Consider the following 72,089-nt stretch of genomic DNA (forward strand, 5'->3'; position numbering starts at 1 on the left):
CTCAGACTAGGAGAAGGGTGATGTTTTCAAGCACAGGAAACAGCATGTGCAAAGGTCCTGTGGAACAGCCGAGATAGATAATTTGAGAAGTGCAGTTGCTTTTGCTGGTCAGAGCATAATTTGCACATTGTTAAAAAAACTTGGACTGGATCCTGAGGCCAGTGATAGGCAATGAATGGTTTTCTATAAGCAGCTAATATGATGGGATTTACATCTACAAAGGATCACTCTGGCTATTGTTCAAAGAAGGGATTATACTGGACACTGGAGGTGAGAAAACAGGACTAGAGGCTAGATGACAGATAGTGAAGGCTGCACAAAGAAAATGCCTGAAGATGAATAAAAATCGGTTTAGAAAGTAAAATCAACAGGACTTGCTGATGGTGGAGTGATGAGACAGAAGGACAGGTTGCAAACCTATAATCCCAGCACTTTGGGAGGCTGAAACTGGCAGATCACCTGAGGTCAGGAGTTCAAGACCAGCCTGGGCAACATGGAGAAACCCCGTCTCTACTAAAAATACAAAAATTAGCTGGGCTTGGTGGTGCATAACTGTAATCCTAGCTACTGGGGAGACTGAGGCAGGAGAATCACTTAAACCTAGGAGATGGAGGTTTCAGTGAGCAGAGATCATGTCACTGCACTCCAGCCTGGGCAATAGAGTAAAACTCAATCTTAAGGAAAGAAGGAAAGAAAGAAAAGCAAGAAAAGAAAGAAAAGAAAGAAAGAAGGCAAAGTCTTGGAAAATAAATTCTGAAACTAGATAGAATATCACTGGAGAATGAGAAGGGGACTCACCACTTATGCTTGCTGGTGATCTACGTTGAAATATTCTTAATCAGGGCAGGGTTGAGGGGTAGCCATCTCAATTCCATTGTTAGAGATGAATTATTTTTTTAGTGCCACATGGCTACTAGCTTAACTTCAACACATTCTCTATTTCTTGGAACAAATTCACTAATCTTATTTAAAACAAGACACTGTAAAGAAGAGGTTCTCAGTATATACAAGCCTCTCCCCAGTGTAGGAATTTCTCTGTAAACATCCCTTCTCTAGGAAGGTACTGGCTTCCTTAAATTCTTCCTAAGACCAGAATCTCAATACCTTTCAAGACAGTCCTGTGTGAATTTGGGAAAATTTAATGGTGGACACGAACATTTTTTAGTCCATTTTTAGTTTACAAATTGTTGTTTGTATGAAATCCTTTTAGGTCCAGTATCATCCTACCAGGTAAGTTAAGAGATTTTCTCAAGATCACGTCACCAGTAGCTGGTAGTACCAGGTTTGAAAACCCCATGGTGCCCGGCTCCTCTGCTCCCACAAAGTTTATGTGTCACCGCACTTCAACGTTGCATGATCAAATTTTCCTGTTTCAGTGTTGGTTTCCCTCATTTGACTGCAGTCTCCTTGAGAGCAAGAACTCTGTTTGATAACTGTTCATTTCATGCCTGGTTCATGACGTGGCTCAAAATACAGGAATTTTACAAATGTTTATTGTAAAACAACAAAAGAGTATCTTATAATTTGGTCTTTTTGTTGAAAGAATAAAGTCTAACGTTTTCTTCCCTGAAACTTCTAATCACAGTTTCATCCTTTAAAGTCATGGAAAAGAAATCTTCATCTTTCACCTGAAAATCCTTCAATCACGGCACATTAATCCAACATTCATCACCCACAGCTTTTATATATGGCTTCCAATTTTCTCTTCTAGTCATAAACTTTGCTCTTCTTGTTCTGCTTTCTAAAATGTTACTAATTAATAGTGGGCACAACAAATAGATTCCACCACAACCATCTGTTCCCTGATTAAAAAAACCTTACCCATGTATACAAGCTCTTGATGATTTCAAGAGACCAAAGAAAAATTGTCACGGCATCAGGGATTCAGCACCCAACCTTCAGGCAGTGCCTAAGTAGTGCCAAGCCATGTGCATGAAGAGAAAACCAAGATGAGTCAGTTGCCCAGATGTTTTGTTGTCAGGTCACCAAGGATCTTGATGATTGGGGCCGAGATGCCAGGGTTTGTGTGGCCATGTGTAGTCACGGCTTCAAAGGGAACACAAGCCTAATAAAGCAAAGACTGATTCCAGAACTAAAACATGGGGCTGGAAGGAGAAACAAAGAGAGGCAGGAAGATCTGGGCACAAGGAGGGGTCCCTAGTAGAGGATAACGGAGAGGCTCTTAGGAGACCAGGGTTGTGGGACAGTATGGAATCTATCAGAGGTTGGTATTGAGGAACTCTCATTGTCTTGGTTTGCCATTCTTGGAAGGAGGGATACTGTTCCATTTAGTGAACACCAACTCTGTGCTACAGATTGCTCAATGTGCTGAGAGTAAGTTGTGCACAAGATAGCCATGGTATATTCTCCTAGTAGCTCAGAAGTTAGTGGAGACGAGGGGCGTTAGAATGCCTGTGAAATGTGTTTCAGTAGGGAAGTGCAAGGCACTGAGAGGTCTCAGGACGTTTATCTGATACAGGTCTATGAGTGTGTGCATGCCAGAAGGCTTCCTGGAAGAAGTAGAATCTAAGCTGAATCTTGAAGAATGAGTAAGTTTAGCCAGGCTTTGCCATGAGAAGCCTGTTCGCATCAAAGGGAGAGTATTATGAAAGTGTGGAAGTGAAATATTGAGACGTTCAAGAAATGGAAGTGAGTTCAGTAATGAGGGCAAGGACTTCTGCTTTGTTCCCTGTAGAGTTCCCAGTGCTTAGGACAGTGTCAGCAGGTTGCATTTGTTCAACAAAAATGTGTTGAGTTAATGAAGTTTTGAGAAAGGTATCATATTTTCCACCTCAGGGTTACCCCTGTTTTGACTCCCTCATTCTAAGTGCATTTCATCCTCTCTTTCCTCTTCTTCTCAAATGGGATGAAAGAATCACTGAGGCCCTGCAATGGGAGGTATACTGGACAGACTGCAGATCAGCCTTGGATCTGAGCTCTCATTCCAGTCTGCCGGGATTGTTTGTTGCGACTTTGGACAGCACATGTCTATGTCCTGGATCTCTGTAAAACGTAGGGTTTGGACAAGTCAGAAATTGCCAACTGGTGGTCCAGGACTGTATTAATATGCTTATATGGCTTACGTATTATCTTTAAAACACTTGTATTTAGTGCCAACATTAATATTTTTAAGGATATTAATTGCCAACATATAAATATTTGGGTGCATTAGAGTTCCTACAATCACAGAGGGCATCAATCTTGGGACCTCTGTAGCAGCTTTGCCTTTAGATAAAGCCTGGCCTTTCCAGTTCACTCTCCTGACTGACATCACATCATACCTTCCCTGCTTGGCCCTGGTGGGCATTGAAGTTTACCACCTGTGCATCAAATGATCTCAAAGGTCCTTTCCACATTTAAAATCCTTGGAGGCCAGCACCTGGTAATGTGTCAAAATGAAGAAAAAATATCATCTACTGACTTTTTTCCCCCAGTAGAGCAAACACTTTTCAAATGTGCATTTAAAAAGTGATTCTCTGAAGATAGTACTCAAGGTGGAGTTGGAATCATGTGGAGAAATTAAATTATTGTTTGGTTTGACTGTTAAGGCCCTGACTATTCTCCCATTTCACATGACCCCTCAGCAGATAGTTAAGAGTAGTGGGTAGCATGGAAACTGAAGCACAAACCCACTTAGGCATGAGCAAGGAAAGAAAGAGCTCCAGAAGTCCCAGAAGAATCGTTCTGTGTCACCTAGCCCTAGCCAGGCATCCAACAACAATCCTAACCCAAACGTGGGCTGAAACCTGCAAGACAAGATGGACTTAAAAGAAGTAAAAGGAAGGTAGCAAAAGCAATTCAAGCATCAGAAGTAAGGCTAGAATGAGATCTGAGATGAACAATCACAATGCACACAGTAGGCATTTAATAAGATGATGACATATTTGAGGAAAACTGAGTGGTACCATCTTTTGCAACAGAGATGCACAGATGTCTGTTAAGGGGAGACCAGTGTATCATTTGGAACTGGACTTCCTCTTGATATGATGCCAGGAGGAGAGGAACTAACATTTGTGGGCACCTATAGCATATCATACACAATATTTTGTCATCCCTTTATGCATCATAACTCTATAGAATAAAGTGTTCATTTTATAAGTTAGGTTGCCTGTGGTTCAGAGAGGTAAGAGAGTTTCCCAAAATCGTGGAGCAGAATTTGCACCCGGGCCACTTGGGCTTCCCTTCCCTGTCTTTATTATGCTTGTTTCTGCTGGCATCTCCCATTTTTCAGGTGTTTTGTATTCTGGTGCCATTTCAGCAGGCACCAGGTTTCTGGAGTCCTACTCTACAGCAAGCATCCTCTCTGGTTTTTGACTAAAAATTATCAACTCAGGCCTCTGGTCTGGCTCAATTTGCAGGTCATCCCTTTCCCTCTCTTTAAAAATACCTGGGTTCCTGGTCTCATGCCAAATACAAGGGAGAAGGCCAGAGACACAGAGACATCTGGCAGATTGTCCCCCTACCTGAGGCCCTATTAGTGTGACCACATACTACAAGAAAGATGGAATCTCCCTGATTCAGCAGAACAAAATGAGCAAGAGTTGGCCCAGGCTTGTCTCTTGGTACAGATAAAGATGTGGGATGTATGAAACGATCTCACAAGCTCCCGTGTCATTTTAGTTTTGCTGAGCAATGGAACTGGTCCCTGTTTTATACAGGCCAGAAGAGGAAAAGTCTATCACATTTTGAGGAGGGATATGCAGCTGGGAAGAATCCAGAGGAAGAAAGAATTGAAGACAGTGGCTGCATAATCACTGACAGGCTGTATAGTATCAAGTATACTCCAGGACTCTGACAAAACTGGATTTAGAGTTTGCCTCTTGTTTGTAATTCACATATGTATTTTTGGTCTTTGTTTGTTTGTTTGTTTTTTCCTTTTGTGGAGAACGGAGTCTTGTTATATTGCCCAGGCAGGTCTGGAACTCCTGGGCTCAAGCTATCTCCCTGCTTTTTGCCTCCCTAAGAGCTGGGATTATAGGCATGAGCCACCGCACCTGTCCAGTAATTTATATACGTATTTTTTATTGTCATAAAATATAAACAACCGGGGAAGGGTGCAGTGGCTCATGCCTGTAATCCCAGCACTTTGGGTGGCTGAGGCGGGATCACCTGAGGTTGGGAGTTTGAGACAAGCCTGACCAACATAGAGTAACCCCATCTCTACTAAAAATACAAAATTAGCTGGGCATGGTGGCGCATGCCTGTAATCCCAGCTACCCAGGAGGCTGAGGCAGGAGAATCACTTGAACCTGGGAGGTGGAGGCTGAGGTGAGCTGAGACTGCGCCATTGCACTCCAGCCTGGAAAACAAGAGTGAAACTCCATCTCAAAACAACAACAACAACAACAACAAAACAACCTAGAACTTGTCATTTTAATCACTTTTAAGTGTGCAGTACTGTGGCATTAAGTATATTGTCATTGTCATGCAACCATTACCACTACCCATCTCCATCTTTTTAATATTTCCCAGATGAAACCGTATACCCATTAAATGCTAACCTCCCATTCCCCTGCCCCACAGACCTTGATAGACCAGTTCTACTCTCTGCTTCTATGAGTTTGACTACTCTACGTATCTCGTATAAATAGAATCATGCAGTATTTGTTTTTCTGTAACTGGCTTATTTCACTTAGTATAATGTCCTCAAGGTTTATTCATGTTATAATTGCATCAGAATGTCCTTCCTTTTTAAAGCTAAATAATATTCCATTGTATGTATATACCACATTTTAAAAATCCATTTATCCACCAACGGATGCTTGTGTTGCTTCCACATTTTGCTGTTGTGAATAATGCTGTTGTAAATACGGGTGCACAGATACTATGGAAATATTTTTAAAATCATGGCTAATATATATTCTTTGAAAGCAATGATTAGTAGCTAACATTATGTAAACAACTGAGGAGCCTCACTGGGCATATTGTAATGAGGAGAATAATTTCTAGTACAATAACAAAAAAATGGCTGTGACTAAGGGAATTATGGGAAATTGGTCTTCCCCACTGTGCCAGAATTATTTTCTTAAAAATAAAATATCACCATGTCACCTCTCTTCTTTAGGTGTATCCTCTAATGTACATTAGTTTCAGAATAAAATACAAATTCCTTAACATGGCATTCATGACCCTCGCCAAGCTTCCCAGCCTCATCTGTTATCTGTCCATTTATCCCCAAGCTGCCTATGAAGCAATCATTCTGTACAAGGAGCCCACCTTGTTCTTTTATGCCTCAGGCTCTACACTCTCTATTCCTTTCATCTTTATCTTGGAGAGCCCTTCACTGTAGTACTGATGACATGGTATGGTATAGCAGCAGTCTCTTCCCATGTCATTTGCCTATGAGCTAGAGGGTGGGGATTTTGTGTTACTCTTTTCTATAATACTTCTATTAATCACTGAAGGACTTAATGCTTTTTTATGTGATTGAATGAGGGAAAGTGTAAATATTGCTCAGTAGATAAAACAGGATTTGAACATCTTGATTGAACCCCTGTTTGGCTATATAAATCCCTTTTCAAGTGACAAGAAAGGATAAGCCACAAGCACATCTGAAATCTGAAAGATTTTCATTTGAAGACTCAGATGAGAACTGCACTTCCTTCAGGTTTTTTTCAGCACATGGACAGCAAGAGTACATACTGTAAATTCAGAGTTCAAATTAGAGAGAAACAGGACCAGAGTATGAATTAGAGAAAAATGGTATGAATAAGGTTTTGCAATTACTGAAAAGCTTCAACATAATCTCTTTAGATAGTCTTTCTCATGGGCCTTTTAAAATTTCATACAGCAGGAATCATTTATTTATTACTATTTATTTATTTTACTGAATTAATACTTTTAATTGACAAAATCATATAAATTTATAATGTAAAACATGTTGCTTTGAAATATGTATACATTGTGGAATGGGTAAATTGAGCTAATTAACATGTGTGTTACCCTATATAGTTATCAATTTTGTTCTGAGAACATTTAAAACCTACTCTCTTAGCAATTTACAAGAGTACAATGCATTGTTGTTAACTATAGCTACCATGTCTTTACAATAGATCTCTTGAACAGATTCTTTCAAACTGAATTTTTGTATTCTTTAACCAACATGTCCTTCAGACCACCCCACTCCAGTCCTTAGTAACCATCATTCTGCTATCTACTTCTATGAGTTCACCTTTTTTGATTCCACATTCAAGTGAGATTATGCAGTATTTATTTTTCTGTGCCTGATTTATTTCACTTATAATGTCCTTCAGATTCATTCATATTGTTGAAAATAAACCTTTAAAAATAAGAAAATCATTTCATTTGCAACAACATAGTATGCTATTTTTTTTATTTTTATTTTTTGAGACGGAGTCTTGCTCTGTTGCCCAGGCTGGACTGCAGTGGCGCGATCTCAGCTCACTGCAAGCTCTGCCTCCCGCATTCACGCCTTTCTCCTGCCTCAGCCTCCCAAGTAGCTGGGACTACAGGCGCCCACCACTATGCCTGGCGAATTTTTTTTTTTTTTTTAGTAGAGACGGGGTTTCACCTTGTTAGCAAGGATGGTCTTGATCTCCTGACCTCGTGATCCACCCACTTAGGCCTCCCAAAGTGCTGGGATTACAGGTGTGAGCCACAGCACCCAGCCCATAGTATGTTATTTTGTATATATACCACATTTTTTTTATCCATTCATCCATTGATGGATACTTAAGTTGACTCCAAGTCTTGGCAATTGTGAATAATTCTGCAATGAACATGTTAATGTAGTTATCTCTTCAACATATCAATACCATTTCCTTTGGATATATATCCAGAAGTGGGATGGCTGGATCATATGGTAATTACAGATTTAAGTTTTAGAGGAAATTCCATATTTTCCATAATGTCTCTACTGATTTACATTTCTATCATCACTGTGCAAGGGGCCCCTAGTCTCCATATCTTCTCTAAGACATGTTATCTTTCATCTTTTTTATTATGGCCATTCTAATAGGTATGAGGTGACATGTCACTGTGGTTTTAATTTGCATTTCTCTGATGATTGGTGATATTAAGTAGTTTTTTTATTGGGTATGTGTATGTCTTTGTTTGAAGAGTGTCTCTTCAGGTGCATAGCCCATTTTTTATTTGGGTAATGTGTTTTCTTACTACTAAGTTGTTTGAGTTCCTTATATATTTTTGGATATTAACCCCTTATCAAATATCTGATTTGCAAATGTTTTCTCCCACTCCATAGGTTACTCTGTTGATTGTTTCCTTGTTTGTGAAGAAGATTTTTCAGTTTGGAGTAATCCCATTTTTCTATTTTTCCTTTTGTTGCCTGTGCTTTTGGGTTTATGTCTAAAAAATCATGCCCAGACCCATGTCATAGAGCTATTCCCCTGTTTTCTTCTAATAATTGCACAGCTTGAGGTCTTACATTTAAATCTTTAACCCATTGTAAGTTGATATTTGTATGTGGTGTGAGAAATTCAGTGTTCTGCATTTAAATATCCAGTTGTCCCAATACAATTTATTGAAGAGATCATCCTTTCCCCATTGTGTATTCCTGTCTCCTTTGTTGAAAATCAATTGACTGTAAATTCATGTATTTATTTCTGGGGCTCTATTTGGTTCCATTGGTCTATGTGTCTCTTTTTATGCCAGTACCATGCTGTTTTGATTACTATAGCTTTGTATTATATTTTGAATTGGGGTAGTATGATGTTTTCAGCTTTGTTCTTTTTGCTCAAGATTGCTTTGGCTGTTTATGTTCTCTTGTGGTTCAATATGAATTTTGGAATTTTTTCCTATTTTTGTGAAAAATGTCTTTGGTATTTTGATAAGAACTACATTGAATCTATGGAGTTTTTTGGGTAGGATGGACAGTTTATTGTTCCTCTGTTCTTCCAATCTATAAACATGAAATATCTTTTCATTTATTTGTGTCTTTTTCAATTTCTTTCATCAATATGTTATAGTTTTTAGTGTATAGGTCTTCACTTCCTTGGTTAAGTTTATTTCTAAGTTTTTTGTTTATTTGCTTTTTGTAAATAAAATTGTTTCCTTGATTTCATTTTTGGGTAGTTCATTGTTAGTGTATAGAAATACTACTGATTTTTGTCTGTTGATTTTACATCCTACAACTTTACTAAACCACCTTATTAGTTTTAACGTGTGTGTGTGTGTGTGTGTGTAGTTTAGGGTTTTCTACATGTAAGGTCATGTTGCCTGTGAACCAGGACAGTTTAACTTCTTTCTTTCCAAAGTGGATGGCTTTTATTTCTTCTTCTTCTTCTTCTTTTTTTTTTTTTTGAGATTTCCTCCTCTTCCAATACTACTACTCTCCTCCTCCTTCTCCTCCTCCCTCCCTCCTCCTCCTCCTCCTCCTCCTCCTTCTTCTTCTTCCTCCTCCTCCTCCTCTTCCTCTTCCTCTTCCCCTTCCTCTTCTTTTTCTCTTTGAGACAGGGTCTTTTTCTTTTGCCCAGGCTGGAGTGCAGTGGCAAGAAATGGGCTCAATGCACCCTCTGCCTCTTGTGTTCAAACAGTTCTCATGCCTGAGTAGCTGGGATTACAGGCACACTCCACCATGCCTGGCTAATTGTTTTGTATTTTTAGTAGAGATGGGGTTTCGCCTTGTTGGCCAGCCTTGTCTTGAACTCCTGACCTCAAGTGATCTGCACACCTCAGTCTCTCAAAGTGCTGGGATTACAGGCATGAGACACCTCACTCTGCATAGATGCCTTTTATTTCTTTCTTTTGCCTAATTGTTCTGACTGGGACTTTCAGTACTGTGTTGAAGACAAGTGGAGAGAGTAGACATCCTTGTCACATTTCTGATATTATTGAAAATTTTTTGACTTTTTCCCATTGAGTATAATTTTAGTTTTGTGTTTGTTACACATGGCCTTTACTGTGTTGAGGTACTTTCCTTCTATACTTAATTTGTTAGGAGTTTTTCTTTTTTTTTTTTCTTCTTTTTTTTTTTTTAATCATGAAAGGATGTTAAATTTCATTAAGTGCTTTTCTTTTTAACATCTGTTGAGATGATCATATGGTTTTGGTCTAACAGGAATAATTTAAACTAAATTTCATGATACCAAAAGACTTTAAAGATCATGAGGCAAGTCTTGCTCTCTGGGACTTGGTTTACTCATTGACAAAATGAGAATGTTGGACCAGAGATTCTGAAATGCTCCAAATTTCTGTCAATTTGGCTATGCTCTCCAAATACAATATCCTAAATCTAAGTACCTCCAAAAGTAATCCTGAACACCTTTTATGGTTAGCATTTTTTCCCCTAGACACAGTTATCTATGATACATACCTATGCATATAATTTATATTCTCTGGTACTAGAAGAACTCTGTTTTCTCACCACTTTGAGGCCCTGCAGACATTTCTCTCCCTTGAGCTCCTTTCTCTTTGCAAAATATCACCTAGCTTTTTCTATTTTATAATTGACAGGGTCTTCTCCATGTTGGACGTGCCCTACTCTATCCTTACCATCTTCAATGATGGGAAAAAGAATGAATTCTGAGACTTCAGTGGAATCAACCTGCTACATCTAAAGCCCAGGTTTCATGTTACAATGAATGAGGGCAAGTCAGTAATATCAGCTGAGATTTCATCCAGGACTAGGAGTAATTTGAATTTTAAGATTTGTTTGGCATAAAAGTAGGATGAAAGCTTCTAAGAGAGAAGAAACAGTTATAAGAGATGGAAGGAGATTTGGGACCTCTTTCCTCATGGAATCTTTACAGATGAGTCCTGTCATTTGTTGTGTTAATTTTCTGTTGCTGTTGTAAAAAAAGTTATTACCCCATTAGTGGCTTTAAACAAACACAAATTTATTATCTCACTGTCCTGTGGATTGTAAGTTTTGTTTGGCTTGGCTGGATCTCACACAAAGTCCAGTGGACTCTGAGTAAGGTCTCACAATATCAAGATCTAGGTGTCATCAGGACTGTGTTTCTTACTGAGTTTCTTGGGTGAGAATCAACTTCCAGGCTCATTCAGATTGCAGGATAAATCCAATTCCATGTGATTTTAAGACTGGCATTTCTATTTCTTTGCTGGTTATCAGCCTATGAGAGTGGCAGGAGATGAGGTTGGTAATGGAGGTTAGGGCCAGTTTGAGTTTAGCTGGCATTTGGATTCTGTTGTAAGGGCAATAAAAAACAATTAGAGTGCTTATGCAAAGGAGATACATGATTTGATTTGTGTTTATAGACATTACTTGATAATCCATGTGGGCAATTAATTCTAGTAATACAAAAGTGGAAACAGGAAAACAAAACAGAAATCTATTCAAGCAGATCAGGCCAAAGATCACAGTGGCCTGACCAGGGGCATAATAATAGAGTCTAAGATCTAGACCCTGAAGCAGTACAACTTCAAGCTTTCTGACATAATTTGGGAACCTCAGGATCGACTCATGCAGTTTTTGAAATTAGATGAAGTCTTAGAGAACATTTCACAAAAGCACTGCATTTCAAAAATATAAGGCAAAAATCCAGCCTAAAATAACTTGTCCATGCTCACACAGTAAGTTGGTGATAGAGCGGTGATTAGAACTGTGCCTCTTGACACCCAGTACAGTGCTTCTTTTACTGTATTCACATGCTTATATTGGTCCTTATCAAGTATTTCACAAGCAAAATATTGCTCACAAAATGCAGAGACCATTTTGACTAAGAAAAGAAGGAAGATATGTTGTTCTTGATGTTGGGGGTTATTTTAGGTAAAATAAGAGCATGGATCAAAGGAAAAGGGGACCTGTTTGCAGGTATCTGAGAGATGAGGCTAAAGGGAAAAGCTTCTTAGAAATAAGAGCATGACTGATTTTCTCTTATGCCACCAGAATAGCCTGGCAAGGCTGGGCCTGGTTTCCCACCAGGTAAAAGTGATGGGTTCCCGGAAAGCCAAAGCTTTTCATGTATTCTTGGCAAAATCACAATTTAGGATGAGGGCGTGAACACATCTTCACTTTATACTCTGCTAATTTAGCATCTGCTGCAGTTAAGAAAGGGTATGTGTGATGCTCATGTATAACAGAAGCCAAAATAAGTAATAAAATCTGCCCTTAGTGGTAACAATGTATTATAGCATAATGCAATCTTCTCTGACTTCACTCTTCATCATCTCCTCTACTTATTCATATTGATTTAATCTTATGGTATCTGCGTAATGCATATAAGTCACATCTAAGTGTGTGTGTGTCCTTGATATACTTGTGTACAGTCACCCCTCATTATCCTTGGAGGACTGTTTTCAGCACTTCCTACAGATACCAAAAGTTGAAGATACTCAAGTTCCTTACATAAAATGGTGTCGTATTCTCATATAACCTAAGCACATCCTCCTGTATACTTTACATAATCTCTATATTACTTATAATAACTAATAAAATGTAAATGCTATGTAAATTATTGTTATACTGGTATTGTTTTCTCATTTGTTTTTAAACATTGTTCCATTGTTCTTAAGCAAAAAGAACAAAGGTGGAGGCATCACATATCTGACTAAAAACTATAATATAAGGCTACAGTAACCAAAACAGCATGGTTGTTATACAAAAATAAACACATATACCAATTGAACAGAATAGAGAAACCAGAAATAAAGCCACACACCTACAGCCATCTGTTCTTTGACAAAATTGACAAAAACAAACAATAGAGAAAGGACTCTATATTCAATAAATAGTGCTGAGATAGCTGGCTAGCCACAGGCAGAAGAATGAAACTGGGCCCCTACCTTTCACCATAAGAAAAAAAAAAAACTCAAGATGAATGAAAGATTTAAATGTGTAACCTCGAACTGTAAGAATCCTAGAAGACAACTTAGGAAACACCATTCTGGACATTGGTCTTGAGAAAGAATTTATTACTAAGTCCCCAAAAGCAATTGAAAAAAAAAAAAAAAACCAAAAAATTGACAAGTGGGACCTAATTAAAGCGCTTCTACATAGCAAAAGAAATTATCAACACTATCAACAGAGTAAAAGGAAAACCTACAGAATGGGAGAAAGTATTTACAAATTAAACATCTGACAAAGGTTCAATATCCAGAATCTATGAGAAATTTAAACAATTCAACAAGCAAAAACAACCCATTAAAAAGTAGGTGAAAGACATGAACAGACACTTTTGAAAACAAGACTTGTAAGTGGGTAACAAACATATGAAAAAGTGCTACATATCACAATTCATCAGAGAACTGCAAATTAAAACCACAATGCAATTCCACTCAGAATGGCTATTATTGAAAATACGAAGAACAGTAGATGCTGGTGAGGCTGCAGAGAAAAGGGAAGACTGACATACTGTTGGTGAGAATGTAAATTAGTTCAGCAAGTTTGAAAAGCAATTTGGAAATTTCTCAAAGAACTTAAAACAAACTACCATTGAATCCAGCAAACCCATCACTAGGGGGGTGTGTGTGTGTGTGTGTGTGTGTATACATATATATACACATTATATATACATTATATATATATATAAAATAATTCTACCAAAAAGACACATGAACTTATATGTTTATTGCAGCATGTGTCATAATAGCAAAGACATGGAATCAAGCTAGGTGCTCATCAATGGTCACTTGGAGAAATAAAATGTGGTACATATACACCATGGAATACTACTTAGCCATTAAAATGAATGAAATCATGTCCTTTGCAGGAACATGAATGCAGCTAAGGGCCATTATCATAAGTGAATTAATGCAGGAGCAGAAAACCATATACAGCAGATTCCCACTTACAAGTGGATGCTAAATATTGGGTATTCATGGATATAAAGATGGCAAAAATAGACACTGGAGACTACTAGATAGAGGAGAGAAGGAAGAGGGCAAGATTTGGAAAACTGCTAGGTACTATGCTCACTGTCTGGATGATGGGATTAGTCATGTCCCAAACCTCAACATCATGTTATCCATGTAAATGACCTGTACCTATACCTCCTAAGCGTAAAATATCAGTTGAAATTATACACATTAAAAAACCCATAAAAATAAAATAAAAATGAAGAGACCAGTGTTAGGAGAATAAAATATAAATTGTTGTACTTTTTTATTGTTTTGTTTTCCAATATTTTCAACCCATGGTTGGTTGAATCTGCATATGCAGAACCCTTGTATACAAAGGGCAGACTGTATGTAAATTATGTTTATATGTATTTCTTTTTTCTGTTGTGAAATCCTTGCTTAGTCTGAAGATAATTTAGTCTTATTTATGTCTGCTTAATAAAAATGAAAGATTTAGCAGACCCATAGACATCTATTTGCATGAATTAACTTATATGAGAGGCTTGTGTTTATTTTTCTGTCTTACTGAAGGAGAAGAGATCTTAGTGAATGCAGAGGTGGGGACTGGGAGAAAGGTTGGGGATTAAGAAAAGGAGAATGTAGTGGACAATAGGTCATGTGCGCCTGCTTTTTGATAGCACTGTAGGTGAATTTTTAAGCAGATTTGTGGGGGGAAAGGTGGAAAGGAAAGGGGTGATACAGGAGAATGGAAACAGGAGGATGACTCTCTGGAGAGAAATGTTGGTAGCAGGAGCTAAATAATCTGTTTCAATGAGATAATTTGTGATACAACTCAAAATATATCAATTAGCTACAGCTGTATAATAAATTACACTAAAAAAATAGTGGTGTTTTTAATGGAGATAGATAGTAGAAGGAGTAGAAAGATGGTTACTAGAGGCTGGGAAGGGTAGTGGGGTATTGGGGGAGGTGGGAATGGTTAATGGATACAAAAATGGTTAAAATAAATGAATAAGACCTAGCATTCAATAGCACAACAGGTGACTATTGTCAATAATAATTTAATTGTATATTTGTAAATAACTAAAAGAATATAATTGGATTGTTTGTAACACAAAGGATAAATGCTTGAGGGGATGTATACCCTTTCTATGATGTGATTATTACACATTGAATGCCTATATCAAAACATCTCATGTACCCCATAAATATATATGCCTACTATGTACCCACAAACATTAAAAATATATATTTTTAAAAATACAGTGGTTTGAAAAATTGTAAATTATTTTTCACAAGTCTATGACTTTTATGAGCAGTTCTGCTAAATGAGGCTGGTTTTGGTTGGGCAGTTATTCCGGTCTTTCTGGGACTCAGGTGATCATCTGAGTATTGGCAAATCTAAAATTGCCTTGGCTGGGACAGCTACGTCTGTTTCACGTCTCATCCTCTAGCAGTCCTGTCTAGGCGTGTTGTTGAAAGTTCTTTTTCAAGTCTCTGCTTACATCAAGTTTGTTATTACCTCATTGGACAAATCACATGGGCAAAACTCAGATTCAGGGAGTTTACTATCAATGGATATGGATTCAGAGAGGAGTGAGAAGTTTTGCAATCAATCTACTACATATAAGCACATTTTCTTCAGGCCATGTCATAAAGATCTTGCAGAGTTGAGGAGTGGAGCATTCTCCTCCTTTAGGCCTGGAATGTAACTTGGGTCTGATGCAATGGGTACTGTAGAAAATACAGCAGGGGTTGGCAACTCCAGGAGCTCTCAACTCACTATTGAGGTGCTGGTGGGAGCATGTGATGAGTGAGTTACTCCATGAACAAAGTATTTTTGACAAATTGCTTTGGGCACATAGTCATAATCATAAACAAATCTTTGGAAGTATATTTTGGAATACTTTAGCATAAATCTTCCTCAACAGGAGTACAGAATTGTCATTCAGGATCTTGAGTGCCATGTTAATGGCGACAACCACCCCAAGTGACTTTCTACAGGAGATGTCAACAAAGGGACCAAAATAGAAGAATAAGAGATAAGTTACTACTGAATATATGTGGATAGCAACAATAATTGGAAAGGAATTTTAGCTAGATGGTGCTAAGATCCTATAATCTTGCAGGTGGGAGCCTTTGAAATAACAAAATTTGGGTATTCATGCTATAGACACTTCAGGCTAGTATGAATGACATAGGGGACATGCCAGTTATATTTACATATTTATTTGTTAAGGTTCCTGCCGTGAAAAATAGACGACAACCCAAATTCCTGCCCATTAAGAACACTGTTTCTCTCTTAAATTTGAAAGGTCTCATCAACGTTAAATAAAAAATACCTAATAGTTTTTTATTTGCATATTTTTGAAAAAAAGACATGGAAAAGTAGGAAAATAATGTGCACTGGCATCAGGCAGACCTGAATTACCATTTTAAAATTTTATCCCTTAATGATGTTTAAGATTGACAAACTGCCTAACCTCTCTGTATCTCTTTTCCTCATCTATGAAATGGGATTGACCACATCTTTGTCACAAGATTGGGAAATGGATTAACAATAAAACATGTAAAATACCTGACACATCACAGGTGTTCTAATAAATAAATGTAGTTGTTTCATCATTTATTGCATATCAACTGGAGTCCAGGCATGGTCCTGCATGTTAAAGATGGAAAAGAGCCAACAGTCCCAGCATCCCACCTAGGGATTCAATGATTGAACAAATGAGTAACATATCTGTCTCCCCTTACAGAGCAATGGATTTCTTGAGATCACAATCAGTGATGAGTCCGTCATCTTAGACCCAGCATCTCCAGCATCTAGCAGAGGACTTGATGAGGCAATGCTTTTGAAATGAATTTTATTATATATTAGAAGTCTGGTTTTTCTTATCATGATTAATATGAAGTCTCTCATAGAATAGCTGTTTAGTACATTTTGAAAGTGAATGAGTGATCAAGAGAGAGAATGTAATAAAGAAAGGAGGAAGGAAGGAAGGAAGGAAGGAAGGAAGGAAGGAAGGAAGGAAGGAAGGAAGGAAGGAAGGAAGGAAGGAAATGGTAAAGAAAAGCCTCATCATTCAGTCTTTTCCACCAGAATCCTTGAATATTTGCTCTTGAGAAATATTGCTGCTCACCTCGGATGGAGCTACTTCTGCAGAAGTAAATGGACAGGCAACAAAACATAATTATGGCTTCAGGCAACCCAAGACAGAATGGGAGCAGGGGAGTGGGGGAGACATCTAATACCCTAGTCCTCTATCTTCTTGGAATAAGATTGTCTTTTGTTAAATAAAAATTATTCCAATAGCTTTAGTGCTAGTAATAACTTTTGGCTACATGGATGATGTACATGTAATGATGAAGTCTGGGATTTTAGTGTACTTGGCACGCAAAATGTGTACATTGTACCCAATAGGTAATTTTTCATTTCTGACCCCCTTCCCATACTCCTCCCTTCGGAGTTTCCGGTGTGTATCACACCATTCTGTACGTCTTTGACTACCCTTAGCTTAGTTCCCACTATAAGTGATAACACATAGTATTTGGCTTTCCATTCCTGAGTTACCTCACTTAGGTAATGGCTTCCCTCAAAACTATACAAATGCATGAAAATTAAATAATACTCCTGCATGATTTTTGAGTCAATAATGTAGTCAAGATGGAAATTCAAAAAATTTTCAGAATGAATGGTATCAGTGGCACAAGTTATAAAAACCTCTGGGATATAGCAAAAGCAGCACTAAGTGGAAAGTTTATAGCACTAAACACCTACAACAAAAAGACAAAAAGTCCTAGGGAAGCTCAGGGACTGAAATAAAAAGATAGAAAGGTCACAAACTGACAACCTAATGTTATATCTCAAGGAACTAGAGAAACAACTACAAACCAAACCCAAAGCTAGCAGAGGAAGAGAAATAACAAAGATCAGAGCAGAACTAAACTAAATGGAAACCAAGAAAACAATACCAAGGAACAATGAAATTAAAAGTTGATTCTTTGAAAAGATAAATAAAATTGATAAACCACTAGCTAGATTAACCAAGAAAATAAGAGAAAAGATTGAAATAAGCTTAATCGGGAATGAAAATGGAGACATTACAACTGATACCATAGAAATACAAAATATTATTTGAGACTAGTGTGAAAACTTCTATGCACACAAACTAGAAAAACTAAGGGAGGCCGGGTGCAGTGGCTCATGCCTGTAATCCCAGCACTTTGGGAGGCCAAGGTGGGTGGATCATGAGGCCAGGAGATCAAGACCATTCTGGCCAACATGGTGAAACCTCATCTCTACTAAAAATACAAAAATTAGCTGGGCGTGGTCACGCACTCCTGTAATCTCAGCTACTCAGGAGGCTGAGGCAGGAGAATCGCTTGAACCAGGGAGTCGGAGGCTGCAGTGAGCCAAGATCGTGCCACTGCACTTCAGCCTGGAGACAGAGCAGGACTTCGTCTCAAACAACAACAACAACAACAACAACAACAAAAACTAGAGGAAATAGATAAATTCCTGGAAACATACAATCCACCAAGCCTGAAACGGGGAGATATAGAAATCCTGAACAGTCCAGGTTTAGTCTTGGGAGGGTGTATGTGTCTAGGAATTTATCCACTTCTAGATTTTCTAGTTTATTTGCATAGAGGTGTTTATAGTATTCTCTGATGGTAGTTCGTATTTCTGTGGGATCAGTGGTGATATCCCTTTTATCATTTATTGTACCTATTTGATTCTTCTCTCTTCTTTATCAGTCTGGCTATGTATTTTATTAATTTTTTTGGAAAACCAGCTCCTGGATTCTTCGATTTTTTGAAGGGTTTTTCATGTCTCTATCTCCTTCAGTTCTGCTCTGATCTTATTTATGTCTTGTCTTCTGCTAGGTTTTGAATTTGTTTGCTCTTGCTTCTCTAGTTCTTTTAATTGTGATATTAAGGTGTTGATTTTAGATCTTTCCCCCTTTCTCCTGTGGGCATTTAGTGCTATAAATTTCCCTGTAAACACTGCTTTAGCTGTGCCCCAGAGGTTCTGGTACATTGTGTCTTTGTTCGCATTGGTTTCAAAGAACTTATTTATTTCTGCCTTAATTTCGTTATTTACCCAGTAGTCACTCATGAGCAGGTTGTTCAGTTTCCATGTAGTTGTGAAGTTTTGAGTGAGTTTCTTAATCCTGAGTTCTAATTTGGTTGCACTGTGGTCTGAGAGACTGTTTGTTATAATTTCGGTTCTTTTGCATTTCCTGAGGGGTGTTTTGCTTACAATTATGTGGTCAATTTTAGAATAAGTGTGATGTGGTGCTGAGGAGAATGTATATTCTGTTGATTTGGGGTGGAGAGTTCTGTAGATGTCTATTAGGTCCACTTGGTCCAGAGCTCAGTTCAAGTGCTGAATATCCTTGTTAATTTTCCGTCTTGTTGATCTGTCTAATATTGACAATGGGGTGTTAAAATCTCCCAGTATTATTGTGAGAGTCTAAGTCTCTTTGCAGGTCTCGAAGAACTTTCTTAATTAATCTGGGTGCTCCTTTATTGGGTGCATATATATTTAGGATAGTTAGCTCTTCTTGTTGCATTGATCCCTTTACAATTATGTAATGCCCTTCTTTGTCTTTTTTGATCTTTTTTGGTTTAAAGTCTGTTTTGTCAGAGACTAGGATTTCCTTTTGCCATTCCGGACATCAAATCTTTCTGGCCTGTTTTTAGTCTTTTCCCCAATATCCACATCTGAACTATTTTTTTGAGGCCAGCATCTTCCTGATACGAGAACCTGGCAGAGACACAACAAAAAAAGAAAATTTCAGGCCAATTTCCCTGATGAACATCAATGCAAAAACCCTCAAAAAAATACTGGCAAACCTAATCCAGCAGCACATCAAAAAGCTTATCCACTGTGATGAAGTCAGCTTCATTCCTGGGATGCAAGGCTGGTTCAACATACCCAAATCAATAAACGTTATCCATTACGTAAACAGAACCAATGCCAAAAACCATTATTATCTCAGTAGATGCAGGAAAGACCCTCAATATAATTCAAAACCCCTTCATGTTAAAAGCTCTCAATAAACTAAGTATCGGTGGAGCGTACCTCAAAATAATAAGAGCTATTTATGACAAACCCACAGCCAATATCATACCACATGGGCAAAAGCTGGAAGCATTCCCTTTGAAAACCGGCACAGGACAAGGATACCCTCTCTCACCACTCCTATTCAACATAGTATTGGAGGTTCTGACCAGAGCAATCAGACAAAAGAAAGAAATAAAATGTATTCAAACAGGAAGAGAGGAAGTCAAATTGTCTCTGTTTGCAGATGACATGATTGTATATTTAGAAAATCCCATCGTCTCAGCCCCAAATCTCCTTAAGCTGATAAGCAACTTCAGCAAAATCTCAGGATACAAACTCAATGTGCATAAATCACAAGCATTCGTATACACCAATAATAGACAAACAGAGAGTCAAATCATGAGTGAACTCACACTCACAATTGCTACAAAGAGAATAAAATACCTAGGAATACAACTTACAAGGGATGTGAAGAACGTCTTCATGGAGAACTACAAACTACTGCTCAAGGAAATAAGAGAGGATACAAACAAATAGAAAAACATTCCATGCTCACGGATAGGAAGAATTAATATCATGAAAATGGCCATACTGCCCATAGTAATTTATAGATTCAATGCTATCCCCATCAAGCTACCATTGATTTTCTTCACAGAATTGAAAAAAAACTACTTTAAATTTCATGTGGAACCAAAAAAGAGCCCATATAGCCAAGACAATCCTAAGCAAAAAGAACAAAGCTGGAGGCATCATGCTACTTGACTTCAAACTATACTACAAGGCTACACTAACCAAAACAGTATGATACTGGTACCAAAACAGATATATAGACCAATGGAATAGAACAGAGGCCTCAGAAATAATGCCACACCACATATACACCATAGAATATTATGTAGCCATAAAAGAATATGAGTTCATGTCCTTTGCAGTGATATGGATGAAGCTGGAAATCATCATTCTCAGCAAACTATTACAAGAACAGAAAACCAAACACCGCATGTTCTCACTCATAAGTAGGAGTTGAACAATGAGAACACATGGACACAGGGAGGGGAACATCACACACCAGGGCCTGTCTGGGAATTGGGGGCTAAGGGAGGGATCGCATTAGGAGAAATACCTAGTGCAGGTGACAGGTTGATGGGTGCAGCAAACCACCACCATGGCACGTGTATACCTGTGTAACAAAACTGCATGTTCTGCACATGTATCCCAGAACTTAAAGTAAAAAAAAAAAAATAAAAAAAGGCAAAGCAAAGAAAAGAAATAGCACCACACATCTACAACCATCTGATCTTTGACAAATCTGACAAAAACAAGCAATGGGGAAAGGATTCCCTATGTAATAAATGGTGTTGGGAAAACTGGTTAGCCTTATGCAGAAAACGGAAACTGGACCCCTTCCTTACATTTTATACAAAAATTAACTCAAGATGGATTAAAGACTTAAAAGTAAAACCTAAAACCATAAAAACCCTAGAAGAAAACCTAGGCAATACTATTCAGGACATAGGCATGGGCAAAGGCTTCATGACTAAAATACCAAGAGCAATGGCAGCAAAAGTCAAAATTGACAAATGGGATATAATTACACTAAAGAGATTCTGCACAGCAAAAGAAACTATCATCAGACTGAACAGGCAACCTACAGAAGGGGGGAAAACTTTGCAATCTATCCATCTGACAAAGGGCTAATATCCAGAATCTACAAGGAAGTTAAACAAATTTACAAGAAAAAAATAACCAATCTCATCAAAAAGTGGGCTAAGGATATGAACAGACACTTCTCAAAAGAAGACATTTATGCAGCCAACAAACATGTGAAGAAAAGCTCGTCATCACTGGTCATTAGAGAAATGCAAATCAAAACCACAATAAGATACCATCTCAAGCCATTTAGAATGGCAATCATTAAAAAGTCAGGAAACAACAGATTCTGGATAGGACGTGGAGAAATAGGAACGCTTTTACACTGTTGGTGGGAGTGCAAATTAGTTCAACCACTGTGGAAGACAGTGTGGTGATTCTTCAGGGATCTAGAACCAGAAATACCATTTGACCCAGTGATCCCATTACTGGGTATATACCGTAAGGATTATAAATCATTCTACTATAAAGATGCATACACATGTGTGTTTATTGCAGCACTGTTCACAATAGTAACGACTTGGAAAGAACCCAAATGCCCATCAGTGATAAACTGGATAAGGAAAATGTGGCACATATACACCATGGAATACTATGTAGCCATAAGAAATAATGAGTTCATGTCCTTTGCAGGGACAGGAATGAGGCTGGAAATCATTCTCAGCAAACTTACACAGGAACAGAAAACCAAACACCACATGTTCTCACTCATAAGTGGAGTTGAACGATGAGAACACATGGACACAGGGAAGGGAACATCACATACCAGGACCTGTCTGGGGGTGGGGGGTTAGGGGAGGGATAGCATTACGAGAAATACCTAATGTAGATGACGGGTTGATGGGTGCAACAAACCACCATGGCACGTGTATACCTATGTAACCAACCTGCACATTCTGCACATGTATCCCAGAACTTAAAGTATAATAATAATAATGATGATAATAATAATAATAAAATAAATTTCAAAGCTGACAAAAAAAAGAAATCCTGAACAGCCCACTAACAAGCAGTGAGATTGAATAAATAATAAAAAAAATCCTCCAACAAATAAAAGCCTAGGAACAGACAGATTTACAGCTGAATTCTACCAGACATTCACAGAAAAATAAGTACCAATGCTACCGAAACTATTCCAAAAGAGAGAGAAGGAGAGCATCCCCCCTAACTCATTCTATGAAGCCAGTATCACTCTGATACCAAAGCTGTGAAAGGACATAGCAACAAAAGAAAAGGAAACACCAATCTTCTTGATAAACATACACACAAAAATCCTCAACAAAATACTAGCAAACCAAATCCAATAGCACATTAAAAAGAAAGTACACCATGATCGAGTGGGTTTCATCCCACGGATGCAGGGATGGTTCAACATACTCAAGTTAATAAATGTGACTTACCACATAAGCAATTAAAAACAAATACCATATGATAGTCTCAACAGATGCAGAAAATAATTCAATAAAATCTAGCATACTTCATGATAAAAATCTGAACAAACTAAGCATAGAAGAAACATATCTCAAAATGATAAAAACCAAATATCACAAACCCATAGCCAATATCACACTGCACAGGGAAAAGTTGAAAGCATTCTCCCTAAGAAGTGGAACAAGACAAGGATGCTCACTTTCACCACTTCTATTCAACATAGTACTGGAAGTCCTAGCCAGAGAAATCAGGCAGAAGAAAGAAATAAAGGGCATCCAAATTGGAAAAAAGAGGAAGTCAAACTATCCCTGTTTGCTGTTGATATCATATTGTACCTAGAAAACCCTAAAGTCTCTTCCAAAATACTCCAAGAATTGATAAATTAATTCAGTAAAGTCTCGGGTTATAAAACCGGTGTACACAAATCAGTAGCCCTGCTATACACCAACAACAACCAAGCTGAGAATCAAATCAAGAACTCAATCTCATGTACAATAGCCTCTTCCTTTTTCTATTTTTTAACCTTCTGAATGACAGGAATTACTCCCTCCCCCAATGCTCATGTGTGCTCATCTCATATACCAGAGTCTTCAGTCGTTTTTTCTCAACAGCAAGCACAAGGGTAATTTATCTTCCCCTGGCTAACGTCCTCCAGGAAGTTCCATCTCCCACTCTCCTCACTCCCTGCTGCATTCTAACTTCTCACCACCCAACCATTGCTGTCTCTCAGCCCTTACCCCAACCCCTCGGTTGTCAGAATGAGCAGAAATTAATTGATTCAGAGGCGCTGTAGTAGATTAAAACATTCCAGTTATACTGCCTCAGTTTTCGAGAAAAACGGGGAGTCTTTAAAAAATAAAGAGGGGGAACTAGCATCGAGTGAAGTGGGGTTGGGGAAGAAAAGGGGATGATCTGAAAACTTGGATATAGGGTTAATGTATTAGAAATTTGGCCTGCATTCTTCTTGGGACAATGTTGCTGCATGAAATAAATACCGTCTTGAACTTTCAAAATGATTGCCATATGTTTTGGGGTTGGAAAGTTGCCTATCCCTTCTCTTCACTTCTAACTTCCCTCCTACCCCTATTCTTGTTGATTCACTTAAGGCTTAAGTTTGGTGAAATCCATATCTTTGCCATCACTTTGCTATAGGTTATAGATAAACTGGAGAGGAAGCCTTGTTGCCAGCCACTGGAGAAGGGGAATTTTCTTCTTGTTGGGTGCCAAAAGGCAAAGAGATTCAAACACTTGCAGCAGTTCTTGCCTGATTGAGGGAGAACACTGGGAAACCACAACAAAGTCCCAAGGCTGCTCCGAAAGAGTAAGGAGAAAAAAAATCTTTGGATTGAATACTGGAAGTTGTAGGGAGGCATATTTTAGCAAAATAGGGGTAAAAACAGAAATATTCATAGGAATTAGAAATATCCTAAAATAAAGGAGACTTCCCCAGAAGGTAGAAGCTTTCTTTAACTGGGTATGTTTAAGCACACATGTCAAGATACTGTTGAAAGACATTATGAATTCAATGAAGGCTTTACATAAATCTATGGTTTACAAGATTTTGTGGCTATGAAAAATTTTCTCTTTGTTTATGTTTGATCAGACTATACTGGAACCCCCAGTGTATACATAAGGATAAAAGCAGTGGTATACATTTCTTGGAAAATTATTTAATATTTTTATTGTCTTGATTAATATAAAAATAAGAGATCTGGAGTCACAGTATCATGACACAGTATTGATAAAGTCCTGAGTGACAAAGATTTGTGACTATATATAACAACATTAAAAAAAACACTTGCCTGAGAGACTTTGGATACTTTTAAATTAACAGAGATAATTGGAGAAATGGTGAAAAGAGTTTTGCACCAAAAGCCATGAACTTGGCAATTCAAGTTAGCCCACTTGAAATGTCTTGATATTTTATGTACAACTAATTTATTTCTTCTATTGCACAATTTAAACATGTGCAGAGTCTCTGAAACATTAGAGGTCCATGGTACATCATTTTCAAACAACTGCTCTAGAGATCCATAAGCTCCCATTCACTTCTGATGTTGTACAGTTTTAAGAATCTTGAGTACAGTGAAGATTGAGGGATTTCTTATCCATGTGGTAGGCTGCATGAATCCTGTATTTACTTAGGAGTGTTGGTTATGCTCATGGAGTTAATTAGGAAAATATTGACTCTATACTGCATGTGGAAGAAGATAACCTTTCAGCAAACTAAGGCTGAAAAGCAACTCAGTCTAACATAACTGATCAAGGTACATGTTGTTAACAATTGCTATAAGGGATACTGAATAATCTTAAATATGTGTCTTGATTCCCAGAAGCAGATCTTGAGGTAAGAGTTCTAGTGTAGATAGTTTTTTTTAGGAAGTAATACAATAAAGCAGCAGTAATGAAGTGGGGAAGTATAACAAGGAAGGAAAGGAAACCTTTAAGTAGGTTTTTAAGTTATTAAGTAAATCACTGCTATAGGCATCTAGAGCTCTCATCCTACTGGGGAAGTCTGGGAGCCAGTGTTGAACATGCACTTAAAGTGATCCTATGGATGACCATACCCACATTGGGATGGCTACTATAAAAATAAGAGTGAAAAACAAAAAATGACAAGTGTTGGCAAGAAGGTGGCAAAATCAGAACCCTTGTGCACTGTTAGTGGTAACGTAAACATGGTGCAGCCTTCATATGAAGCAGTATGGCAGTTGCTCAGACAATTAAAAACAGAATCATCATATGATCCAGGCATTCTACTTCTAGGCATATACCCCAAAATAATTGAAAGAATGAACTCAAAAATAATTGTACACTTAATATTCAGGGTGGCATTATTTACCATAGTCAAAAGGAGGAAGCAACTCACATGTTCAGTAGCAGATGATTGTATAAACAAAATGTGGTATATACATATGATGGAATATTATTCAGCTTTATAAACAGGAAATTCTGACACATGCTACCATATGGATGAACCTTGAGGACATTAGGCTAAGTGAAATAAGCCAGTTACAGGAAGACAAACACTGCATGGTTTCACTTACAGGAGGTACCCAGAGTAGTCAAAATTACAGACAGAAAGTAGAACGGTGATTGCCAAGGGCTGGCAGGAGTGGGAAATGGGCAGTTAGTGTTTAATGTGCATAGAGTTTAGTTTCAGTTTTGTAAGATGAAAAAGTTCTGGAAAGTGGTTGCGCAACAATGAATATACTAAACATTACTGAACTGTACACTTAAGAATGGTTAAGAGCGTAAATTTTATATTATGTGTATTTTACCACATTAAAAAAAAAAACACCTATGGGAGGAGCAAGGAAGCTGTGTTATTTACACACCAACACCTGTTATTGGTTGAGGGATGCACCCAAAATATTGATTCTCCCACTTTACTTCTGGTCTGTTTCAGACATAAGTTAAGTGGGCTTTCTGGCCTGAGGAAGCCCACACACAAAGAATTGAGAGAGGGGAAGTCTTGGGAGTTGGAAAATCAGGCTAGCATGCATGGAAATGGTAAAAATAAAATAAGAAGCACCACATCAGAGAGAGAAAAACTGGTGTGAAAATCATAGTGGAAAGACCTGGGGCTTTGTGTTCAGAACCAGTTACATAGTCTAAAATCTAGAATCATGAAAACTAGCTATGCAACCTTGGGACATTTTTCTTTTCACTTCTCTCCACCTTGAAGCCTGCATCTGTAAAATTGGGATGATAGTACCTACAGTAGACAATTGTCATTTTGGTATACCATGCATATGACTTGTTCCCCATTTGGGAGGCTTCATTGTGTGTCTGGAAGGAAAGCAGAAAAGTCAGTATGAGATTTGCATCTTTTCATGTGTCCTGGAATGAATGGTATAACTCTGAAGTGGCTCATTGGATGCCTCTGCCTTGGACTTTCTAGGTCAAGTGAATGTGTCAGATACAGTGGAACCAGGGAGAGGGGATTCTCAGTTGGAGCGGAGGTGTCTCAGTGTCAGCATTCATAGAGCGGAGGTCTACAGATGCCTCTTTTTCCTCTGCCCAACAACAACCTGTTGTTTAAGAGAGGCAGAGGTGAATTCTGTTGTTGCTGATACAATTCCCACCTCTTAGGGGTGTTTGGAGATTAAAAGAAATTAGATATGTAGGGCATTTTGCACAGCTCCTGGCAGGGAATGGTGTGGATCCTTTCCTTTCTTGACAACACGGAAACTTTGTAACAGGACTGCATACTCTCTTACGAATGCAGGCTTCTGGCTTTTTCCCGTTCTTGTCTATCCATCATGCTCACTCCCCCATGTAAACTTCATGCATTCTTCCAGGAAAAACAAAAAGGTAAGCATTTAGAGAAATCTGTTTCATGACTTAATTCTATCCAGAAGAAGGCACAGAATGATGGATGTTTAAAGTTTGGTTGTAGTTCAATGACATCATCTATCATAGTGTTTTTTGGCTTTTTTTTTTTTCTATTTCTTATTGTTGACACTTTCCTCCTGGTAAAATTATAGATAGAGCCCCAATACATGAATTAAAAGTTAAGTTGTTACTTTGTTTCCAATTTGCAATATATTATTTTCCTTTGCTAAAAATGGCCTTCTGCTTTGAATTGCAATAATTTATGTTCTTATCCCACTTACTTGGTTTTCTTTATCTAAGTAACCATCTTCCCATTCTCACCATTACACATACTGTAAAATTAGGCACATAATGAACAGTCAATGAACATTTATCAAAAGAAATAATCCACTACTGGTAGGGGGCAGTGTTTTCACCTTTAGCTTAATCACCTAGTGATTTTATGTGGTTGAAAATGTCTACGGTAGCAAAGGGAGAAAAGAACTGTTGAGATTATGAGGACACAGTAGCTGTTGGTCTCATAGGAGCAGATAAAAAAGAAAAAATCAGTAAGACTTAAATGATAATGAGTAGGATATTCAAGTTAGTTTTGTTCTTTCATTTTAGGAACTGCAAAAATAGCATAGAAAGTTCCAAGGTACCATTTACTTAGTTTCTCTTGATCATTTTACATAATGATAGTACATTTAAAAATTAGAAAATTGATATTGGCAAAACACTCCTAAACTACTGACTTTATTCATATTTCACCAGCTTTTTCTATGTACTTTTTTGGTGTATGGTTCTACGAGATTTTAACACATGTATACATTTGTACAACTACTACTACAATCAGGATATAGAAATGTTGCAACACCATCACAAAACTCCCTCATGCTAACTTTCAGTAGCCACACCCTCCCCAAGTCTGACTCTGACAACCACTAACCTGATTGAGGGATGGTCTATCACTAGAAGTTTTTCACTGCAAGAATTTTATATAAATGGAAGCATACAATATGTAATCTTTTAAGATTATAAAGACACAGCCTAATGTCTTTAAGATTTGTCTAAGTTTTTGGTTGTGTCAATAGTTTGTTCCTTTTTAACGCTAAGTGGTATTATGTTGTATGGATATACTAGTTTGTTTATCCATCTAGTTGAAGGATGTTTGAGTTATTTTCAATTTTTTGAACTTGCAAATAAAAGTATGTCTTTGTCAGTTCAGGTTGCTATAACAAAGTACCAAAGACTAGGTGGCTTAAAAAACAACAACAAAAAATATTTTTCACGTCCATGAGTACCCAATGTACAGTTCCCACTTCTAAGTGAGAACATGTGGCATTTTGTTTTTCTGTTCTTACATTAATTTGCTTAGAATAATGGCCTCCAACTGCATCCATGTGGCTGCAGAGGACATGGTTTTGTTTATTTGTTTCTTTTTATGGTTGCATAGTATTCCATGGTTTACGTGTACCACATTTTCTTTACCCAGTCCTACATTGGTGGACATCTGGGATGATTCAATGTCTTTGCTATTGTTAATAGTGCTTATTGCCAGAAAATTTTTATTTTAGCCATTTTATTAAGTGTGTACTGGTATCTTATTGTGGCTTTAATTTTCATTTCACTAATGGTAAACGAAGTTGAAGATATTTTATGTATATATCTTCTCTCTATATACCTTGTGTGATAAAGTGCCATTTTTTTAAATAAGATTGATTGTTTTCTTACTGTTGAGCTCAGAGCATTCTTTACATGTTCTGATTAAAAATCTTTTGCCAGACAAGTGATTTGCTTATTTTCTCCTAGTCTACGGTTGTGTTTTCATTCTCTTAACAATAACTTTAACAGAGCAAAACTTATTAATTTTTTAAGGTCAGTTTTAACTTTTTTAATTTTATGGATTATGGTTTTGGTGTCCTATTTAAGAATTCTTCACTTTACCTTAGGTTACAAGGATTTTCACCTATGTGAAATGTTCTTATAGTTGCAAGATTTATATTTAACTCTATAACCCATTCTGAGTAAATTTTTGTGTCAGATGTAATATTTAGTTCAAGGTACATTGTTTTTGGTCTATGGATGTCCAGTTGTTCCAAAACAATTTGTTGAAAAGACTATCTTTTCTTTACTGAAATGCTGTGAACTTTTATCCAAAGTAAGTTGGGCATATTTGTGTGTGTCTATTTCTGGGTTCGCTGTTCTGTTCCCCTGATGTTTGTGTCTATCCCTTCATCAGTGCTACACTGTACAGTTTACTGTAAGGATATAATAAGTTTTAAAATAAGGTAGTATAATTTATTCAATTATATTATCTTCCCAAATTATTCTAGCTATTCTAATACTTTGGCTTTCCATACAAATTTTAGAATCATTTTGTCTATATCTACAAGAATTCCTGATGGGATTCAACAAGAATTGTATTAAACCAACAGGTCAAAATGGGGAAAACTGACTTTATTAGTCTGTTTTCACACTGCTGATAATGACATATCCAAAACTGGACAATTTACAAAAGAAAGAGGGGTTATTGGACTTACAGTTCCACATGGCTGGGGAGGCCTCACAATCATGGTGGAAGGTGAAACACATGTCTCACATGGCAGCAGACAAGAGAAGAGAGCTTGTGCAGGGAAACTGCCATTTTTAAAAAACCATCAGATCCCGTGAGACTTATTCACTATCATGAGAACAGCATGGGAGAAACCTGCCCCCATGATTCAGTTATCTCCTACCAGGTCCCTTCCACAACACATGGGAATTATGGAAGTTAAAATTAGATTTGGGTGAAGGCACAGAGCCAAACAATATAATTCCACACCTGGCCCCTCCCAAATCTCATGTCTTCACATTCCAAAACCATCATGCCTTCCCAACAGCCCCCCAAAGTCTCAACCCATTTCAGCATTACCTCAAAAGTCCACAGGCCAAAGTCTTATCTGAGACAAGGCGAGTCCTTTCTGCCTATGAGCCTGTAAAATCAAAAGCAAGCTAATTACTTCCTAGATACAGTGGGAGTACAGGCATTGGGTAAATACAGCCACTCTAAATGGGAGAAATCAGTCAAAACAAAGAGGCTACAGGCCCCCTGCAAGTCTGAAATCCAGTAGGGCAGTCAAGTCTTATAACTCCAAAATGATCTCATTTGAATGCATGTCTCACATCCAGGTCATGCTGATGCAAGAGGTGGGCTCCCATGATCTTGGGCAGCTCTGCTCTGTGGCTTTGCAGGGTAGAGCTTCCCTCCCAGCTGCCTTCCTGGGCTGGCCTTGAGTGTCTGTGACTTTTCCAGGTGCATGGTGTAAACTATCAGTGGATCTACCATTCTGGGTTCTGGAGGACAATGGCTCTCTTTTCACAGTTCCACTAGGCAGTGCCCCAGTGGGGACTCTGTGTGGGGGCTCCAACTCCACATTACCCTTCTGCACTTCCCTAACAGAAGCTCTCCATGTGGGCCATGCTCCTACAGCAAACTTCTGACTGGACATCCAGGCATTCCCATATATCTTCTGAAGTCTAAGTAGAGGCTCCCAAACTCCAATTCTTGACTTCTGTGAACTTGCAGTCTAAACACCACGTGTAAGCTGCTAAGGCTTGGGGCTTCTATCCTCTGAAGCAACAGCCAGAGCTGCACCTTGACCCCTTTTAGCCATGGCTGGAGCAGCTGAAATGCAGGGTACGAAGTCCCTAGGCTGCACAGAGCAGGGGGCCCTCGACCTGGCCCATAAAACCATCTTTTCTTTCTAGGCCTCTGGGCTTGTGATGGGAGGGGCTGCCATGAAGACTTCTGACATGTCCTGGAGACATTTTCCCCATTGTCTTGAAGATTAAGATTCAGCTCCTCATTACTTATACAAGTTTCTGCAGCCATCTTGAATTTCTCCTCAGAAAATGGGATTTTCTTTTTTATCACATAGTGAGGCTGCAAATTTTCCAAACTTTTGTGCTGTTTCCCTTTTAAAACTGAATGCTTTTAACAGCACCCAAGTCACCTCTTGAAAGCTTTGCTCCTTAGAAATTTCTTCTGCCAGATACCCTAAATAATTTCTCTCAATTTCAAAGTTCCACAAATATCTATGGCAGGGCAAAATATCATTATTAGCTTTGCTAAAACATAACAATAGTCACCTTTGCTCTGGTTCATCTTTATCTTCATCTGAGACCGTTTCAGCATGGACCTTATTGTTCATATCACTGTCAGCATTTTTGTCAAAGTCATTCAACAAGTATCTAGGAAGTTCCAGACTTTCCCACATTTTTTTGTCTCTTTCTGAGCCCTCCAAACTGTTCCGACCTCTACTCGTTACCCAGTTCCAAAGTCACTTCCACATTTTCAGGTATCTTTTTAGCAGTGCCCAACTCTACTGGTACCAATTTACTGTATTAGTCCATTTTCATGCTGCTGGTAAAGACATACCCGAGACTGGGCAATTTACAAAAGAAAGATGGTTATTTGACTTACAGTTCCAGGTGGCTGGGGATGCCTCACAATCATGGCAGAAGGTGAAAGTCACATCTCACATGGTGGCAGACAAGAGAAGAGAGCTTGTTCTGGGAAACTCCCATTTTTTAAAATCATCAGATCTTGTGAGACTTATTCACTATCATGGGAACAGCATGTGAGAAACCTGCCCCCATGACTCAGTTATCTTCCACCATGTTCCTGCCACAACATGTGGGAATTATGGGAGCTATAAGATGATATTTGGGTGGGGACACAGAGTCAAACCATATCACTGACTTTTTTACTTTGTTGAGATTTCCAATTCATGAACATAGTATGTCTTACCATTGAAGTATTTATTATTATTTTTCATAAATTTTGTGTAGTTTTCAGCTACTAATAAAGATCCTGTGCATGCTTTATTAGTGTTGTTGTTTTGTTTTGTTTTGTTTTGAGACGGAGTCTTGCTCTGTTGCCAGTCTGGAGTGCAGTGGCATGATCTTGGCTCATTGCAGCCTCTTACTCCCCGGTTCAGGCGATTCTCCTGCCTCGGCCTCCTGAGTAGCTGTGATTACAGGCACGTGCCTACACGCCCAGCTAATTTTTGTATTTTTAGTAGAGATGAGGTTCCACCATGTTGGCCAGGGTGGTCTCGATCTCCTGACCTCGTGATCTGCCCACCTTAGCCTCCCAAAGTGCTGAGATTACAGGTGTGAGCCACTGTGCCTAGCCATTTTATTAGATTTATACCAGAGACTTAAACCTAAAACTTCAGGGTTGTGGTTTTTTTTTTGGTTTTTTTTTTTTTTTTTTTTGAGACGGAGTCTGGCTCTGCCGCCCAGGCTGGAGTGCAGTGGCCGGATCTCAGCTCACTGCAAGCTCCGCCTCCCGGGTTTACGCCATTCTCCTGCTTCAGCCTCCCGAGTAGTTGGGACTACAGGCGCCCGCCACCTCGCCCGGCTAGTTTTTTGTATTTTTTAGTAGAGACGGGGTTTCACCGTGTTAGCCAGGATGGTCTCGATCTCCTGACCTCGTGATCCACCTGTCTCGGCCTCCCAAAGTGCTGGGATTACAGGCTTGAGCCACCGCGCCCGGCCTTTTTTTTTTTTTGAACTATGATAGGTGGTATTTTGTTTTAAACTTGAGGTTCTAATTGTTCATTTTTAGAAGATAGAAATATTGTTGATTTTCTTTTCTTTTTACGTTGTATCATACAATCTGGCTAAACTTACCTAACAGTCTGGGAGTGCTTTTGTAGAGTCAATGGGGTTTTCCATCTAGACTATTTTTAAAATTCTTCTCTTAATGTCCCACTTAGTTAATTTCTTAGAGAAGTGAGAATTAAATAGGGCCTGATGTCGTCACTGCACATGTTCTCTTTAAGAAATAAACAACTGAGATTCAGAGTCTTAGGACTGATATAGCAGAAGAAAATAGCTAGGATTGGAAGAAAAATCTAATATTAGAATACTTTTTATTCATAGTGAATATGAGAAAAAGATTGATAAATTCAGTAATGCCTGGATTCATTAAAAAATGAATAGAAACAATAAAGTAATCTTTCTAGCTCTTGTGAATGGCCTATTATACTCTGTGTGTTGGTTTCCAGATTGGGCCATGTGAGATGAGCAACTATCACACTACACTTAAATACTACAGTCTAAAGACGTTGAGGATTATTGCCCTTAGACAGAATGCATTGTATGGCATTGAGTTGTGGTTAACTTTTGACTGTAACTTTACACTTAAAAAATATGTCTTCTTAGTGTATTATAGAAATTCAGTACACAGGAAATGGGTTCAAAAAGACTTGGTTTTAGTCCTTGCTGAATGAACTTAAGTAAGTTACTTGATACCTAAATCTTAGTTTCCTAAGCTGGAAACTTAGAATGGTACAATATATTTTATTATATTTGTATATTTCATAGATGCTAATAATGTGATGAGATAGGTGTCATTGTTTCAATGTTACAACTTAGGACCCCCTGGCCTAGGGGGTTTACCTTGCTCAAGACTATACTACTACTAAGAAGCCCAGAGAGGATGTTGGATTCTAAAGCCCATGCATTTAACTATTAAATTATAGAAAGTCCAAATTGGCAGAATAGAGAAGTTATTAAAGTATAGCAGGACCACAAAGGAGAGATAAGAGGGACCATGTACTACAAGGCCATATTCTAGCCGTGAAATAAAGTAGAATTACCTGCCAGGAGTAGCTTGTTGATTTTCTGCAATTAGATTTTAAACATAATCATTAACAGTGGGACCATATGGAGACACCTTAATGCATTTAAAAAACAGGTATTGTCAATGTATTGTAATTTAATTTTAGTGGTCATAGATAGAACTGGGTTTTTAATTAGCAAGATAGTTTTCTCCAACTATTTACAGAAATTTCCACTGAAGAGAAATGATGAAAGACACATACAAGTATTCAGGGGAAATAGAAAAATTGAAATTTTATTTCCTATCTCAAAGAAATAGAGTTGGGGCTAAATTAAGAGAAATTTCAGCCACAGTTTTTTTTTGTTTTGTTCTACCATATTGCAAAAATTAGTAGGAACAAAAAGGAAACATTGAATGAACAATGTATGCTGCCAACAATCCTCTAAAGTAGACAGTCATTTTATCTTGAAGATAATGCTCAAAGAGGTGATTGAACTTATTTGTGGTTGCACAGCCAGTAAACTAAAGCTTTGGTACCCAAAGTCAGGCTCCCCTGATTGCAAATAGTTGCTCCAACCAATACGTCATGTTGCCTCTCGAAGAATAAAAAACTTGTCCTGATTTTGACTCCGAGGTGTGTTTACCAGTATGTTAAAGGAACTATATAGTTTATAAATTGTGTGGCATTATTACCACTGACAAATCCAATGAGTCATTAGCATCCTTAACCGGGTAGTGTAACTGTCCCTGCCATGGTTGTCTTGTTTGCCTTCCATCCAGAGTTTTGAATTAAATATTCATTCACCATTAAAATATTAATGCAACCCCACTGTTTCTGTAACAAATATTAATTTCTTATGGCATTTCCAGGAAATGCATAAGTTATACATTTTGTATTCCATGGGAAACTGCTCATTCTACTTTTGTTCATGGCTACTTTTGTTCCTGGTTTTGTTCACTCCTCTTGGGTACAGGAGTCTGGAAAAGAGCAGGAGAGGGGAGGTGTTTGATTTGTAAATCGAGCCCCTGACCAGTCATGGCTTTCCCGACATTTTGCTGCTGTGTTGTTACTGGTCCAGGAAATCCTCCCACCAGCAATTCAGGAAGCCTGTGGGATAAAGCCAAGGAAGACCACTGTGATTAAAACCCGCTCAGTAGGTTAAACTTTTAGAAATCACTGAGTGTTAGGATTTCAGGATGGATCGTTTCATCCTCTTTCATTATCCTAGCCTCACTCACTTTTCTTCTCTCCAGACAGGAATGCATTTCTTTTTTCAGCCTTGGTGCTTTTCAGATGTTTCCTTATTAGAAGAACATCATATTCACGTTTTGGGGAAAGGGAAAGGTGACAATTCATAGTTAGAGGGGTCTCTTCTTATAGTCTCAGAGAGTTTTCTTTGCAAAATTGATGCTCAGAATTATCCCGTGGTGCTTGTCAAAATGTAGATTCAAAATGTGATTGGTCCATCGCAAAACTCACTAAATCAGAATCCGGATTTGGGGTGTATTTAAGACCTAGGAGATTACAATGCAGCCAACATCTGAAATGCTTCAGTGTATGTATTGAATTAACTAGGCTTTGGTTTGGACAAATTTGGATTCAAATTTTAGCACCACTCCTTATTCACTGTGTAACTCTGGGCAAGTTAACTTTGTAGTTCCCCTATTGATAAATAGGAATAATAATAATACTTCAAAATGTGATTCTTACAACTGGATGAGATGCTATATATGAAGCAATTAACATAGTACATGACATGTAATAGATGTATAATGATGTTATTTATGAATCATATTGATAATATCAAATTCATAGGTAAATAACTTTGCAAATCCCAACCTCCACACAGGAAAATTATATCATCTAGCCCTGTGTAGCTCCTTCTCCATCAGCGGAGCAGTGTCCCTGGGATGTGAGGAACTTACAAGAAGCAATAAGATAATTTCAAAGGGAGACAAGATTCATAGGCCAAATCCCTGGAGTCCAAGGCAGCCTAATAGAGGACCCCCAACATGTTGTCTATAAGGCTTATGGTTTTCAGAATTAATTTGTATTGTGTCAGCTAAAAGAGTTCCTTCTTGAGAGCCTTGACGGAGGCTGATTAATTGGGCAATTTCCCATGACTATTTCAGGTCTTTGAAAGTTGTTTCTTGCCCAGTACCCACCCTTGGCACATCTCAGAAGTGGAGCTCTCTGGACTTTGCTGCTCTGCCCCAGGACCACTGGGGTTCATCTAGGGGTTCTGAGGGAAAGTCTTGTAATTCTAGAATTTTAGGGCTTTAAGGTTAAATATAACTAGGCAGAAAACTTGATTCTGTATTTTACCAGCTGGGTATATGGATAAGTCATTTAACCTTTCAAATTCTTAGTTTCTGCACTTTAAAAATAGTTCATGATATGAAAATTAAGAGAGAAGACACATGCAAAATGCCAGGTCATACAAGTTATACTCTCTTCTTACTTTGGTTTGTAATTATTTTCCTTTGGTCTATACTTTCAATATTTTTATCTTTCTTGCAAATTTTGCAATAATTGCTATAATTGCTATAATTCATCTTTTACTGTTTCCCTTCACTCTCCTACCTTAATTTATTAACTTATCTAAGTATAGAGAGAACTCTTTAAGCCAGGAGACCACAAAGCTAAATATTACTTTGGGGTCAGAGCTGTACTGAACAAAACTTTGTAATCACCTATATGTCTGCTTTATTCAATGGTTGCTACAATCAGCACCCCCTCCCTTTCAAATTAATAGATATTAAGAAGTTGAACTGCTTTTACGTTCACTTGGAGTTTCCAGCGTGCTGTGGCTGTAAAACCAAACTATTCCAAACTAGGACATGTTAGTAGAAATGGAATGCTTAGAGCAAGAGAATCTGGTTTTATTCTGATTCCGGCTGGTCAATCCACAGTCAGAATGGAGTATCCAGTTGTGGGAATTATACTTTGCTACCAAAACAGACAAAGAGTAGTATGTTAAAGAGGGAATCATGTTGACAGTGAAGTGATGACAAAAACAAGCCAGATAAGAACAAGCAAGAGATTTGAGCCTTGAAGGGATAAGATGATGAGGAATGGACTAAGATGTGATCACGGGTAACACAAATCTGAAAAGTGGGATTCAGTGTATTCTATGAAACTGCAAATGAATAGAATTAGATTCAATGATTACATTTCACAAAGATGTGTGGGCTCGACTTTGTGAGAAACAACTTTCTAACAACAGAGGAATCCTAAGATGGAATTCACTGCTCTATATGGTAGTAAGCTCCCATTTCTGCAAATGTTGTTGGGAAGAATGTTATCCATGTCAATATTTTATTGGAAATGACATTAAGCAACTTAAAAAATTCCTGAGATTCTATGGATGAATCATAGAGATACTGTATAAGCAGGAAAACATTTCTCAAAGTGTGTTCCTCAGAATAGGCATGTTTTAATGTAAGGGTTTTACAATCAAGTAAGTTTGAAAAATGCTTATTTGGCTTGGTTAAACACCTTCCTAGAGCATTTATTTAGTTAATGAGTACTGTGAATCTCCAAAATTGTACAGGCTATATAAAAAGTTTCCAAAAATTGTTTGGTCACAGAACCCTTTCATTTACTATGCAGTTTTTCCTAGCGGAACATCTCATAATACTAGTGTATGGTAAGCACTTGTGTACTCTTGCAGTGGTAGAGTAGGCTTTTGAGTCATAAAGAAACAGGCTTAAATCATGGCTCTTCCATTTACTAGCTATCTATTTTTGGACAAGTTACTTTTATTTCTCTGTGCTTCCTTTATCTTATGTGCAATACCTACAAGGTCTGAATGATGCAGAGCATAATACTTCTACATTGTAAGAATATTACAAATGTTGACCATGACCATCATCATCATCTTCATCATCATCAATATTTTGGACAAGATCTGATAGGGGTTCTGCTTCTACAGTAGTCTTTAGAGTCATTTGAGATTTAATGCAATAAAATGTTCATGGCATTAGTTTTTTGGAAGTGAACTTGGCAATATCAATTTAATTTTAAAATATCATGTACCCTGACTTCTCCAATCCTTTTCAAGAAAGCCACCTTCAAAAGTATCTGCGCAAATACACTAATATGCAAGTACACTAGAAAATTGTGTGTAACATCAAAAGACTAAAAAAGATCTAAATGTCTATCGCTAAAGGCTTTTTACCAAAACAAAACAGCAACACAAAACAAGACTTTCCACTGTGGTATTCAATGTGGTCATTAAAAATAATGATACAGATCTGTTGGTGTTGAAAAGAAAAAATTTGGTAAGTGAGAACCGTAACATTTTGGAACTCAAGGGTGCTCAGAGATAGAAGCCTAGCTTTCTTGTTTTACAGATGGGAAGATAACATCCATAATGGTAACTGACATCATGACATCAGAGATGTGATCTAGCTACAAAGTGGCCAGGAAACTGTATCTGGTATATCTCCACTGCCCTGATGTATAACAATAGGTCCAAAAGGAGAGAAGCCCTCAAGATTCTTACCACCTCATTTAGCCCCACCAATGTCTGTGTAAATCAGCACCCAGCAAATCAACATCTGTGTAAATCAGCACCCAGAAAGGGGGAAGACAACCATTCTCACAAGTCGAGGAGCCTCTACCCTACTAGAAAGCACTCCTTATTTGTCTCCAGGCTGCCCAAAAGAATCAGACAGGAAGAATGCTGGCTCAGTGACCGTCTGGTTTGGAAATGGGAACAGACGGCTGTCATGTTCTGAAAAGCCCATTAACGTTCACTGAATTATTCAGTTTCTTCCTTGCTCCTTCGCAGAGTGATCTGTCTTTTACGGATCCATTCAGTGCTTTCCAACTTTCCACTCTTCAAGAGGGAAGTCGTGCTTTGTAAACTTTCCTGTATAGCTAAGTTTGGAAGAAAATTCAATGATCAGACCATCTTTGGTTCCATTTTATGCTATTCCAATACAGCCGTTGATGTTGAAAGGTGGCTAGGTTGGGGCGGGAAAGCACTAGTGCTAGGGAACATGCATTCAAATTCCAACTCTTCCACATTAACACCACAAACTTGGACATGCTACTTCACCTCCTGAGACCAATTTCTTCTCCTCCAAATTTTACAGATGAACTGTAATATTACTTTAACTAACACTGGTCTTTAGATAACTAAGTAGAAAGAAATATATGCAAAACTGCTTGTAAGCAAAGAAGCACAAAGCAAATTTTATGTACACAGTACTTACTATTACAACATTGAGGCATTGGAAGGAAATCCTTATCATTTGCCTAAACTTGTCTTTAACTTTAGTGAGTTCTGATCCATCTAAATAACATCTGAAAAGCAACAACACATGTAAAATTGACTTCAGAGAATTTTAGATTTGAACAGACTATTGCCCTTAGCATCATAATACAGGCTGCTGTATTTACTATCAGAAGCTCAGTTCTGTAGTGGTCTCCTGACAAGAACTCAGTATTGTGTCCCTACTGATTTTTTTGGATATCAATGTTTTCCTAAGCTACTGCTCCCTCAATCTCTTGTTCACCTTCACCTAAGCGAAAAAAAGACTTACTGGAATGAATATGTCACTTATCACTTATGTTTCATAATACCCCTCTGAGCTAGGAGGGTCATCTGGAAATTTGGCATGCAAGACAAAAAAAAAAAAGGTTTATATCTTTTGCAGACAAACATGGAATGAATAACAGAGACATAAATGTGATGAAGATTGAACAGGGAACAGTTGAGCAATTGAGTAACATGACTCATTCTTACCTCATTCATATTTATTAACAATAATAATAGTCTACAGAAGGGCTCCAATGTGTCAGAGCTTTATTTGAATCATCTCATTTAATCTTCCTAATAAACCTATGGTGTGTGAAGGTTAATTCTCACTTCTGAAGAAGGAGGAAACTGAGGATCAAACATATTGTGCAATTTGCCCAAGATTTCAAGATGAGTAAGAGATAGAGGCTTAACCAGGGTTGCCTAAATACAAAGAACTTTTGTATACAACACACCAGTGTTTCTCCTTGGATGGACAGACTTCACATGCTTTCCATGTTGGAATTGTGCTTAGCATATAATCAATGTCCACTAGATGTGCTTTGTTTATGTTGAGTTAGCATTGCTGCACAGTGGACAAAAAAAGTTAGACAAAAGTAAGAAACTTCCAAATAAATCACATTGAACGACAAGAGGGTAGACCCATTGCTGGTCTATATATTATAAATCCCAAGTTTTCCTCTTGTCTTGAAGATCAATATATTGTGTGACTTTGAGCAAGGCACTAAACCTTTCTATGCCTCAGTTTTCCTGCCTGTAAACAGGGACCGTTGTACTTGCATCACATATCTAGCTGGGTGGTTCCAGAAATCAAATGAGATGTCAGGACAAGCACTTGGCAATAGAAAGACATTGCTGTTATCATTGTTCTTTATGATTAAGCATAGAGTTTATGGTATCTCTGTCTGAAAAATAACTGTGATAAACTCATATAAGCAAAGGGCTGGGAGGATTGTATGCAAAGACGTGAATGGAGGGGAGTAGGCGGTGTGTGGGTGAGCAAGATGAGTAACATGGGTACTGTGAGGCATGAGAAGTATTACAAGAGTTCATGGGAGGCTGAATTCAATCCAGGATAACAAGTCTGTAGGGTGAACTGGAGGTGAGACAGGTGATACACAGAAGTGGATTTTGGAAGAAGTCAAAGACGGGATTGATTGACTCACTGATTCACTTCTGGCCCCATCTCCTGGAACCACAAAGCAAGTGTTAACCCCATGGAATAGCTTAAGGCAGAAAAAAAAGTGCCTTTAGTAGATTTACACTGGGAATATACTAAGTATGTGGGAATAGGAAGACAGTCAAGAGTAGCAATTACAAAGACAATAGTCATAAGGACAAAGTGATGTATTAAAAAGTGATTAAAACAGAGCATTGAATATAGTCAGCACTTAATGAATGGTAGTGATGATAGTGGTACTGTTCATTGGATGCTTAGGGAATATGGAAAATAGAAATGTATATAATGTAGCCCCTGACTTCAAGAAACTCACAATCAGTAGGACCATTCAGGAAAGACTTGAGAGAGGAAGAAAGAAAATGGAACTCTGATAGATTGTTTACAAAATGGTTCTAATACCTCCACTTATTCCTGTATCCACATCTTTTGCAATGCTATTTAACAGCTTCGCCCATTAAGTGGAGTCTTCCTCTCTAACCCTCAAATCTGGGCTAGCCTTGGATTTTGCTTTGCCAGTAGAATGTGGCAGAAGTGACTGTGCTAGTTTTGAGTATAAGTCCATGAGGTATTACATACATTTGCTTTGTCTCCTAGATCCTTGCCAGCTGCCATGAAGACCAGCCCAGGCTAGCTAGATAATGTAAGACACATGGTTGGTCAAGTGACCCATCTCCCAAGTTGACAGTCAATTGCCAAGCAATGAATGAGGCCATCCTAGACTAGTCAGCCCCAATTGACCCACCAGAAGACTACAAACACATGTGTGAGACCAGCTGATGTCTTCACAGCCTGGACAGATAAGAACTTCCCAGAAAACCTAAAGACTCGTGGGCAGTAAGAAATTGTTTTGTTTTAAGCCACAAAGTATTTGAGTGGTTTGGTATTTAGTCATAGACAACTGATACTGGAATTGTATTCTGTTTCTGTATACCATCTTCTCCTATCATCATCACAACTGCTCTGTGAGACTTTGCATCATGGACCCCATTTTTGAGATGAGGAAAGAAAGATTTAGTGAAGTGAGAAGTAATGTACCCAAGGTCAGGGGACCAGAAGTGGTACAGTCAAGGCTTTACTCTGTCTGTCTGTTTCAAATTCTATGTAGTTCATACTATGTCACACTACCTTGAGTAAGGTGAAAAAAAAAAATGACTTGTGGGTTGATCAGGGCGTTTGACTTTGGGACAAGAGTTGAACATAGTGGAGACAGGAGAGCAGGCCACCCACGGGTGGGGCTCCGTGAGGGCATGCACCAAAGTCTGAGCAAGAGAACACCAAGAGTGAAAGCAATAAAGGTCAAGTGGGATGATTCTTGTCTAACCTTCTTAAATCATGAAAGAAAGGAAAAGTTGATCACCAAGTGAAAACAAGGAGGGATTTCAGGAAGAAAGAATGACACAGGTGAGGGCTGGAAACATGGTGAATCAACATTCCCATCCAAAAAAGGTGTGACCTTAAGTGGGAAAGAAGAGAAATAAATGGTTTAAAATAGGAATATCATAGCCAAACATGGGACAGCACAGAATTTCCAGTACTTCCCTCGCAACACAACTCCCCCCTTGCAAGGAGAAATAAATTTGGAAGAGAAGTCTGGAAAGACCATTTTATCAGAGCCCAGGAAAATCTGTGTCTTGAACTATACCAGAAATCCTTCATGCATCTCTTTCATTGTTCCTTTGTTCAAGATCCTTTCTCCTGCTCTATAAGTAAGGGAATTCTTCAAGGCTTTCTCCTTGGAATTGATGCTACTGCCGCTCACCTAATAATTATAACCACATGGTAGGATAAACTTTCTTTGCATATAGTAGGATCACACTTCTAATCTCTCTGGGGTGCAGTGGAACATGAGACTCGTCCTGATCAATAAGTTGTAAAGATAAGTATTATGTGTCTTTTCCATGCCAGAATATTTAAGGGATAAACTGAAGACCCACCCAGCAGAGGTCTTTTTCCCTCTGGTGCAGAGACAACATTCAAGATAGTGGTTGCTCCATCAACTTGGTTTCCTAAGTGACAGTGTATGGGAGAGTTTCCCTGTCAACCAGTGATGAAAGCAATACATAAACCTTTGTTATTTTAAACCACTGAGAGATGGAGGTTGGTTGTTACTGAAACAGACCCTACTTTCTTCTGAATAAGGAATCTTCTTCTCTTTGCTGGTCTAGATGAAAACGCATTAAAGTATGTTCTTTGTAACATCAGTTCTGAGAGGTTATCTATTAAAAGGATTCTATTGTCAATAAACTCTGGACAGCACTGCCTACCCTAGCCTCATCTTAGAAAATCTCTATAAACACTTTGAAGCAAATTGGAGTATGCTATTCTAGACTCTGTCTTTAGCAAACCTATATATTCTTTAGGTTTCAAACACCACATGTATGCAGCTTATTTCTGAATACATAACTCCTCACTCTTAGAGGTCCCCACATAGAATGTTATTCTGACATTTCCAGTTCAATATGGAAGATCTCATGATCTTCCTATAACTCAATTTGCTCCTATTTATTTACCATACTTCTCTAAAGACACTAAGACATTTTCTATTTTCTGTATGTATATACAGTTCCAAGCTCCCTAAAGTCATAAAATAGTCCATCACTATGTATGCCTAAACCAAGCACAAAAAGTGACCCATAATGTGTATTAATAATGATTATTAAAAAGACTGGCATCAGGGAAGCACTTTATAACTGTAAGGATGTTTATTCTGTCTTTTCAAATATGACACTCCTGGAAAATACATAGGTTTTAGAGTTCAGGAAATTATGGTGTGCATTTCAGCTCTCCCTTCATATCTTGCAAACCTGGCATGTTAATTTACCTGAGTTTTTTGGTTTTTTTTGTAAAATAGGTATAAGAATACTAACACATAACCTTGTAGTGAATATTAAAGTATACTTTATAGTTTCACCAAACATGTGAAAAGTGCTTAAAATTTTAAGTTATCTTGCCTTTCCTCCTGAACAAATAATGATCTTTGCCAACATTTAAGTACTGTTGGTACAATTTGAGTTATTAATTTTCTGGAAAGAAAGTACAAACTCTATGAAGGTTATCTTTAATGTATCTTAGAAAATCTCACAGTGATCAGGTCTTGACTGTGATTTTGTTTTCTCACTACCTTCTGGTTCTAGCCACATATTTCTCTCTCTCCTCAACGTGATGCCTTGTTCCTGGGCATCATCATTCATCATTCAGCTCCAACACCATTCTGGCTATTCCTTAACTGCTGTTGGTCTTTTCACTAACCCATTCTCCACATTGCTCCCAGAGTCATCTTCCATAACGGCAACTAACTCTCCTCCTGATAACTTTTGAATGGGACCCCATTGCTCTTAGAATAAAGACCAAGCTCCCTTCATGGCTTGAATTACCAGAAAGGCACTTCAGGATGTGCCTCTCTGACTACTTTAGCTTTATCTTCTGCCAGTCTCCTCTTTAAATTCAACATTTCAACTATACTGAACTGATTTGATTATGCAAACAGGCTGTATTTACTTGCATTTGCCAATACTGAGTCCTTTACCAGGCAAAAATACCCTAGCCCTTCATTTAGTCAATCTCAATTCATCCCTCAAGACTTGGCTGAGAAACCTTGAAGAAGGTTTCCCTGTCTAAGAAAACTTCCTTAGCCTCATTCCCGTGGCACTTGGCTACACTCCAATATATTCTTTGTGCCCATGAATAGAACACGCATCAGGTTACTAGTCTGCCTCTCCCACTAGGAATTTCCTGAGGGCAGGCACAATGCTTGAGTAGGAAGTCAGTAGAGAGATGTGTTTTGAATGAATGAATAAATATGTTCTTTCAGGAGCAGCAGCAGTCATTAGTTCTCTTCATTGCATTGGTCACTTAATGCTTTTTGATCATGTGGCAGAATGCACATTCTTGCCCCCTTGTAGATGGGTGAGCTAAGTAATTAGTTCCAGCCAACGAGACGTAAGTATCATTTGTGAGTTGAGCATTTAATTGTCACAGTAAGTCCTTCCAGAGCACTTTATTCTTTGAAACAGAGACAAGCAACATTAAAGTTGGTGACTGCTCCATCAGCCTATATCTCTTTAGAGGCACATGAGTAAGAAATTAATGTTTGCCATTTTAAACAATTGAGTTTTCAGGATTGTCTGTAACTACAACATAATCCATCCTGACTTACACAGAAGGGATGCAGAAAATGTGACCTAGTACAGTGAAGGAGGTGTAGAAAGAGGGGAAAGTGATGGTGGAAATAAAGTCCCTCTTGTTGTTAAGGCTGAGAATTCTCCTGAGAGGTTAAGCAGCAGCTGCCTCTGGTTCAAGGTGAGCAGCACTTGTGAGGGACCCAAGGGTTTGGCAGGTATGCAGAGGCACCTTTATAGGGTGGCTGACATTTATGATCAACATCAGGTTATGGCTGGGTAAAGAAAAAGAGTTTTAAGGTCATGATGTCAGCAGAATAAAACTCCCTGCACATAATATGAGTAATCTCTGTGGCTCCGCTCTTTGTGGACCAGTTTGGGGTAAATTTTGATCCCAGCGTTTTGTTCGAAAGTTTCCATGTAGCCAGGAAGCAGAGTCAGGCCATGCTGACTCTTACTGGTGAGTGTACCTGACATATGTACTTAAGAATGCATTCCTTCTTGAGTAGACTGCACTACTGGGAAGTCTTCATAGTTTATTGGGATGTTCTCTTGAGTTCATTCTTGTTGGTGGCATGCAAGCATTGCATGGATCATGGCTTTTATGTGGGAGATATTACTTGCAATCCGTTTTGCAGAGATAAAGTGTGGAGCTCAGAACTTATCTAAATAATTCCAGAAAGAAAATAGAAAAGATAAGATTAAAATCAGTATAATATTAAAGGTAATCCTTGAAGAGTGCTATCTCTGGGATAGGCACAATGCTAAATGTTTCCCATGAATTTTGTCATGTATTCCTTCCAGTGATCTTATAATGTAAATATTATTTTTATCCACTTTTACAGATAAAATATCTTAGGCTCAGAAAGATTTAGTGACTTTCCAAAGGTCACGCAGTAAAGAAGTGGTTGAGTCAAAATAAAAATTGAGCAATCTGACTTTAGAGCTGTGCTCTAGACTACTTCATTACACTATGCCCCAAAGGAACAAAAGTATGTTAAATCTCTCCTTTATGTTAAGCACAAAGAACAGAAATGTGCTTAGTCATAAGAAAACTTGTTTTCAGACAGAATAATTAACTTGCTAAAGATTTACAGGTGGTAGAGATTCTTCTTGGGTTCCCCCACCCCCACTGGGTTGTTTCCTTTAGAGTCTCCTAACCTTCATGTCTTGCCTAATAATCTGGCAGGTAGTTAGCCTAATCCTTCTCTTATGGCTAGTTCCAGATGATTTTTCCAAACTTCAAAAATTGTGCTTCTTTGGAAGTCCATTCATCATTCATTCACTCAATAAGCATACTGAGATCCTTCTCCATATCAGGGGGACAGAACTACTTAGATAATGTCATGAGAGAGATGAAGAGGAAATAGAGTAGAATGTTCTGAGGTCCTCCTAAAAACTTACTATCACATACTTTACATGTATTATCTTATTTAATCTTCAGCAATCCAATAAGGTAGGTATCATTTTTTCCATTTTATAGATAGATTAGATAAACAAGGCTCAGAAAAACTGAATAAGATTTGAAACTCAAGTTTTGCTGGCTTCAAAGTCAATAGTCAATCTACCCTTCTAGTCCAGAGGAGACTACTTTCTTTCTGATGTGTCATAGGCAGAACAGTTCCAAGTGATGAGACACTGAGCTCCTGATACTGCATCAGAGTCATCTAGGGTTTAGGTGAACAGTGCAATTTCTGGTTCTCACACAAGACTTGATGATTTGGGGTCTATGGGGTTGAGTCCCAGAGATTTGCGTTGTAATGAGATTTTTGGATGATGCCTGTGAACATCATCATAGGTATCTGATCATGTTTATGTCTTATAAGCACTTTATGAAACGAAGAATGTAAAACCTTCTCGGGAAAGAAACAGTGAATGTAGAGCTGGTGGCCTCAGGTGGTGAAGGCAGAACTGATCAAGACTGATGGCTTGGGCTAGAGGAGGAAGGCAGGATATGTTCGTGTGTGTATGTATATATGCATGCCTTAATGTATATGTGTTTATGTGAACACACACACACGTGTGTGTGTGTGTGTGTGGGTGTGTGGTGCTGAAAGACACTAAAAGAAAGAAAAGGGACTCCCATATCTCATTTGATTCAAGTGTTCACACTCCTTTAATTTTTCGAAGAGACTATTTGAACCATTCTATTCCCAAACTCATCTTCATTATTTTTCATCTCTTCACACTGGTTTATTTTTTCTCTAGCCTTCATTATCTCACTTTACTTATATGACTTCTTAGTACATCTACTATTGTCTTTTTCGTGTATAATGTGAGCTCCATTTGGAGTTATGCTTCTCTGATTTCCCAAGAAAAATTGCATCCAGAGGATGTTCTATTTAGAGGTAGTGTGTATGTAGGTTAGGTTTCTTAAATCAGATTGCCTGGGTCAAAATTCTGTCTGTATCATCTAGTTATTTAATTGCTTCATGGCCTTGAGCCAGTATATATTGTGAAATCTGTAAACACACACACACACACACACACACACACACACACACACACAGGCTTTGTGACTGCCACCCAGGTTGATATATATATTTTACTACCCATATTTGGTGTTATGTATTTTTGGAGATGTTAAGCAATGAGCAATATAGTCGGGAAATTGTCACCACAGACATCTAGTTTCAAATCCCACTTCTACTATTCACTAGTTCTGTGACCTTGAACAAACCTTCTAAACTTCTCGAACCTCCATTTTTTTCCCATAGCTGAAATGGAGACCATAACATCTGAATCTTAGGTCTTGTGTATGTGTTAAAATAGATAATGCATGTTTAACATATAGCTTAGTATCTTGTATATAGTAGCTATTTAGTAATATTTTGCATCTCCATATAATACATCTCTACCAGAGATGTTTGAAAGAACATAAGGCCATCTGGGATAACTCTTTGCCAATGAAAGAATTACCTAAACAACAGCCCTGATAAGAAGGTGACTGATTATTTCTTGAATTCCAGAAACAGAAAACTCAATTGCTTGCTAAGCAGTACCTGGTAGCAATTTGACTTTTCTATGTAGAAATGCAAATCCCTGCCTTAGAAGAGAAAGCTTAGTTTTATTCTGCGAGGTCTGTATCTTTTTTTTACTGGGCAATGCTTTCTCATACAGTGTCTGCTTTTCATTTAATGACAACTGTTTTAGATTCTTGTTGACTATACTGTGAATATGCACCTGGGCACTGGAGCATCACCTGCATCATGAACTTAAATATTTAAATCTGCCATTAACTCTAATACCTGACTTATGTCTTGTTTGAAACTGTTTCACAGTCAAAAGGGCACTATTATAAAAGCCTGTCTCTACTAAGCAGAGGTGCCATTTGAGGTTTTTCTGTGTAGGAACATTATTTTAGGCATTTTACATTTAATTTAATTTTCACTTATTGTCTTATTTAATCCTCCCAAAAAACTTTGAAGAAGATGTTACTATCCCCTTTTACGTTTAAATTTAAATTTCTTCATTTAAATATGAGGAAACTACATCTTGGGGTGGAGGAGGTAGTAACAAGTTATAGGACTAATACATACTCTGAATCTAGGCATATGTAATTCCGAATTTCATGGGAGAAAATGTTTTCTTACCTCATTTTAAAAAAATTAATGCTTCCTATATTTAGGAACACTTTCCTTTATTGAGTTCAATATGTGGTTAAGATGACTATTCAATTTACTAACTAGAGTCTTAGAGAGCTGCTTAATTGGGTATTTTATTGTTTCAGTTATAAAATATAATAGAGATACAAAAAAGCACACAAAACAAAAAAAAAAATGAGTTACTGTAAATAAAGCAGCTTTGTGACTGCCACCTGGCTTAAGAAATAGAATCTTGCCAGTACTCCAATAGCACTACCTTGTGCCCTGTCTCAAATCAACCCTGTATCCCAACCTCTCTCTCACAAAACTGACAACTTTCCTGACTTATTTCTAGTCATCTCCTTCTGTATGAGTCCATTCTCATGCTGATAATAAAGACATACCTGAAACTAAGTAATTTATAAAGGAAAGAGGTTTAATGGACTCACAGTTCCATATGGCTGAGGAGGCCTCATAGTCAAGCCGAAGGTGAAGGGAGAGCAAAGGTATATCTTGCGTGGCAGCAGGCAAAGGAGCTTGTGCAGGGAAACTGCCCTTTTATAAAACCATCAGATCTTGTGAGAATTATTCACTATCACGAGAACAGTATGAAGTAAAAAACAAAATAAAACCCATTCATGTGATTCAATTACTTCCCACCAGGACCCTCCCATGACATGTGGGATTATTACTATTCAAAGTGAAATTTGGGTGGGGAGACAGAGTCAAGCCACATCATTCTGCCCTTGGTGACTCTCAAATCTTATGTCTCTTTCACATTTCAAAACACAATCATGCCTTCCCAACAGTCCCCTAAAGTCTTAACTCATTTCAGGATTAACTCAAAAATTCAGAGTCCAAAATGTCATCTGAGACAAGGCAAGTCCCTTCTGCCTCTCAGCCTGTAAAATCCAAAGCAAGTTAGTTACTTCCCAGATAAAATGTGGGTACAGGCATTGGATAAATACATTCATTCCAAATGAGAAAAATTGGCCAGAATTAAGGGACCACAGGCACCATGCAAGTCCAAAATCCAGTGAGTCAGTAAAATCTTAAAGCTCTGAAATAATCTCCTTTGACTCCATGTTTCACATCCAGGTCCTGCTGTTGCAAGAGTTGGGCTCCCATGGCCTTGGGTAGCTCTGTCCCTGTAGCCTTGCAGGATGCAGCCCCTGGCTGCCTTCACAGGCTGGCATTGAGTGTCTGCAGCTTTTTCAGGTGCATGGTGCAAGCTATCAGTGGACCTACCATTCTGGGGTCTAGAGGATGATGGTCCTCTTCTCATAGCTCCACAAGGCAGTGCCCCAGTGGGGACCCTGTGTGGGAGCTCCAACCCCACATTTTCCTTCCACACTGCCCTAGCAAAGGTTCTCCATCAAGGCCCCACTTCTGCAGCAAAATTCTTCCTGGACATCCAGGCATTTTCATATACCCTCTGAAATCTAGGTGAAGGTTCTCAAACCTCAATTCTTGCCTTTTGTGCATCCACAGGCTCAGCACCATGTGGGAGTTGCCAAGGCTTGGGGTTTGCACCCTCTGAAACCACGGACTGAGCTGTACCTCAACCCCTTTTAGCCGTAGCTGGAGGAGCTGGGATTCAGGGCACCAAGTCCCTAGGCTGTACACAGCAGGGGGGCCCAGGTTACCATTTTTCCCTCCTAGGCCTCCGGGCCTGTGATGAGAGGGGCTGCTGCTAAGGTCTCTGACATGCCCTGGAAACATTTTCCCCTTTGTCTTGGCAATTAGCATTCAACTCCTCATTACTTATGCAAATTTATGCAGCAGGCTTGAATTTCTCCACAGAAAATGGGTTTTTCTTTTCTACTGCATCATCAGGCTGCAAATTTTCCAAATTTTTATGCTCTGCTTCCCCTTTAAATGTAAGTTCCAATTTCAGATCATATCTCTCAAGTTCAAAATTCCACAGATATTTAGGTCAGGGGCAAAATGCCACCAGTCTCTGAATAGCAAGAGTGACCTTTACTCCAGTTCCCAAAATGTTCCCCATCTCCATCTGAGACCACCTCAACCTGGACCTTGTTGTTCATATCACTATCAACAATTTGGTCAAAGCCATTCAACTAGTCTCTAGTCTCTAGGAAGTTCCAAACTTTCCCACATCTTCCTGTGTTCTGAGCTCTTCAAGTCTCTAGGAAGTTTCACACCTTCCCACATTTTCCTATCTTCATCTGAGTCCTCTAAACTGCTCCAGCCTCTGCCTGTTACCCCATTCCAAAGTTCCTTCCACACTTTCAGGTATTTGTATAGCAGCACCCCACTCTACCAGCACCAATTTACTGTATTAGTTTGTTCTAATGCTGTTAATAAAGACATATCTGAGACTGGGTAATTTATAAAGGAAAGAGGTTTAATGGACTCACAGTTCCACATGTCTGGGGAAGCCTCACAATTATGGAGGAAGGTGAAGAAAGAGCAAAGGCACATCTTACATGGCGGCAGGCAAGAGCTTGTGTAGGGAAACTGCCCTTTTATAAAACCATTAAATCTCATGAGACTTATTCACTATCACGAGAGCAGCATGGGAAAAACCCAATCCTATGATTCACTTGCCTCCCACTGGCTCCCTCCCACAACACTTGGGATTATTACAATTCAGGGTGAGATTGGATTGGGAACACAAAGCAAGCCATATCACCTTCTGTTTCTTTATAGATTTGTCACCTAAGTATCCACCCCTAGAGACCATAATTTAGGCTTGCTCTTTATTTTTTTTTAATGTTGAGTCTATTAATCTATAGGTTCACCCTCTGACTCTCACTTTTCCTTACTCTTCATCCACAAGAGTACTTAGGGCATCTGGGAAGTCTCTCACAGTCTGGATTGTGTTTGATACACATTCGTAGTACAGAACAACATGTTCCCCTGTCCTATTTCTTGCAAAGTGGCAGCAGGATCCAAGGCCTGATGAGACTCTATTCAATCCCTTTAGTAACATTGGAAGTGGTGATGAGTTCTTCCATCAACAACTGCATTATGACTGCTGGTTGTTTTTCTTGTAATGTTCAGAGCTGTTGAAGATCAGTAATTGGATCTATCAATTCACTGGGGAAGGAGAGTTCAAAATATTCTAATTTTATTTTATTTTTTGCATTTATCTACTGGGATATTTTTATAAAAAGTCACATTCCATTACCTACTATTTAGTTAACCCATGGTACAGTTGCTATAGGAAGGGCAGGATAAATGGTTGAGTCTTTCCCTTTATTCACCAATTTTCAAGGTAATGAACTGGTTTTAATCTCATCTTATTATGAAGTTGAGTTCTATTTACATTAATTTAAATGTACTTGATGGATTTAATCAGATTTTTTTTAATTTTTAATTTTTTTTGACACAGGGTCTTGCTTTGTTGCTCAGGCTGGAGTGCGGTGGTGCAATCATGGCTCACTGCAGCCTCAGCTTCCCCAGCTCAAGCAATCCTGCCACTTCAGCCTCCAGAGTAGCTGAGACTACAGGTGTGTGTCAACACACCCAGCTAATTAAACTTTTATTATTATTATTATTTTTGTAGAGATGGTGTCTGATTATGTTCCCCAGGCTGGTCTTGAACTTTTGGGCTTAAGAAATTCTCCCATCTCAGCCATTCTAAGCGCTGGGATTTATAGGCATAAGATAGGCCCAGATTTTTAAATCTTTGAGAAAATAAAGGTCCTTGACAAAATATAGAACTTTCAGGGAGAATTTCAACACCACTCTTATATAGAGCTCTGGGACAAGTAATCATTTAAAAGCCACACATCTATTTATTGGGAACTTAATGTGCATATGAAACACTTTTTTCTTTAGAAAAATATTCCCTCTTCCCAAAGGAGGTCACCTTCACACTGTTAATGAAAAAGCATGTAAGGTAAGAAGAAACAGAATAGGACAGTGCTTTATAGAAAAATTAGTAATAGTGTACACTTTTTCTTCTCCATATCTTTCTTTTTCTCCTATTTCTTCTCTTTTTTCCTTTTGAGTATGGAGTGTTGAAAATGTACTTGGGTTTAACCTAATACAGACTCCAAATTAAAAGACAGAGCAAGAATATCTTCAAAGTCTTCTATGCAACATTGGATTAACGAAGCTCTCCAGTTTTGTGGTTCAAATCAGGGAAGGCAATGAGGAAGTTGATGGGATGGTTGGCTTGTCAAGCAGCCTCTGATATGTCATGCAGACACAATGAATCCAAGTCTCCATGAAACCAAGGAAGGATAATGTGGTTCATATAGAAAGGTTAATTATGGATGTTTCTTTTTTCTTTGACAATCCTTTCAGTATTTATGCTTTTGGTTTGCTCAGTGGAAGAAGCTGAATACAGCAGTGTTCTGGGAATTTTAAGGGATTTAAAAGTGAAAGAGATTGTGCTCTGCATCCTGCACTCCACCACTTATTTTATGGCTGGATAATTTTTGGGAAATTCCTTAAACGCTTTGAGCCCTATGTTTCTTAATTGTTAAATAGTGAAGAAGCATGTCAGTCTACTTTGCGAGGTCATCGTGGGCATTCAACAAACTAATTTCTGTGAGGTGCATGGCGCAACACTGAGCACAGACCAAGCACTCCAAATATATCGGTTTCTTTTTATTGCCTTCTGGCTTTCAACAAATCTTAGAAATGTTTTTTTTTTTTTTTAATGTGAAAAACTAATGGAATTGGAAAAATGCAGGCAAAGGAGTATTTATAGCAATTTTCTGGTAATGGGTTATTATACAAAAAACAAACAATTTTTTTTTAAAAAAGAAACAGAAAGGGAAGGTGGGAGGATTTTTGTAGAGGGATATAAAGGCAAGAAAAACAGAAGTGAGGGAACAGAGACACAGATACAAAGATGAAATGCTGCAAGCCATACATAGGGATCAGTTTACAACTGGGTGAGCTGTAGTTGAAGGTGGACATAAAGATGTAGGGGTAATTGAAACTGAAAAGCTAGACTCATGGATGGGTGGAGGCACTGATGTGACCCTGAGAAAGGATGACTAAGCTCTCAGTGGGTAATGACATGTCTGTATCTAAACATAAAACATTAAAAAAATCAAAATAGGTGTTTGGTGACTCAAACCTAGGGAGAGATTCCTCAAACACTGGTGAGAACAAAAACACCAAGGAAGGAAGAATATTTTGGGGAAGATTAATTATGTTTGAATAAAGTTGTTTATTTTCATTGCTGTAAAACAGCCTCACGATTCAGCTTTCTTCTGGCAAATGACATCTCCACCAGGAAACACCCATGGATTTCTGTGTCTCACGCTGACTTCCATCTGTTGCTGTGTTACTCAATGGCAAAAGGCACCCATATTTTCCCTTGCAGAAGATATATTTATTTCTTGGTACGCACAAAGTCGGAAGCATATTTCTTTTGGTTTATTTGATTTCATAAAGGGGCAACCACAGTAAATTCTAAATATTTAAAATCTGATTAATTCACTCAAAAACTGCTATGCTACAATGTTGTCACTGAGAAGGGATGCAGATGGAAAAGATTCTTATCTTCCTCCTGATAGCTGAGAAACCAATTACAAGGGGATAGATGGGATAGATCATTTGTCTCCAGAGAAGGCAATGTGAGGTAGTGAAAGGGGAACTAGGCTAGGAGTCAACACTTTTGTAGTCTTCTATGAGCTCAGTGGCAGCCTGCTTGTGTAATCTTGGCAGTCTCATGACTGCCTGTGTATTCAAAAGGGCACAGGTTTTAGAGACACATTGACTCAAGTTAAATTTCTATTTTGATCACTTACTAGGTATACAGCCTTGGGCTGTGCTCTGGGTACCAGTGTGCTCACATGAAGTGTTTTAATAGTCATTAACTACCTGTATGGCCAGGTATGAGACACTAAATGAAGCACTTATTTGTTGATCAGGCCCACAGATAATGTTCATACAAAATATGTTTTCCTCTCCCTATAATTGTACTGAGTCTCTTTAACTGCAATGAAGGCAATAAATTCATGCCAGTTCTAGGGAGTTGCATGATTCAAATAAATATATATTTTTGTACAGAGATGAGAAGCTTTATAAATTGTAATAGTATTGCTATTTGAAAATGTTCTTATTTTGGCATCTTGTGCCAAAAATAAGGAAATTATGAGAGGAAAAATAAGAGTGCAAACAATGATAAAGTATTATGTGGCAGGTACCATGTTAGGTGCATGGTGCATTTATTTATTAGCTCTGTAAGCCATAGCAAGAAATACTAGTTGCTGTAATTAACAATCCCCAAATAAAAACTTATGTACAGTGATCACAGTCCAATGTGGCTAGAGCAGCTTTTCTCTGAGTGATATCTTTCATCTCAGACCTCTTCTAGGACCTTAGCGTCCTTCCCTGGATTTTTTTTTAAACATCCAACTGGTAACTAGGGAAGGATTAGTGGGTAGAAAGTTCTGAGGTCCAGGGAAGGGAATGGCCTATGCCACAACTGTCCCATTCTTTTGGCTAGATTTAGGCACCGATGCCCTCACTTAGATATAAAGAACCTGGGCAATAAAAACTACTTGTGTGCCCAGAAGGAAAATAAAAAAAATTTGCAGAGCACAGTTTTAGCTCCCTTGTATTATCTCATTTAATCTTCATAAAATTGTTACAAGACAGCTTATAATAAATACTTTACAAATGAGATAACTGGAGTTTACGACTGTTAAATAAGTTGCCCAAATTCACATAATTAGCAATAGGCAAGCTGGCATCCCTTAAATTACCTTTAATTGCCCAGGTTTTGAATTGGCAGCACAGACAGATGAACTTGGAGGGAGGTATATTTGCATACTCAGGTTGGGTTGGTAGAGTGAGAATGACCCCCAAAATATTAAAATAGTTATGGTTTGGAGAATATGCTTTCAATGCCTAGTAACCAGCAGTCCCACATAAATATTATAGGAAAGTATCTTCTCTAGAAAGAAATTTGCAGCAAAATTACAGTTTGTGAGAAATATTAAGACCCTTTAGGAATTTAAGGACTTACTTAGAGACACAGAATACAAACAGAATATGGAAAAAAGTCCTTGTGCTGCAAAGGTTTTGGCTTAGTGGAGAAAATAGGACAAATGCTTGTATAACATTTAATGAAAATATGGTTATTAGAATAAGAGGGCATACTTGTAGAGTGCTATATAGGCTGATTCATAAAGAAATTGGACTCTGTGTTTAGAATATCAGGGTTTGCATCTTTTCTCTACCACTTCCTATATGTGTGTCTCGGGTGAACTGTTTCTGTTCTCTGAGTCCCGGTTTTCTCATTTGCAAAAGGAGAATTTGTAAACAGGAAAATAAGTTATATATGTATATAAGCCAAACCATATATAAATATATACTGAGTCTCTTTTTTTATATATATATAAAAATATATATATAATTTGGCTTAAATATATATGTATGTATACATACATGGTTTGGCTTAAAGCAGATGTTGGGAAATGCTTTCTTTCTCCTTTCTTTTTCCTTTCATGTAATCATACTAACAGAAATAATTTTTTTAAACTAGTATTTATTGGCTGGGCACAGTGGCTCACACATGTAATCCCAGCACTTTGGGAGGCTAAGGTGGGCTGATCGCAGGGTCAGGAGATCAACACCATCCTGGCTAACATGGTGAAACCCTGTTTCTATTAAAAATAAAAAAAATAAAAAAAATTAGTCGGGCGTGGTGGCGGGCACCTGTAGTCCCAGCTACTCGGGAGGCTGAAGTAGGAGAATGGCATGAACCTGGGAGGCGGAGCTTGCAGTGAGCTGAGATCACGCCACTGCACTCCAGCCTGGGCGACAGAGTGGGACTCTGTTACAAAGCAAAACGAAACAAAAAAACCTACCATTTATTACAAGTCTACTCTGTTCTTACTTGATATGCTAGGTAGTTATATGCATGATTCTATTTAATTCTCAGGAGTCTCTTATGGAAGAGGCAAAGTCATGTGCCTAACACCATGTCAAAGTGGTAGAGAGATAGTTGGAGCCCTGGTCCTCTGGCTTCAAATCCACAAATACCACCGAGCTTTGTACTTCAGCAGCATGGGCCATCTGGTCCAATCATTAATTGTGTTTTGATTCTCTTTTTAGCATCTGTATTTAGGCACTGAGACTCTTTTCTTGAATACTTCTGGTGTTTAAGGACGCATGCCTCCTTTAAACCTCACAGTATTTATCAAGCAACTTCTTGCTTATAAATTTTTTTCTGTTGGACCAAAATTTCTCCTCATATAACTTTCATTCATCAGTCATAGTTCTGCAATCTGGGGTTTACACTGAGCAAGTCTACTTCTGCCTTGAGGCTACCACTGGAACATTTGAATACATTTGTGATGAGCCTTAGGACTTTTCTTCTATAGAAAAATAATCCTGAGGCTTTCAACTTCTCTATGACATCTAGGTCCTTCACCTACCAGTATAGTGGCTTCTGGACAGCTTATACTTTGTCAATATCTTTCTAAAAGTACTGTGCCCAGAAGCAGAGGTGGTTTCCAGTTAGAGGCCAGAACACTGTGCAGCAGACACTGTCCTGGACTCAGCATCCTCATTCATAAGAGCCTGAGATCCCATTAGCTTTCTTGGCAACCTTATCCCATCATTGGCTCATGCTTTCCTTCCAGTCATTGTATATGCCTCAGCTGGTGAATTACAGAATGCCAGGGCTAAGAGAAACCTCAAAGATCATTTTTTGACAAAGGGTGAATTGAAGCATAGCCATCCAGTTCAGTGGCTAGAAGAACGATTCATGCGTCCTTCTTCCCATCTATCCACCCTTCCAACAACTATGTTTTAAGTTCCCTTTGTGAGTCAGTTTCTGTGCTGACTGCTGAGTGTACAGTGGCATACAGAATGGAAATGTTCCCTGCCCTCTTGGAGCTAACAGTCCAGAGAAGAAAACAGACTCTAATCAAGTAATGTCAAGTGGAACATATTACATACACTGTGAAGAAGACAGTAGGAGATCAGAGTGCTGTGAGAAAATATAATGAGGTACCTGATATAGCCCAGAGAGAAGCCCTGCAGACCCTCAATTCAAAGGTCTTTTACTGCACAACTCTCCTTTGTCATTTAATTCACCATAGGTAGTAAAATAAAGATAGCTACAAATTCTTTGACACTCTTTCATCTGAGATGCATGTCAATTTTCCTCCCCTAGAATCAAGTGATGCTGTGCCCATTCCAAGTCTAGCCTTGAAGAAGTCTGATAGATTTCACCTTGAGTCTTGAACTGCCAGGTAGAAAATATGATTATCCTGCAGGAGAGACCACATAGAAGCACCTTGAGACTTAATGGAAAGAGAGAGAGGAATCTGAATGAACCCAGTCTTTCAGACTTCCCCACCAAGGTGCCCTCCAGACCAGCCCAGCCATCAGCTGAATACCATTGAGTGATCCCAGGTGGTGCTACATGGAGTTGAGGAGTTGCCCAGCTAAACTGCTCAAATTTCTGACCTACAAAATTATGAGCTGTAATGGAAATGCTGTTTTTGAAGACCTGAGGGTAGTTTCACGTATGGCAATATATAATCAGAACGTTGTATTTCCCCCTTTTTCCCTTCCATTTAGAAAGATGTTTTTTTCTTTTTCTTTTTTTTCTTTTAAATTTCAGTACCCAAAAGCTCACATGAGTTGATTCACTAAATATGCATTTTATACCATGCTAGAGGCAGTGGGGGAATATATATTATTTGGAGATATATATATATATATATATATATTATTATTATTATTAAGAATACAAGTTTTGGAGACAGATCTTGATTTGGATCCCAGCTCTGTCAGTCATCAACTGAATCATCTTGAGAAAGTTTCTTGACCTCTGAGCCTCCGTTTCATCATTTTTAATGCAGAGATGAAAATGTGTGACTTTGTAAGTTTGTTGTAGGTTATGAACGATAAAATATATGTGAAAAACTTACTGCAGCTTTCTGGCATACAGTGAGTGTCCGATACTATGGCTATTTTAAAAAGCACTATTGTAAACAATGTGATCTTTGTCCTTAAGAATTTTACGAATCGTGGGAGAGATAGAAAGCATCAGTGCTGTAATGAACTCCATGATGGAGGAAAGTGTAGGATACCATGGGGACATAGAGGAAGGATATTCATTCCAGTCTTGAGGAAAGTAGAGAGGGAAGACTGTCCAGAAGAAATGACGTTGAGAATTAGACCTGCAGAACTAGCAGCAGCTAACCGTGTTAAAGCGAAGGGCTAACTTCACTTTATGCATGTAGGAAATCCGTTCTTGTACCGTCTGATCTATTTATTTTTAAAAAGTGAAGGGGTAGACCATGAAGGTAACTATGTGCCAAATGCCAAGGGCAGAAAGGAAGTTGGCCAGTTCAGTAAATGGTAGATGGTTTTTCACCACTGGAGCATGGTATCCGGTTTTCTCATATCTTGTTAAACTTGAGCCATTGAATCTTCTGGGACCCTGACTCTAGTCCGCTGTATTAACTATGCTTGCTATACAATCTTCATTTCAGAACAGGTAAGTGTTATTAATTATCCTTCTCTAAATAATTGCTGGAAATTTTGAGCAGAACTAGGCTGGGCCCCAAGTATATGAGATAACAAAACAGTTTAAATTAAATATGTATAAATATATAATATATACATTTAATATATGCTATATTACATAATACATAGTATATTTATACATATTATATATTATATAAACATATATGTTCATATATAAGATTTATATGTTCCAAGAAATAGAGATAGAAACAATTATGAAAAAATACTATAAAAGCAAGATAAATTTTCAAAAAAGAACATTTCAGAACAGGTAAGTGTTATTAATTATCCTTCTCTAAATAATTCCTGGAAATTTTGAGCAGAACTAGGCTCGGTCACTATACTCTGAGCTCCACTGTTAGAATGTCCCCCCTGCCTGGATGCACACACAAAAACCTCCATATAGAATGAGGTCAACAAGAATATTAAAAACATGTATGGAAATGACCTACTATAAAGGACACAAACAGAATAGGTAACAACCCCAAGCATATGAGATAACAAAACAGTCTAAATTAAATATGTATAAATTTATAATGTATACATTTAATATATGCTATATTATATAATGCATATTATATTTATACACATTATATATTATATAAACATATATGTTCATATATAAGATTTATATGTTCCAAGAAATAGATAGAAACAATTATGAAAAAATACTATAAAAGCAAAATAAATTTTCGAAAAAGAACATAAAGTCTGAAAATTAACTTTATAATCTGAAATGTATGAAGTCAGTAGACAGTTTTAAACACAACTTAAGAAAGAACTGGTAAAACACAAAATAAAATAAAATACATTTTAGAAAATTGCTCAGAGTAGTGCAGCAACCTAAAGGTTTTCAAAACAAAGTTGTAAGATAAGGAGCCTGCATGGTTTGATCCTTCCAAGGGCATAGCTTCTTGACCCAACAAAATGTCCTGCTTTTTGCCATTCTTCTCATCTCAAACTGTATTTACTCTCCTCCTAACTCATTCCGTCCTTCCTGCCAAAATGTGGCAGGCTCACTAGAGCTGAGGTGGTGATTCCAGTGCTAGGAAAGACAGGGGAGATTCCAAGAACTACTTGAACAACTCGAGTTATAATGCATGTCCTAAGAAAGCATGCCAGCACGTTTCTGGAATATTCTGAACTGCATAGAGCTATAAATCTTCAACATCACAATGTTCCCTATTCTGTTCTTATACTTTTAAAAAAGCAGGGTTTTTGTTTGTTTGTTTTGTTTTTTTTTTGGTTTGATTTTTAGCATGGTTATCTAAGTTGAAGAAGATCTCAGTAAAGAGTTCTTTCTCTTCCAGCCTTCCAGAATCCACAGACAACCTCCACCAGTGAATTAAATATTTGGTCATCCTTCAGTTAGTTATTTCTGGAGTGGTTATAATATAAGTCATTTTTACAGGAATTTATGGGCACTTAAACCTAGGTACTGTCTGTAACTGTGTTTTATGGGCAACATAAATGATTCTGGGCCTTTCTCCCCTTTTCTTGTCTGTTCGCATCACAAATAATCATATATCATAACCAGAGATGTCTAGCCCACACTAAATTTTCTTTGCCTGATGCTGTAGGTAGGATATGGACGTGCAAAAGGGTGATGGCCTGGTACAGGGGTGGATGACAAGAAGAGGGATTTTGTTATCTCTTGTGGGGGCAAGTAGTACTGAGTTGCGTAAAAGTCCACATTAACTGGCTTTTAATGGACACTGTTAATGGTTTTATTGCAATTGCAAATATCCCAAGGTAGAAACCATTCTCAGAGAGATCAAAACAAGTTGTTAGCTATGGTGCTTGGCGGGGCACGGGAGGGCGCTGTTGTGCCCTGAATTTGATCTCTCACCCCCAAATTTGTATACTGAAGTCCTACATTCTCCCCATCCCAGTACTTCAGAATGGGGTTATGTATTTAGAGATACCCTTTAATGAGGTCACTAAAGTAAATTGTTGGGGGTTTCTAATTCTACATGACTGGTGCTTTTATAAGAAGAGGAGATGAGGGCACAGACAGCAAGAAAACCGAGGAATGACCATGTGAAGACACAGAGAGAAGGGGAACAAGTTCCTACATGCTGTGATCTTGGATTTTTAGCCTCCAGATTTATGAGAAAATAAATTTCCAGTGTTTAAGCCACCTAGTCAATGGTGTTTTGTTATGCTGCCTAACAAAAAAAAAAAGGCAGAGGACAACAACAAAAAACATCAGGCAGACTGGGATGGGGTCATGGAGCAAGTGAGGCACTCCCTCTCATGACCACAGGGCAGCCTGAGGTCCTTACAACCCTGGGCTGAAGCCCTTCTGAGGCGCCTCAACTTCGTCCCAGCTCCACCCCAGACAACTGTCAAGAGACCACCTGGCACGGAACAACCACTCAAACTTCATGATAGGGGCATTTGAACTGAGGTTATAACTCTCTGGAAGTTCCCTGGGGTTTTTCAAAAAAGGGATCTGTGTTTAACCTGATGATGGCTGCGTTTTCCTATTCATTCATTCATTCATTCAGAAAATTCTAGTGAGTACGTAGCACATTCAGGGAACTGTGTTAGGTTCTAAAAGGGAGTAGCAATCAAAAGACATTATTAAGCACCCACTACGTGCCAGTTCTATACAAGGCCTTAAAAAACAGGGGCTTCTGTAGGTATTTTAAAGTAACTTCTTCAGACAAGGTGCTGAGCTCATATCTGTGGAAGGGAGGCAGAGTTGAATAGCACACGGGTGTGCCCACCATTGGCTCACAGTCTTTCTGTGGAAACAGGTATGTCAAAAATAACTCTTCCATAAGACTCTAGTTATGACAGAAAGACAGACATACCTTGTAGGAGCACAGGAAAGGGGAAAAAACCATCATTTTAACTGAGGGGATTTGAGGAGGCCTTATCAAAGATGTGGGTTACCAGTTGTCAAAAAACAAAATTAAAACAAGTTTCATTTAAAGATTTGACCTGGCTTTTATTCACAATTCTAGAACTGGGCAGCAAGTTTAAAAAATTTGGGGCCTGCAACGTAGACCACTATGGACATTCAATGAATTATGTACAGAGACAGCTGAATTGGTTACAGCTTGGCATTTTGCTTTGTTTGAATTAGCTGACCACTTGCCATTGACTAGGACTTGGCTACTGACATTGACAGAGACTCAGCCACTTGTGGCAATCAGGCTTTGAGCTACTCCTAAGTCAGCTACTCCTAAGTCAGGCTTTCAGCTACTCCTAAGTTAGCTACTCCTAAGTCACACTTTCAGCTACTTCTAAGTCAGTAGGAGCTTTTGGCTACTTGTAAATCAATTATTCCTAAGGCTTTGAGCACCTCCTAAGTCAGCTACTCCTAAATCAGGCTTTCAGCTACTCTTAAATCAGCTACTCCTGCATCAGGTTTTCTGCTAGTCAACATTTTGCACATAAGGACTCAAATACATAGATATCCTCAAGCCAACATTTAGTTAAATTCAACACAGTACAATTTTGAACCTCCAAGCAGGGCTTCACAGTAGGGGATGAAGAAGGAACCTGGGCTATAAGTATTGAAAAAGCATCTGTCACACCTGCTCAAGTGATGTCAACTGGCAAGGGCTCCTGCCCCTTAAGGAGATGGCATACATATCCTTTTTTTTTTCTTTTTTTGTCGAGACAGCATCTCACTTTGTCACCCAGGCTGGAGTGCAGTGGCCCAATCGTGCCTCACTGCAGTCTCAACCTTCCAGGGTCAAGTGAGTCTCCCACCTCAGCCTCCTGGGTAGCTGGGAGTACAGGTGTGTGCCACCACACCTGGCCAATTTTGTATTTTTAGCAGAAACAGGGTTTCGCTGTGTTACCCAGGCTTGTCTTGGACTCCTGACCTCAAGTGGTCCTACTGCCTTGGGCTCTCAAAATGCTGAGAATACAGGCATGAGCCACTGTGCCTGGCCCAGAAGGTAAATATTCTTGAAGATGCTGAGATCTGTGAAAAGCAAGATGCCTCATACAGGAGGTGAGTGCTCCTGGACTTGATGCTTGGCTCATCTAATGAACATCCTTGGATCTTTGTGTTTTCTTCCATAAAACAGGCGGGTTGTGCTAAACCACTGGTTTCCAGACTTCTGGATTTCATGGACTACAACAATTTTTAAAAATTAAGAGTGGGTGCAACATGCTTCTAATTTTCCCAGGTCAGCACATTTAAATGTCTACTGTAATCTCTGTCATTTTGCTAGTCAGTGGCCTACACCTAGGAGCCACCACTGAATCTCAGGGTCACCCAGCTCCGATATTCTCCCCACTGTGAAAGGCGATATGAACTATTTTTGAAGATTCTAAAATTTAAATCATAGCTTATAAACTGGTGGTCCAGGGGCTGAGTTCAGCTTGTGGCTGTTTTGTTTGGACTGCAATGTGCTTTAAAAGAATTTCAATCAGATGCCAACATTGGAAAGTGGTAAGATTCACATAAAAATCCAGATTTCTCATTTAAAAAAAAATGAATATCTGGCAACATGGCCTGCCAGCGACTGACAGCAGTCACTTGTCTCTGAATGTGGGTCCTCCGATCCCACCTTCCTTCCCATCTACACACCATTATCCAGAACACTACTTTCACCTAAGTACCTTCCTGGTCCTCCAGGGCATTGAGGTTTAAGATTCCTAATTTAAATCATTTCAGTGAGACTTGATATGGACACTACAGTTTCGTCAGTGGATCTCAGTTCCTTTATCAACAAAACGGGCATAATGTGAGGATTAAGTGAGTGTTTGGAAGCTATGAAGTGTTGGGCAAGTGCACAGGCATAGTAGTTTATAATTACTGGTGAGTTTGGGTAACTCACACTCCCTGTCACAAGTTTAACAAGCCAAACACTTGGAGTATTGGAACAAATAGGGTGGTTTCTGCCTTCAGGAAATTCAGGGTCTACTCAGAGGTAAGAAGCATTGGGCAATGAGGAGAGGCAAGATAATACAGTAAAGAAGTCGGAAGTTCACGTAGTGTTTGCCTCTGAGAAGGCAACTAAGGTAGAAAAGTTGGTAACTTCAAGAGAAAAGGAAGCCATCATCGTGAACCTAAGTCATAATTAACCTTTATTATTATTGACCGAGATTTTTATTATGCTAAGTTATTCTGTACTGCTGACATCAACTATGTAACAATAACAGGAAGATCCATTTACTGGCCTTTTCTGTGCCACGCATGTGTTAAAGGCTTTTTCAATGTTCACTCCAAGCATATTTATTGAGGCCCAAACTTGTCCCTGAAACTGGAAGTACACTGATGAACAAGGCAGGCAAGATCCCTGTCTTCATAAAGTTTAGTGGGAAAGACAGACATTAAACAATTATATACATGAAAAAATGTTTTATTATCAGTGTAGTAAGTATCAAAAGGAATGGTGCTATCAGGGTATATAGCAGAAGGATCTACCTTAGTCTGGGAAGGTCAAAGAAAACTTTCCGGAGGAAGAAGCATTTAGAAGAAAACCTTAGAGGTATATAGGAGTTAACAAAGCAGCAGAGATATGGAGAGCTGAGTAGATAGAAAGAGAAGATTTATATCCATATATATTAGTTATTTGGGGACTTGAAGGGATTATTTCCATCTCAGAGATCAGAAAACTGAAGTTTGGAGAGACTGAATTAAGCTATAAATGACAATAATGGGATGGGGTTCCAGGTCATACATCAGAGCTACACTCCCTTCCTAACTCATATTACTCCTCCTTAGTTTGTCAACCTTTTATTCTCTATAACTCAAAGTATTTCTTATGAGTAGGGAAGAGAATAGATTAGCTTATGTGACTGTGTCGAAAACATTCTTCCCTCTCTCTTCACCTATTTAAGCCCTACTCATTCTAGCTCCAGTCATGTATTTAAATGAGTGTTTGATTCATATTTATCCCACCACCAATCTCCCTGAGCCATAAGCTTTGCAAAGACAAGGGTTAGGTATGCTTCTGCTCATGTTATATTTCTGGTGACTAGACACATACCTGACATATAGTAGTTGTTCAATAAACATTTGTGGGAGAAAAAAATTCACAGATATGAAGCAGAAAGCATTTGCCGGAATGTTCAAGCAAGGTTTTGGACTTGAATTTTCCCCCAGCACAGACAAGAACAAACTGTCTATAATTTCCCATAAACAGAAGATCAATTTTTGCTGTGACAGCATAAGTCCATCCTGGTGGGAGAAAATTAAGTCACACGTTTGCCCCTGGCATAAAGTTGTAGATTTTTGGCAGATGCATTCCACCATTTTGGCTGTCAAAATTTTGTGCGTACGTGTGTGTGTGTGTGTGTGTGTGTGTATTTCTTTTCCAACAGTCTCCTTCTGTTTCCATGGAAAAATGCCAAAGGAATGTGGGGGAGGGGAGAGTCAAAGAAAGAGAAATATTAAATTTTCATTAGAAGTAATCAACAGAATTTATTTATTCAAGGAAAATGACTTTAGACATATCAACAATAATAGTAGCAGTGGAAATAGTGATAATATAATTGCAATAACATAATCATCATTTAATCCTGTTAACAAACATTAAAGTCACGAGGAATTTATTGAGTGCCTGCTGTATGCCAGACCCTATAATAGGTGTTTCTTTCTAATAAAATTATCGTATTTAATTCTAATGATTGACTTGTGAAGTATAAAATATCTCAATTTTATAGATGAAATAACTGAGTTAAGTGAGAAAACAAAATATAACATGATCAAGATGACTCAGCTTGAAAATGAAAGAGACATAATTTAAACTCAGGACAATATGACACTTTTTCTCTTTATCACACTCTTTCAAAAGATGAGGTGGATCATTCTTAGGCTACTCTTTATGGTTTTGGGGTAAGGAAAATTTGACTTCTCTGAGTGAATCTCCTAATGATATTTCTTTTTTACATGGTTGAGCTACAGAGTAAGATCTAAAATTCTGCTTCCACAATTAGAATACTATTAAAGTTTAAAATCAGACTAATCAAATTATAGGGTCTATTTCTTATTAACCAACCACAAAAATATACTTCATTCACTTATGTGGTAAGTTCAGAAACAGGGGTTAGGAGTCTAGCAGACTTGAGTTCAAATCCCACTTGCATTATTTAACAGCTGCACTTTTTTTTTTTTTTGACTAATAATTCAATTCTTCTGAATGTTTTTTTTTTCCCACAAGGGAGTTTAACGATACTTCCCTTACAGTATTACTATGAGGAATAAGAAAATCAATGTATATGTACAATCCTCATCTTCAGACAGGCAATACCTCTTAGTTCCTCATTGTTTTCTCTGTGAATTCTATCTCCAATCACCTGTACTACTTTCCTCAACATCACCCTAGGGCTGGACCCCAAATCTGCAAACTTTCCTGTTGCTTTCTTTAAGACTGTGTTCAACTATGCACTGCATAGTTTCTTTAACCTTTCTTTTCCCGTAAATCAATCCCAACAGCCCTTTTCCTCCATAAAGTGATTTACTATATTTCTTCCCCTATTGGAGGCAAAGCAGGATGTAAAAGTTTGCCACACTCATAGCAGTTAGGGGAGAAGAAAGACATCAGCTCACCAGAAGATATGGATTGCTTAACTGTCCCAACAGAGTGAGAAGGGGTTGAGGTAGAGGCTTTCTGTGATTCATGATGATCTTTCCTTATAGTCCAGCATCAGAAGGAATTCCAGCAGGCCAGATTCTGGATCAGCATTGGATATCGTAATACAGAGGAAGGCACCTAATCGTTCATGTCCCTTCTGACGTGCTGCCATCAAGTACAGGGTATTTTCTTCCTTACGCATTGTCAAATGTGGTTTTAATCAGCTGCAACCACAAAAAATCACAAACTTTAGGATTTTTTTTTTTCAGTTTCTATGCCTGAATAGCTTTGCAGGGACCTGCAGGAGACTAGTTAGGACCCCTAAGGTATGAAGGAGCAGATAGAAAACAAATGGCCACGTGCGCCAGTTCTCAAACAGACAATGTGCTCATCAACGCCAAGAGAGACAGAGTACACATGCCTGCCCAGCTCTTCACTGGGATTCTAGCCCTTGGATCTCCACTGCCAACCCACGGCCCAAGGTGCTACTAGAGTGAGCTTCTGAATATGCAGCTATCAGCCCTCCCCAAATAAACTCCTTTGCTGATTTCCTGTTGCCTGATGTAAATCTGAGCATTACTGCACTACCAAGAAGTCTCCTAAATATATCAAATTCTTGATTCCTCATGTCTTGACCCCTCCATTCTTGTTTTGTCCAAATGACTAAGCCCTACCCATTCTTCTAAATCCCATTCTGAATCACCTCTGCTAGGAAACCTTCTCTGATCCTCTAAACCAGATTAACTGCCTTTCCTCAGTAGTTTCAGAGCCTCCCAAGGTTTGCATAGGACATTATTCATAAGCTACTGTATTGTAATTATTTACTTATTTGTCTATGTTATTAGACTATGAGAAGGTTGAGGATAGAAACATTATTTTATTTATCTCTATGTCCCCATAATTAACATGGGGCCTGACTCATATGTGAGGACTTTGTATTACATACATAGCATAAAAACACACAGACTTGGAATTGGTTAGATTTTTTTTCCTTCTTCTTTTTTTTTTTTTTTCTTTCCTAGGCCCTTTCCCTGAAAAGGAGTTGTTTAGATTTGGATTTGAATCTACTCATTCTCATTTATTCTCCAGGTAACTTTTGAAAAATTACTTCACTTTTCTAAGCCTTAGTTTGCTCATCTGTAAAACAGGAGTAATAATAAGACCTACCTCACAGCTGTGTTTTGAGGACTAAATGAAATAATGTCAGCAAAGTGCTTAGCACAGTTCTTAGCACATGGTGATCCCTGGTACACTTACTATAAATACTCATTTTAGTGTTCTGCAAATATTTCATAGATGAGTGGATAGCATGAACCATGATGGCAAATGGTTCTAACAAAATGGACTGATGCCAGAATTTTGCCTTAAACTCCATTGACCCAGGAATAACTCTGAGGCTTTGGGCTGTTCATTAAGACTTTATTAAAATTATTTTAACCTTTGGTGGTTGCCAGAGCCAGACATGCCGGGGAGCTGAGGTTTGCCACAATGAGCTGTGTCCTCCCACGCATCCCAACTCTGGCAGAGCCATAGAGGGGCCTGGGATCATGGCCAAGGGAACATACTCCTCACTCAAACCTGTACACTGACGTGTCTTCTGGAAACTAGAAGAAAGGCTAGCTGTTTGGCTCTTTTGGTGACACTGAGTCTTGTAGCTTAAAAATATCTACACACACCCACCTGACTCCAAAAACCTGGTCTGAACTCAAGTATAAGCCAGTCTGACCTTGTGTTGCCCTACAGAGAAGGCTTCCCTGACATACATTCCTTGCCATGTATGGAGGAGTATCATCAAAGCCACCACAGATGCTACAGTCTGGAAAAAGGGATGTCCCAGGTGCTTCTTCTGGAACCAAGAGCCTAATCTCTCTGCATGTTCACTCTTGCAGTGAGAGTAGCGATGTCCTGGACCTGTAGTGATACTCTCAGAGCCTTCCTGAGGGGTCTAGATTTGTTCACTTTTCCATTAAGGGGATCAGATGCTTCTACTTTTTCAAACGGTTTCTTCCTCTCTTTCAGTGTCTGTGCCTGCCTTGAAGTAATGCCCCTTTCTACTTCCCCATCCACAGTTGTGGTGGTCTTCTCTTCATTCACTGTGAGGCACAAAGTCAGTGATATATGTTCATTAAGATTTAGTAAAATTTCTGAGTCTCAGGAATAGGTTTTGTGAGGACCCATGGTATTAACATTTGCATGGGCTTCTGACATCCTTTTTATATTCTAAAGTCTTTTTTCTTCCAGATTCCCAGATTAGTAGCCATATTTAGACTAATTTTCAAGGTAATGTATATGATTGTATCCAGGGTTTAAAGTCTGCGACACACAGATCACACTATAAGAAAAGAGAGACAATAACCGTTGGTGGGAGTTGGAAGGGATAATGTGGTGACACAAATTAGGAGGGTTTCCTAGCTTAAACCTAGCTCAAGACACCTGTACCAGTGTCCACGTCTGCTGTCCTCCTCCCTTCTTTGAGCAACCATTCAACGATTCCTCCTCTGCTTCAACTCCTACCTTCCCTTCCTCAGTAGTAAGTGCTCTAGAGGAAATGTTACGGAACACAGCGACTCCTCCAAAACTGGGTTTCCAAAACAATTTGGACAAAAACCAGAATCTCACTTAGCAAGCAATGGGTTTAGAGGGTGAATACGTAACTTAAGCTGAACCAACCAGTACTCTTGACTGTGCCTTAAAAACAAACAAACAAACAAACAAAAAGCCCTGAAACTAGGAGGAAAAGAAATTTTCTGTCTTTTTTTCCTTGGTGTTAAATCAGAGAAGATTTAATCCTGAAAGCTGATAAGGACTTCATGGGAAAACGATTTTTTCAGTTTTCCCAGTTCAACTGCTATCCTTCTCAGTTACATAAGATAAAAACAAACAACTTTCTCTTTTTGCCTAGGTTAATTCAAGTTGGTTTTCTGTCCTGGCAACAATTACTTGTTTTTTTCATTAGATGTGCAGAGGGACTGGATTGTAAATTGAATGAGGAGAATCTGTGTTCACATAGAGAGTTCATGAACAAACATAGTAGAATGGGTGGGACTGACAAGGCAAAATACTTAGAAGTTTCACAAGAATCCAAGAACTGGATCAGACAGTGAAAGTTGTCAGAACATCTCAAATGGTGGGGTAGACTGTGCGAAATCTATCCCCTTTTTCTGTCTTACCACAACCCACATCTCACTGTGTCCTCTTTTCATAGGCATCTGCTTGAATTCATCATGCTGCGGAATTCATCATGCCGCTTCAAGTTTTTGTGCCTTTGCTCATGTAGTGTCTATTTTCAGGGGTCATCTCTATTGGAGAGCCTTGTTGGATTCCTCCTGACCCTTCCCTGTTCCTCCTTGGTGCCACATGTATGTCTTGTTGCATTTATCTCTTCCATTCTTGTCTTCCATCCTAGACCCTAAAATATTTCAAACCAGTGATAGTGCTTCCTTCTCCACGTCTTGGGAATTAAGCAGATAACTAAGAATGGAGAAGGAAGTGAGATGGCTCATAAGAGCTACCTTAAAGAAGAAAATCTCATCACAGGTCCTGGTCCCAGTGGGCCTTGTTCATATGCAGCCTCTACTCTAAATCTTGTTAGAATCCAGTCACTGCTTTAGTGAAGACATGGACAGAAGTGAAAGAGGTAAATGAGAGGACAAAGAAAGAAATGTAAGAGGCTTCTAGTATGGTTTTAGTGTCTTAGTTAAAATTTGGGTTTTAACTTATTTTAGACTTTTTGATATACTCTTTCTGGGGACAAAATCAATTTTATTTTGTTTATCTGACTTTTAGGTGTGTTATTATTCTAATTTAAAGAGTTCTTAAAAACGTTGAGTCCAAAGATCTCATTTTCTTGAAAAGGAAAATCAGACCCTAAACTGTGAAAGTGACTAATTCAAAGTGACTTTTCTATCCAGTCTGTTTATGAATGCACCTATGTATTTACTCCATAATCACACATGAGGTGCTTACTCCATGACCATGACTATTTCAGGCACTGGGAATGGAGCACTGACTATGATAGAGTCAGCACTTACGAGGCAATCATGTTCTAATGCAGGCAAATGAACACGGCAAAATAATAAACAAGAAACATCAAGTGCTGAAAAGTGTGACCACAGACATTGAGGACTGATGTGATAGGGTGTGACAAGGGGGGCATCTTGAGATTATTGACTAATTCCATTCTGTTAAAAAGGTGTTATGAATATGATCCTTATTAACAGTAATTAACTGCATTCTCAAACCAGACTTTTCTTTGAACAAAGCTAACCATTTAGTTTTGTGTCAATTGTTCCGTCTCACTGCTGGGGTAACATTCTCCAGTTTAGAAAGTAGTTTTATGGACAGCATCTCATTGAATCCTACCAATAACCCTGAGAACTGTGGGTCGCATAACAATTCTCATTTTCTAGGTGTGTAAATAAAGGCTTGCAGTATTTCACTGTCATGCCTACCGTCCATCGCCCATTAAGGACAGAGCTGGGATCAAATCCAGGAGTTTGTTGTTATTATTATTATTTTATGGTTATCACAATATTGTGTGAATTCCACATCACCACTCTAAGTAAGGGAGGAAAAAAATACTCTGAGAAGGTTCCATACCGTTATTTGTTTGGTGTGGATGCTGTTTGCATCTGTTTTGAGGTGTTGAGCAGAAAAACACTCCGTTTCACTGAAAGAACAGCAAGTTCTCTCAAGCCAATACTCTGTCCAATCACCCACTAATAAGGAGCAGGACAGGACTACAGCCTGTTTGACCCTATGTTGTTTGCCAGGTTTGAGTCACTGCCTGCCTCTTTGTGATGTGGTCCTTGGAACTCAGGTTTAGATTCTTCACTATGACATCTTGGTCTTTATAACACCATTTTTTTTTTCTCACCGTGGTAATAGCAACATGCCCTTGTTAGGGTGAGATCATATTTTACAGGCCTTTGTATTTACTGTTTTTACAACCCTTATTACATGTGTTTTGGGGCCTGTTGGCTTGCCCTTCTTCCTCAGGAGACTGTGAGCTCCTTAAAGGAGGAAACTCCCCACATTAATATCTCTACTCCCAATTTCAGCACATAGCAGACACGCAATCCTAGGACAAAGAGTGAGTTTGGTGAAATTCAGCCACACATTAAGTAAGAACATTACTGTAAAGGGTACACAATTCCAAATTGTATTGCCAAAGGCATCTGTGGAAATTTGTGAGTTTTTTCTCAAAAGATATGATTAACTAAACATATAGAGCTCTCTTTCTTAAATGATTTAATTTTAGTTCCCGCAAGAATCTAGGGTTAGAATGCATTGTGTGAGAAGGTGACAGAAACCAGAATAGGGGAAAATCACAAAATGATCCATTTTGTGCAGTCATATTCAATGCCAATGTTGCATTTGACTGGTCGAATACTTATTTTGTCCATCAGTATTTTTCTTCATTTTTGTTTTTTGATTTTTTTCGCCCTACTGAAGACATCATAGGAATCTACATAAATCATAGCTTTCTGGGATTTTTTTTAAGAGTTGAGAATTTTGGGGTGAAAAGTGTACATTATTTCTTTCAATGAAAAATGCTTGTCTCTGCATCCTTGACAGGCAATTTTCGCATTCAGTGTTGGCCTGTGGAGACTCCCTGGATGACTGTCCCACAGCCTCAATAGCTGGAAGAGCTTCCCATATTGAACAGCAATGCTTCTCCTATAGCTCTCAGTTTGTCTTGTCCTGAGTTCTTTATTCCCGTGGCAATTCTTCTGAGGTTGAAAGACAAAGCTTAAGTCTGTCCTGAATCTTCTCTTCTTCAGTCTAGATAGTCCTGATTCTTGCAGTCAT

The 72,089-nt window shown here is 38.4% G+C and overlaps 1 long non-coding RNA gene across 1 annotated transcript; it reads right to left on the reverse strand.

Annotated features, from left to right (window-relative positions):
• Window positions 1–19,481: 19,481 nt before the first annotated feature.
• On the reverse strand, window positions 19,482–48,766 carry LOC112608605. Its single transcript, XR_003116015.1, has 3 exons — window positions 48,699–48,766; window positions 30,120–30,180; window positions 19,482–19,507 (listed from the first exon to the last, which is right to left on the reverse strand). It is a non-coding gene; the product is annotated as an uncharacterized LOC112608605 (long non-coding RNA).
• Between the last annotated feature and the right edge of the window lie 23,323 nt (window positions 48,767–72,089).

Source organism: Theropithecus gelada, chromosome 15 (assembly GCF_003255815.1).
Source record: "Theropithecus gelada isolate Dixy chromosome 15, Tgel_1.0, whole genome shotgun sequence".
NCBI classification, from domain to species: Eukaryota; Metazoa; Chordata; class Mammalia; order Primates; family Cercopithecidae; genus Theropithecus; species Theropithecus gelada.